Source organism: Trematomus bernacchii, unplaced genomic scaffold (assembly GCF_902827165.1).
Source record: "Trematomus bernacchii unplaced genomic scaffold, fTreBer1.1, whole genome shotgun sequence".
NCBI classification, from domain to species: Eukaryota; Metazoa; Chordata; class Actinopteri; order Perciformes; family Nototheniidae; genus Trematomus; species Trematomus bernacchii.
Genome location: NW_022987733.1, coordinates 2,326,526 through 2,387,707, shown reverse-complemented (window position 1 = coordinate 2,387,707; position 61,182 = coordinate 2,326,526). Strand labels below are relative to the sequence as shown.

General features: G+C 40.6%; 1 protein-coding gene across 2 annotated transcripts; it reads left to right on the top strand.

Moving 5' to 3' along the window:
- Positions 1-2,203: 2,203 nt before the first annotated feature.
- Positions 2,204-28,817, top strand: rhbg (Rh family, B glycoprotein). Of its 2 annotated transcripts, none has more exons than XM_034145867.1 (10): positions 2,204-2,559; positions 11,407-11,593; positions 15,295-15,445; positions 15,542-15,689; positions 16,932-17,098; positions 21,691-21,828; positions 22,626-22,759; positions 25,456-25,577; positions 26,176-26,249; positions 27,904-28,817. In XM_034145867.1, the coding sequence occupies exons 1-10, from the start codon at positions 2,379-2,381 to the stop codon at positions 27,979-27,981; spliced, it is 1,380 nt and encodes a 459-aa protein (XP_034001758.1). In that variant the 5' UTR covers positions 2,204-2,378; the 3' UTR covers positions 27,982-28,817. The 2 variants fall into 2 exon arrangements, with proteins under 2 accessions (XP_034001758.1, XP_034001759.1); XM_034145868.1 differs by lacking the exon at positions 2,204-2,559 and adding an exon at positions 3,356-3,387.
- Positions 28,818-61,182: the final 32,365 nt, after the last annotated feature.

Below are 61,182 nucleotides of genomic sequence, written 5' to 3'. Positions count from 1 at the left end.
AATTCTACTTTTTGGGGGGAAATCTTAAATTTCGGACTTTCTGAAAATATCATGACTTTTTCCTCAAATTAGGACTTTTTCCTCAAATATGACTTTTTTCTGAAAATCTCCAAATTATGACGTTTTCAGAAATAAAAATGTTTTATCAAAATGTTGAACTTTTTTCTGAAATAAAAAGAATCTGAGTATTTTCTCAAAAATCTCAACTTTTTCTGAGAAAAATCACATTTCTGATTTTTTTGCTCAAAATTCAGATTTCTTTTTTTTATGAAAATCACGAAAATTCAGATTTTACTGTAGTACAGTGTGTATTACTGTAGTACAGTGTGTATTAATGCAGTATAGTTTGTATTACTTTACTTTTTATAACAACAAATTAAGTGATTTTAGAATAAACAAATCAAATGCACTCAAAGTTTTTAACAACAAGCAGAAATAAACCACAGTCTTTGTTACTAGCATTAAGAAAGGTAATAATGTTTGATCAAATACAAATTGACTTTGATGGTAACAACCTTAACACTTTTTATCAACATGATAACTGACCTAGTCATTCAACATGCACCACTTTAACACAAATGACAGATGACTGAGAAGTGAATTGGATAATAAGAAGTCATTGGGTGCAGTATACTAGTTCTGCTTTTGATGTTATTGATTATTTTTTGCCGTTACACAAGCTGGAACAATATGTTTGACTTTTAATGCGTTAAGGTGGATATAAAGTTACCTGACCAATCGAAGGCAAATGTTTTTTTTTAATGGAAGTTTGTCAAATATTAGGAAAGTCACATGCGGAGTACCTCAGGGTAGTTGTTTGGGACCACTTTTATTTTCTATATTCACAAAGGAACTACCATTAGTGCTAGAAAGGAAATCAAAAGTTTGCTTAAACTGCATCTCCGTATCATAAAGTACAATTTAAATGTGTCTGTGGGTACGTACAACTGAATGTATTATTTTTGTTACTACTTTTTGTTTTCAGTTGTTTTCAGTTCATACGGAATCGTGAATTGCATGAAATGTTTTTTTGTTCTATGTATGTTTGACTGTGAGGACTCCAGGAAGAATATGCTCATTTCTAGTTCTAATGGGGATCCTAATAAAGAACAAAGAATCCACTTTACTGAATTCTGTTGCTGTGACCCTTAACTGACTACTGTGCAAACATGTATATATATACTGTACATCCCGTTAGCTTCCGCCCGAGGCACGCAGCAACATGAGTTCAGACGTATCATGCGTTGAGCTCGCAGCACTAACCCACAATATTGATGCAGCTTGTCAAACAAAGACAAGTTATTGTTTTGAACTGATGCTGTTTGTTACAACAGGTCAGTGGGTTCTGCTCAATCTGACAGAATTTAAAGTTAACTTTGCGTCAGGATTTTGCTGCACATTCTCCCACCATTACACGGCTACGTTCTAAATAAACAACAACTTGACTCACAATAATGATTAAAGCAATATATTTTATTGATTTAAAAATGATCGTATTGAATCCGTATTGAACTGCGGCGACAGCAACGTAACTTAAAATGAACGGCAGCACAGATCGAGGTTTGTGTAATAAACAAAGTTAGCACTTTGGTAATGCTACGTCCTTACAAGTTAATATTGATGGAATGAACTTCCAATAAAGAGTCTCTAAGAGGCTAATTTAGGCTCGTTCTGGTGACATTTCCGGATGTTTAATAAAGAAAATTAAACGTGAAATCACTGTAGCAGGACTAAATGGTCCCAGAAGATATCTGTGCTAAGCTTACCTTCTTTGACGGCAAACAAAAGGTGCACTAAATACCTTTAAAGCACCTCCAGGTAAAAAATCGTGGAAGTGAAAACCAAATACAAGCGTGTGACAAAATAAATCATATAACTCAGGCTTAATAACCATTTTGACTCTCGGTTATTATTAATAAATGTTGACTATAAAACATAGCAGATATTTGTAGTTGCTGGACATAATATATCACAACAGTAGGTTAAGGGAACATTTGTGTTGTCAATATTCTTTAAATGTATTGCACAATACCATAGAGACTAATCATTTAAGGAAGCCTTCATTACCCAACACCCCTGACTTCATTCCACCTTTAAAAAGTACAGTAGAAAGGGGTGTGGCTAAAAGTGACACTGCATTATTCATGAGGCAGGTCCATATTTAACAGCAGCTCCTGTGTCTGTCTGAGAGTTTTCCCTCCACACACACCCACACACACACACACACACACACAGCAGCCTCCTGTCTCTGCACCCCGGGGAGTGTGTGTGTGAGAGAGAGAGAGAGAGAGAGTGTGTGCAACTACTTTCTGTGCTGTGCTGGATCTTTAATCCCCCCCGTCCTCAGTCAGCCTCTCTTTTGCTCGGGGAAAGACAACATGACGGACGTAGCCACCAACATGAGGCTGAAGCTGCCGATCATCTGCTTCATCCTGCAGATCATCCTCATCATCCTCTTCGCCACCTTGGTGCAGTACGACCACGACACGGACGCCGCGGCATGGCACAACGGGAACCACACTTCTGAGTCCGAGAACGACTTCTACTACCGGTACCCGAGTGAGTGTCCCGGGGGACAGGAGGGTCAGGGGTCAAATGCTCTGAATGCTAAAGTGTGTCCAATGATGCTTTTTAAATGTACCTTTGTTCTTTAGGACAGGGATAATAAAGCCAGCAAAATACTACACAGAAAGTCAGACTTTTCTTTAATTAAAAGTAAAGAATAACCTTTTTTTGGTCAGTGTTTCCACCGTTTCTGTAACTGATGCAGAGGCTTTAGTGCAAAAGCCATGATTTAAAACAAAAATAACATCATGTGGGAGCAACTTATTATTCAACAATGCTAAAGAAAGGTGATGCAATGACTACTTCTGCAAAACTGAAGCTTTAATTATTGGATATATGACATGACATGATATGACATGACATGCAAAGGTTGCACCAAAGAAAGGTGTGTGTGAACTCCTCCATGTGCCATTGAGACTAATCCCATTTGACTTAATATATGTCTCAAACAACCCCTATCCTCTCCAAAAGCTCTGAATGCTAAAGTGTGTCTGAATTTAAGTAACAGCAGGTTTGTTAATCACTACGGTAACTTTGCAAACTGGAAAGAAATGGGTGCTTTAACATGTTTTTAGTGAAATACAGAGCTTTGACACCATTGCATGTCTTGAAAAAATACTTTTAAAAAGGTTTTTAGTTAGAAATGAAGGGGCTTGTCAATACGTATCCCACTTCTGACAGTTATTCATTGGAGAAACAATATGTATCATCAGATTTGAGATATTGTGTTATTGTAAAAAGTGAATCCTGGTTTCAGAGGCTGCATTTCAGTAACATTAAGTATTTGTCTGAATTCGCCAGACTTCTACTACCGGTACCCGAGTGAGTGTCCCGGGGACAGGAGGGTCAGGGGTCAAATGCTCTGAATAAGAAAAGATAAGATGGAACTTTATGAATCCCTGTGGGGAAATTCAGTGGTTCAAACAGCAACAGGTTAAGATTGAAAAACAGGACAGCACAGATTCACACAAGATTAAAGGTGGGGTAGGTAATTTTGGAGAAACCGGCTCGAGTGCGCTAGAATTTGAAAATACACAACCGGAGAAAATCTGCCACTTCCTTACAGAGCCCCTCCTCCAACACACACGAACGCGCACATGACCAATGAGGGCACGAGATAAGTTTGTGCACAGATGGAAGGCTGACAGGCAGGTAGGCCATCCAGTTATTTTAGCCGGGCCGGCTCAGATGATTGGTCGTGCTTTTTACAGTACTACGGCTTCCACAGATGATATTTTTTTTTTATGGATGTTTTGTCAAAGCACTTCAGATATTCATTGCTATCGGGATGTTAAGAGCATTCCATGGAATATAACAAAAAGTGTATCTCGAGCCGGTTTCTCAAACTTACCTACCCCACCTTTAAAGATACAATTAAAATGATATACAGTTAAGTAAACTTTTAAAATAAGAAATTAATGAAAGAGGGATATATGAAATATTCACAGATAGGATTCGTTTTTTGGAGAAATTGGGAAAATTGTGTAAAAAAACGGGTTGAAATTTGTACGTAAATTCACCGCAATGTGAACCCACGTTTTGTGCGGCTGCAGTTTTAAACACGAGCTTTACCATTTTGACTTGTCCCTCCAAACCCCGTACGAACTCTTCCATCAACACTAAGATAAGATAATAAGATAAGAAGTACTTTATTGATCCCAAGTTGGGAAATGTTTGCGTTGCAGCAGCATAAAAAGACATGGCATTGTGAAGTAAAAAAGGATATTATATATACATAAGTATGTAAGGAGTGGAATATTAAATATGAATGTACAGTGTGGTTTTAAGTCCAGTAGCAGAGAGTTCTCTTCCAGCCAGAGGAGATTTGTTATAGAGAGTTATTGCAGTGGGCAGGAATGTTTTCCTCTATCTGTCCTTGTAAATGCTAAAGTGTGTCTGAATTTGAACTGTTCCTACAGTATCTTTGCAAACTTGAAAGAAATGGGTGCTTTCACAAGAAAATAAATCCAGATTGTGTCAGTCTTTTGTGAATTATAGAGCTTTGACAACATTGCATGTCTTGAACAAATACTTTTAAAAGGTTTTCAGTTAGAAATGAAGGGGCTTGGCTATACGTATCCCACTTCTGACAGTTATTCATTGGAAAAGCAATATGTATCATCAGATTTGAGATATTGTGTTATTGTAAAAAGTGTTGTCTGCTCCTGGTTTCAGAGGCTGCATTTCAGTAACATTAAGTCATTATTCTGAATTCACCAGACTACTTTCAGTGTAAGTTATGATTCAACAATGCTTAAAGGTGGGGTAAGTAAGTTTGAGAAACCGGCTCGAGATCGCTAGAATTTGAAAATACACAACTGCCACTTCCTTACAGAGCCCCTCCTCCAACACACACGAACGCGCACATGACCAATGAGGGCACGAGATAAGTTTGTGCACAGATGGAAGGCTGACAGGCAGGTAGGCCATCCAGTTATTTTAGCCGGGCCGGCTAAAATGATTGGTCGTGCTTTTTACAGTACTACGGCTTCCACAGATGACTTTTTTTTATGGATTTTTTGTCAAAGCACTTCAGATATTCATTGCTATCGGGATGTTAAGAGCATTCCATGGAATATAACAAAAAGTGTATCTCGAGCCGGTTTATCAAACTTCACTACCCCACCTTTAAGAAAGGTGATGCAATGGTTACTTCTGCAAAACTGAAGCTGTAATTATTGGATATATGACATACAAAGGTTGCACCAAAGAAAGGTGTGTGTGAACTCTTCCATTGAGACTAATCCCATTTGCCTTTCTAATAATGCTTAATATATGTCTCTAACAACACCTATCCTCTCCTACATGCTCTCCAAGTGATCTCAATAACTGTAAGTATTTCCTTCCTGCATGCTACCCCAACTTACTTTGTTGTGTGAAGAGAATGAGAGCTCTCTGCTGCACTAATTGGACGCGTCCCATTCTCTCCGAGTTCATAGAAATGTCTTCCGGTCCGCTGGAGGAAGATCCATTGATCGTTAATTTCCTCATTTACACGGATTGATGGTGTAGAAGACAACATTTTATTCTCAAACACAGGCCTCTGATTACAGATGCTCATTAATGCCTTCGTAAAACACATTTGATACCCTTTGACACCATGCACACACAATTGAAAGTTGTTTTTGCATTGAGTAACCTTAAAGTGGACCTATCATGCTATATTTGAATAATATAGTGTAGGACCATACCTATATAAGGCATATTTATACTTTTTTTTTTTCAAAATACCAAACAGATCATGCATTTTAGCCATGCCTCATTTCGCTCAATTTGACAATTTCTAGCTCTTTTTTAGCAAGGGCAGATTCTGTGAGAACAGCACCATCTACAGGCCTGGCATATGTACTACAGCGTCTCCAGCGCTTTCGAACGGCAATGGCCGTGGCTGTCTCCTCCTGATTGGTGGAGTTGGCCCAATAGCCGTAGCGCCACCGTCCTGACGTCAGGACAGTGTTCAAATCTGGATCAGTTTTTAACAGATCCGTTGCAGCCCCTTTTTTAGAGATTTGGGTATGGAGGAAAATAGAGAGGGTTGTGTTTTCTGACACTTGGTGAGTTCCCTGGAACACCGGGGACACATATTCATGTAGAAAAGACGTACAAAAGTGCATTTTGCATGATAGGTCCCCTTTAATCTATATTAATATATAGCAGTGGGATGAGTATGTCGTTGGTTTTACACATTTGATACCCTTTGACACCATGCACACAAAGTTAAAAGTCGTGTTTCAGCATTAAATACTCAGTAAAAAGATAACTTGAACTCCCTAAAATAGAATATACTATAGGATGTGAATATGTAGTCGTGTGTTTGATTTTGCATTTCAAATGTCAGACAAATCTCTAGGGGATAACATCATTTAATCCTTTTTTTTTTTTTTTTTTGCTTTCATTGTGGATTTGAATAGCACAGATTATCTTTTTTATTATCTTTTTTCCCAGTGGATAACCAAAGTACAAAACTAAAAGTATTAAAAACCCATAAGTAATACTAACACATAACAAAAAGCAAAAAACAACAATAAACAAATACAATACAAATACATAAAGGAGGGAAAAGGGAGAGAAAGGAGACAAGAAAAAGGAGAGGAGGAAGTAGAATGTGTTACTTTCTTACATACTTGTCTTTTTATAACATAATAAGGAAACATCTTATTAAAAATGTCAAGATAGCAGATAAACAGATTAGCAAAGAGACACTAACTTCCCCACAATTCCACCTTAAAGAAAATCCAGCTAAAGTCACATGTTGGAGGGGGGTGTGTCCCAACAAGTAGCACACAGACACAGGGGTTACCTGGGCGTCCCTCAGGTGTTGGGGGGAGGTGTCCCGGGGCAGAGCAGAAAATGAGGAGAATGTAGAGACGAAAGCTTTTCCACTCTTAATGAAATCTCAAACAGCCTTCCCCCTGCAGGCAGCTCACCCTGATGAAGTCTCTCTGTCAGACACTGATGTGAAGTATGCCATTTAACTGAAACTCACCTGCAGGGAGACATTTAACACCTGCACCGGTGGACAACAGTTGAAAAATATTTTTGCTTTCATTTGACTATTTCCAGACCAATTCTTTTAGACTCAGAAATGTTTTATTTGTCATAAAGCGGGGACATTTAAAATGTATCGCAGTGGCAAAGGGACAGTGTAGATAAAACATCAGTATGTAGTGTCTCTACTTTAAAGAGTCCTCTCCTGCTGATGTTCAGGTGTATATCAGTATGTAGTGTCTCTACTTTAAAGAGTCCTCTCCTGCTGATATTCAGGTGTATATCAGTATGTAGTGTCTCTACTTTAAAGAGTCCTCTCCTGCTGATGTCCAGGTGTATATCAGTATGTAGTGTCTCTACTTTAAAGAGTCCTCTCCTGCTGATGTTCAGGTGTATATCAGTATGTAGTGTCTCTACTTTAAAGAGTCCTCTCCTGCTGATGTTCAGGTGTATATCAGTATGTAGTGTCTCTACTTTAAAGAGTCCTCTCCTGCTGATATTCAGGTGTATATCAGTATGTAGTGTCTCTACTTTAAAGAGTCCTCTCCTGCTGATGTCCAGGTGTATATCAGTATGTAGTGTCTCTACTTTAAAGAGTCCTCTCCTGCTGATGTTCAGGTGTATATCAGTATGTAGTGTCTCTACTTTAAAGAGTCCTCTCCTGCTGATGTTCAGGTGTATATCAGTATGTAGTGTCTCTACTTTAAAGAGTCCTCTCCTGCTGGTGTTCAGGTGTATATCAGTATGTAGTGTCTCTACTTTAAAGAGTCCTCTCCTGCTGATGTTCAGGTGTATATCAGTATGTAGTGTCTCTACTTTAAAGAGTCCTCTCCTGCTGATGTCCAGGTGTATATCAGTATGTAGTGTCTCTACTTTAAAGAGTCCTCTCCTGCTGATGTTCAGGTGTATATCAGTATGTAGTGTCTCTACTTTAAAGAGTCCTCTCCTGCTGATGTTCAGGTGTATATCAGTATGTAGTGTCTCTACTTTAAAGAGTCCTCTCCTGCTGGTGTTCAGGTGTATATCAGTATGTAGTGTCTCTACTTTAAAGAGTCCTCTCCTGCTGATGTTCAGGTGTATATCAGTATGTAGTGTCTCTACTTTAAAGAGTCCTCTCCTGCTGATGTTCAGGTGTATATCAGTATGTAGTGTCTCTACTTTAAAGAGTCCTCTCCTGCTGATGTTCAGGTGTGTATCAGTATGTAGTCTCTACTTTAAAGAGTCCTCTCCTGCTGATGTTCAGGTGTATATCAGTATGTAGTGCCTCTACTTTAAAGAGTCCTCTCCTGCTGATGTTCAGGTGTATATCAGTATGTAGTGTCTCTACTTTAAAGAGTCCTCTCCTGCTGATGTTCAGGTGTATATCAGTATGTAGTGTCTCTACTTTAAAGAGTCCTCTCCTGCTGATGTTCAGGTGTATATCAGTATGTAATGTCTCTACTTTAAAGAGTCCTCTCCTGCTGATGTTCAGGTGTATATCAGTATGTAGTGTCTCTACTTTAAAGAGTCCTCTCCTGCTGATGTTCAGGTGTATATCAGTATGTAGTGCCTCTACTTTAAAGAGTCCTCTCCTGCTGATGTTCAGGTGTATATCAGTATGTAATGTCTCTTCTTTAAAGAGTCCTCTCCTGCTGATGTTCAGGTGTATATCAGTATGTAGTGTCTCTACTTTAAAGAGTCCTCTCCTGCTGATGGGGGCTGTGAGAGAAACTCCCTCTGGAGGGAACACAGGGATTTTAGCCTTTGCAGACCATTTACATGCACTAAAACGTATATAAAACCACAAAAAGCATTATTCTGCCTCTTTAAACAATATATATACTGTATATTTTACCATTAAGCTTAACGTCATCTGCAAAATGCCTCAAAGACACTGTAGCGTTACTGTAGAATTTTATATTTAAACGTTAGATTTGGTGGAATTCCCTTGTGGAAATTCTCCAACTTAAAGAAGTTTCGGCGGTTTAAATATGTGGCAATGCAAGTGAAAGATTACTATCAAAATCAAACAATACTGACAGTTTGTAGAAGACAGGACACCTGCATCTGCTTACGTCAAAGCCCTTCATTTTACTTCCTTAACAATCAATCCCATTCTCAGAACTCTTTTGATATCATACTACTTTTGCTTTTACTTCTAACATGAACAACACACTGGAGGTTGTCTCTGCAGCACTATTTAAAACCCACAGAATCAACCTATACTGCCTGAGGTTAGAGAAATAATCGCAGAGAGTAAAGGTCCATTAGCTCTAACGGCTGCTGATAATCTTTAACCTGGCACCTTAACTGTCACGGGAGCTGAATCAGAAGTTCACCTTCATGTTTGAGTGCTGTGTATACACAACCTCCATCCTTACTGCACGCCTGGAAAGAAGTGTACCATAAACACACAGGTTCTGCAGGACAGCTTGTAAATCTGTGTCTCGGTCTTATAGTCAATGCATTGTCTGTCCTATCTGCTCCTGTGAGATAAGGATGGTATGTGAACTGATAATATTCCTTTACAAGTCACCCTCATGGGCAACAGATCTCCTGAAGGTGAACAAAGCGGTCGAAAGGGCTTTGAAGGAGCTTGTCGAGATTTTATCTCAATGGGACCCGGTAATACGCTTACCGTCAATTATCAATGGGAACATTTGTAATATTAAAAGTCAAAGAAGTGGCTGTAGTTGCTGCATTAAATGATCAGTATGTAGTGTCTTTAAAGAGTTCTCTCCTGCTGATGTTCAGGTGTATATCAGTATGTAGTGTCTCTACTTTAAAGAGTCCTCTCCTGCTGATGTTCAGGTGTATATCAGTGTGTAGTGTCTCTACTTTAAAGAGTCCTCTCCTGCTGATGTTCAGGTGTATATCAGTATATAGTGTCTCTACTTTAAAGAGTCCTCTCCTGCTGATGTTCAGGTGTATATCAGTATGTAGTGTCTCTACTTTAAAGAGTCCTCTCCTGCTGATGTTCAGGTGCATATCAGTATGTAGTGTCTCTACTTTAAAGAATATCCAGCCATGCAGATATTTTCAGAATTATTTGGCTGTTTTTTGTGTGTTTTGTGTGAACTTTCCCTTTAAAGAAACCCTAATAATAAACCCTTTAGCTAAGATTTCAATAGAGAGTTTACGAGTCCCCATATTGGTTGAACTCCATTAAAAAGTTGAAGGAAAACTTAAATCTTTCAAAATTGTCGTCCTCAAAATGGTCAAATGTAATCAAATAAATTGGGAAGAAATATTAGTTTCCCTTCAACAGAACTCAATTGACAGTAGGACACTAATTCGGCACAACAGAACTTATTATTGGTTTGATTTTGTGGGGTCCTCCTGAATATCAGAGAGTTTATCTGGGACAAATCGCTAACGGGGACACTGGCAACACCTCCAACCAAGCCATGCCAATGAATGGTCCCCATGGTGACAGCAGCTACTGCACAGGGCAATATTGTGTGTGGTACAAATAAGGGATAATTTGAAAGCAGTGCTTGAAACAAGATAATGAGTTGGGTTGGAAGTCGAGATGGATTCATAGAGTCTCATAATAACGTTTAGGTTCTGGGTTTCAAAACAATAATGTCCTGATGGAAGAGCATTGTGCAGGCCGGGGTCCCCGCTGACCAGAGCTTATGTAACTGTGCTCAATCACAGAGAAAGGCTGCTTTCAATGACAAAGCCCTCAAGTGACTCAGTTGTTGGCAGTAAACTGGTGTTTTTGTTGATGGAGGCTTTTGAGGAACGCACATATTATGTCAATCTAAATGACTAGCATCCTGAAGTGCTCTTGGTACTCTACTACATGGATTTTTATTAGAATTAGTATAAAAGGACATTTAAATATCATCAAAACAGAAAAGGAGGGAATAGTTGAAGAGTTTATGGTTTAGCTTCGATCGAGTTTTCAAGTTACGTTTTCTGCAGTCAACAAAAGGTGTATTGGTTAGTCAATTAATCTTTTTTATGATTGACGGAAAATAAATCAGCAGCATTTTTTATATTCAATCAATCATTACAGTCAAAATGGAAGATATGATATTTTTCTTGTTTCCGAAAACAAGCAGTTTTGCCTATGGTTTCTGCAAAGTGTGAACAGCCGTTCCTCACACATTTCTCACTATTTCTAGATTTTATAATCCATCAAACAAGAAAGTCATTGGCAGATTAACAGATAATGCATATAGGCATGCAGCACTAAAGTTGATTATTGCACCAACATCAATGCTGTGCTTGCATGTTTTTAAGATGGGAAAACAAAAAAGATAATAGTAGTGGGCCCCATATCGAGCCTTGTGGCACTCCACTTTTTTAGTAAGTTAATCGATCATTCTTTTTATCATCTAAACCGATGTTTTCTACATTGTGCAGGTTTCCAGGATGTGCACGTGATGATCTTCATCGGCTTCGGCTTCCTTATGACCTTCCTGCAGCGCTATGGCTTCAGCAGCGTGGGCTTCAACTTCCTTATCGCATCCTTCGCCCTGCAGTGGGCCACGCTCATGCAGGGCTTTTTCCACGGTATGCATGGAGGCAAGATCCACATCGGGGTGGAGAGGTACGTGGTAACCAAACTGTACATGCATCACTACATACAGACCGCTGACACATACATACAGAACCAATATGTTGAACATCAATGGGATATCAAGAGAAATCGATGTCTTGAGAATCAGAATTAGAAATCTTTTATTCGTCCCACATAAGGGACATTTACAACAGCAAAGGTACAGTGCAGATAAAAGGCATAGACCAGTGGCGAGCCGTCAGGGCCCTCTAGGCCCTCTCTGAGGGCCTAAGATATTCTACAAAATAATATTTAAAAACATTTTTTTTTTTAAAGAATGTTTTTACATATTTTTTTAAAATATTTTTTTAGTTATATTTTTCATTAGTTTTACCAAAATAAGTTGATTTAATTGTATTTAAAATAACATTTCTAAAGAAATAAATCCTTTGAATCTGCCTGTTGATGTGAAGACAGGAGCTGATTGGTGGTCCTGCTGTAAATTCACAGAGGGCCCGCTATAGTATAGAGAGAGTAATGTCAAATGACAGTACAATTGACCAATCATATCTTCCCTCTAAATGGGTGGGTTTTATTATCGCGGACTTTATGACAAGTTCCGCCCGCTGTGAAGCTTTTCTTGTTTCCATAGCAACAACAACTTCCTGTCAACAGCGTGAACTCACCTTCAAAATAAAAGCATGCCAAATTACACTTAAAGTGGACCTATTATGCTATATTGGAAAATTATATTGTAGGGCCATACCTATACAAAACATGTCTGTGAAGTTTTTTGCTTAAAATCCCAAACAGATCACCCATTGTAGCCATGCCTCCAGAGTTCCCGTTCGAATATTTTTTTGCCGGTCAACATGTCCGTTAAAGTTGAAATCTTCCGGACAAAATGAGAAAAGTGCCAGTCAAAGGTCTTCTTTGTTATTTATTGAGCTTTAAAACAAATTGATATGATTCGATATTAAACTAATTATAGTAGATTAACTACATTATTCAAAAGTGTACAGTAACTTACAAAAACGCGGGAATAATAAACGGAGCGCTCTCTCCTTCTCCTGACAGCCCGTCAGTATCATGCAGCTCGCGGATCCAGTAATGAGTGACCCGACAGTAAAACTAAACATATCTATAACTAGTTTAGGTAGTTTGAGAGGTAATTAAAATAGCTACGTGTGATTTTCTAACCTGAAGTGTGTTTTGTTCTGCTCACCGCTGCAGGTGATTATGCAGAGCTGCATGTCGACTCGTCAGCAGCAGCTGATCTCTCTCTCCCGTCAGATTAGACTTCACTCGCGTTTATGTCCATATCGATCAGATCTAGCTAGTTCTAGCTAATGATATGACTACCTGCTTGTTAAAAGACACCTAAACAATAAGCGTCGCTATGCAACCGGGTGAGGCCACAAAGTATAGTGCAGCATTATGCATTTGTTTACATGCCCACCGGAACCCCGAGGCATTACCAACAGATCAACGCACAATCAACCCATACAGGACATCTCTTTCTCCACATTAAGTGTTAGACATTAGAATTGACTAGAATTGCATATTTTACCGGTCAAAGTCCGGTAATTACCGGCTAACGGGAACTCTGCATGCCTCATACTGCTCATACCCCTCTTTTGCAGCCCTGTTAGAGAAACGCAGATTTTGGGTCCTTAGCTTTAAAAAAAGCGGAGATAAAGTTAAATTCTGCTGTGATAAAACGCCATCCTGTTCTAAACCACATCAAGGATTATTTCTGAAACAGTATGGACCTCAAATGCTTTTTCTCTTGCGGGTTTATCACAAGGTGAGTTCCTTTTTATATTTCCTGCTTTTTAAACACATGTGCGGACCCCTAGGGGTACGTTGGAGTACTGCAGGGGGTACGTGAGATTTATTTTATGTTAATGAAAAAAAAACATAATTAATGCATTTAAACAAACTACTAATAGTAGATTAACTACTTTATTCAAAAGTTTACAGTAATTCTGCATAATAAAATGGGAAAAATAAACGGGGTGCTCTCTTTTCCTCTCCCTCTCCTCACAGCCCGTCAGTCTCGTATAGCTCGCTGAACCTGTAATAAGTGACCCGACAGTAAAGAATACATATATTTATAACTAGTTTAGCTAGTTCCAGAGTAGATAAACTAGCTAAGTGTGTTAGGTCTAACTCTTAGTGATATGATCTCTGATCTCTCTCTCGCATCCGGTTATACTTCCCTCCCGTTTATGTCCAAATCTATCAGATCTAGCTAGTTCTAGTTAAATATATGACTGCCTGTTTATCAAAGGACCTAAACAATAAGCGTTGCTTGGCAACAGCGTGTGGCCGCAAAGTATAGCGCAGCATTATGCATAGGCTTATGTTTATATGAGGGGTCAAAATCCCATGCTCATAAAATACTCATATCTTTTTTCCTCTTCATTCCCCACGCCCCAAAATAAATAAATGAATAAATATACACATTTTAGGAAAAGTAACGAAGTTTGAGCAGTGTGGGTTTTATATTAACAGAGTTACACATATTTTAAAATGCGAAGTGTAATAACTGCAGTTTGCCTCATGATCCTCAGTGAAGCACAAGCCCATGTTTCTCACTAAATTGTAAGTACAACTTATTAAAAAGATCAGTTCAATGCAACTAATGTCGTCTTAGTGTTATTGCATGATGGTAAAATTGGTTTGCCATGAATTTAGTGATGGATTGTAAACATTTGAAATGTAGCATTTAAGTGTTTCTCAGTTACAATGTTGTTGTTTTAACAAATCAGACACTGATGGTGCAAGGCTGTACTGTACCTCTTTATATAGGCATTTTGTCCCTAACAAATTGTTTTTGCGCTGATCAGGGGGTACTTGGCTGAATTATTTTTTCAAAGGGGGTACATTATTGAAAAAAGTTTGAGAACCACTGCTCTACAGTACAGGTTAGCTCTGAGTGTTAGCGAGGCTTGCTAATATAAACAAAGACGAGATTACGTCCAAAAGACGTCAGGCATTGTTTCTGATAGCAATTTTCTGTGGGTCCGCTGCCGATTTGACGTCAGATCGGCAGCAAATCTGTATCTGCTCGTTGTACCCCTGTTTTTTAAAAGATTTGGGTACGGAGGAAAAGAGAGAGGGTTTTATTTTCTGATGCTGCGTGAGTTCCCCGACACACCGGGGACACATATTTATGTATAAAATACATCACAAAGTGCATTTTGCATGATCGGTCCCCTTTAAGACATACAACTGCAACGAAAGTAACAAACACAATGCAATATCCTTTTCAATTTCAAAGAACACAAATTTGGTTATTTACAGGTGTTGTTTTGTGTGGTAGATGCGTTTTGCACCCCGGGCCGTTGTTTTGATATTCCGCTGAAGTATACGCTATGACGTAATAACTTTTTTTTTTCGAGGGAATGTGTGGGGGTCAGAGGGCCTAGGTATAAAAGTCACGGCTCGCCACTGGCACTCCCTCTGGAGGTATCTTTGAGATTTTAGCATTTGCTGACCATTTCCATGCACAAAAACCTATATAACACACAACAGGAAAGGGGAAAACCCTAGAAAGCAGGATAGGACCTCTTCAAAAGTTGTTGAATCAAGTGGAATGAAATGTTTGGGCCCGGCCAGACTTAAACAATACTTCATAAATAGCTATTGAATTGAACACCTCAGACAGAACATTAGATATCATATCGTGTTGTCCATGCCCACAAGATCCTGTAGTAATGTCTATTATTTAACTGTTTTTCTTTCAGTATGATCAATGCTGATTTCTGCACTGGGGCTGTGCTCATCTCATTTGGAGCGGTTCTGGGTAAAACCAGCCCGATCCAGCTGCTGGTCATGGCGATGTTCGAGGTCACACTGTTTGCTGTCAATGAGTTCATCCTGCTTTCCGCTCTGGGGGTGAGTTGCAAAAACTCACTGAAAGATTGTACAACATATGTATCTTTATTCTTCCAATATGTCTAATTTCCTATGCTTTGGCTTACTTTCTTTTAGGCCAAGGATGCCGGAGGCTCCATGACGATCCACACGTTTGGAGCTTACTTCGGCCTTATGGTGACCCGAGTCCTGTACCGGCCAAACCTGGATAAGAGCAAACACAGGAACAGCTCGGTGTACCACTCGGACCTGTTCGCCATGATCGGTAAACATCTATTCAAAAGTCACAGTCAAAGTCAACTTTAATCTTACTCAGACAGAGAGATAGAAATGACGTTTCCAACAATCCCGAATATAAAATTATACAATATACAGATATGTATAAAAATGTATAAAATATGTATATCCTATATACATGATCAACAGACACATTTACACATATGCACACGTTAAGATAAAAAAACACAACAATCAATATAAACAAAATAACAGTTCAAGCTGTTCAAGCTACTCAAGCTGGCTTTTATTGTTCTCTGTAGACAAGAATACTTTTATTTGTATCTAAAATTCTTCTTGTGCTGCCATCTAGTGGTTCCTACTCTGTCTTGCTAAGGAATGTAAAATGTCCAACTGATTTTAACACAAATCAGGTGTCAGGTTGTCAGGTGTGGTCACCTTGAAACTCATTGAAATCCATCCAGCAATGCTTTTCCTCCACAATATATTGGATTCAGAAGGAAATTGCTCTGAAATTCAGTGATTTGTTTAAACAAAAAATAAGTTTTTACTAAAGAGAAACTGTACTTAAAGGTAGGGTAGGTAAGTTTGAGAAACCAGCTCGAGATCGCTAGAATTTGAAAATATACAACCGGAGAAAATCTGCCACTTCCTTATAGAGCCCCTCCTCCAACACACACGAACGCGCACATGACCAATGAGGGCACGAGATAAGTTTGTGCACAGATGGAAGGCTGACAGGCAGGTAGGCCATCCAGTTATTTTAACCGGGCTTTCATTTGGGTTTCGTCGTCCTCCTTACCTGAAAAGTTATAATGCTTCCTAGATTCAATCAGCAAGCAGCCGACCTTGTTGTGTTGTACTTTGTCAATTATTTTAGTCATTATTTCATAACATTGGGTTGGCATGGTCAGTCTAAAAGCAGCCTTTAAGCAATGGTACTTGTCTTTGTTCTTGCAAAAACAATAGTAGTACAAAAACTAACTCAAGAAAACTGGTGTTCTTGATCTTATCCCCTTTAACTGGAATTACATAAATTGGGTCTTGATCAAAGCTTTGAACTGACACACAAGTTGAAGTATTGAACTTCTGTCTCTTAGAAGCATCTTGACTTGTATCTTCTCTTACCTTTTGGTTAACATCCAGGTCTAATACATCACTGTAAAAACATGCCGTTAGCAGTTACGACTCATTGGTTGAATTGCCCAATGAAGCTTTAAGATCTCCAATTAACCAACTGAATGCTGTCCTTACTGCTTTTATTTCTCAGGTACCATCTTCCTGTGGATGTACTGGCCTAGCTTCAACTCTGCAGTCACGGCTCACGGAGACGACCAGCATCGCACAGCCATGAACACTTACTACTCCCTGGCCGCCTGCACCATGGCCACATACGGCATGTCCGCCCTCACTGCACACGACGGAAAGCTTGATATGGTGAGGACACATTATCATCACATCAATTAACGGTGGTGCCAAAAATAAGTTCAAATCGCCAGAGGTGGGAAGTAGTGGAGTACAAATACTTCGCTACTGTACTTAAGTACATGTTTCTGGTATCAGTACTTTACTCCAGTACTTATTTTTCTGACGACTTTTTACTTTGACTTCTTACATTTTGAACACAAATACCTGTACTTTCTACTTGTTACATTTTGAACACAAATACCTGTACTTTCTACTTCTTACATGTTGAACACAAATACCTGTACTTTCTTCTTCTTACATTTTGAACACAAATACCTGTACTTTCTTCTTCTTACATGTTGAACACAAATACCTGTACTTTCTTCTTCTTACATGTTGAACACAAATACCTGTACTTTCTACTTCTTACATGTTGAACACAAATACCTGTACTTTCTTCTTCTTACATTTTGAACACAACAACCTGTACTTTCTTCTTCTTACATGTTGAACACAAATACCTGTACTTTCTTCTTCTTACATGTTGAACACAAATACCTGTACTTTCTACTTCTTACATTTTGAACCCAAATACCTGTACTTTCTACTTCTTACATGTTGAACACAAATACCTGTACTTTCTACTTCTTACATTTTGAACACAAATACCTGTACTTTCTACTTCTTACATGTTGAACACAAATACCTGTACTTTCTACTTCTTACATTTTGAACACAAATACCTGTACTTTCTACTTCTTACATGTTGAACACAAATACCTGTACTTTCTACTTCTTACATTTTGAACACAAATACCTGTACTCTCTACTTCTTACATTTTGAACACAAATACCTGTACTCTCTACTTCTTACATTTTGAACACAAATACCTGTACTTTCTACTTCTTACATTTTGAACACAAATACCTGTACTTTCTACTTCTTACATTTTGAACACAAATACCTGTACTTTCTACTTCTTACATGTTGAACACAAATACCTGTACTTTCTACTTCTTACATTTTGAACACAAATACCTGTACTTTCTACTTCTTACATGTTGAACACAAATACCTGTACTTTCTACTTCTTACATTTTGAACACAAATACCTGTACTCTCTACTTCTTACATTTTGAACACAAATACCTGTACTCTCTACTTCTTACATTTTGAACACAAATACCTGTACTTTCTACTTCTTACATTTTGAACACAAATACCTGTACTCTCTACTTCTTACATTTTGAACACAAATACCTGTACTTTCTACTTCTTACATGTTGAACACAAATACCTGTACTTTCTACTTCTCACATTTCCCAAACAGGCTGGTTCCTTTAGTTTGAATGTGTGTTTGGTGGCGTGATCATTATTATTTAGAGTCATTGCGTGCCTATTGATTTGAACACGATCCGTGTATCCATCATTTCCTGGTCTTCTCTAAAGAAGAGGGACCAATGAAAACGTTGTCATGTTGCCGTTGTTCAGCATGGAAACATTCATTAGCTAACAATGACATTATTGTTCTATTCATATAAAGGGAGGTCAGGTACTCTTTGAAACAGCTGCTAGTTATGGGTACTTTTTACTGAAGTACATTTCAAAGCCTCTTTACTTTTACTTGAGTGAAGAAGTTTAGTCAGTACTTTTTGAACACGAGTATCTGTACTTCTACTTGAGTAAAGGATGTGTGTACTTTCGCCATCTCTGAAAATAGCCAAAGAATCGCCCTTTTTAGAGGTAGAAGATGAAACAGCCTGGCAGCGGGTAAAAGGACGGACTCTTGCTTTAACCAGTGCTTAAGTAAAGACAAAAGACAAAAGTCTCTGGAGAAAGAACTAGTTTAGCTAAATCTTGAATTCCTGTCAGCTGGGTGGATCTTATCGTAGTTTGTACTTCATGACTGAGTGACTCAAAAGATAAAAGCTGATGGATGTGTCACCTGAAAACACATACCCACCCCCCCAAAAAATGTAAGTCGTGGTTGAATCACATGTTCAGGAACGCAGCTGGGAACAGTTAATCTTTCTGATTTCAAGATGGGACATTCCTGTGCTGATAGTGATCAAACCGAAGAAGCATAATGGACAAGGGAGTGGACATACCGTGTAGCTTGCTCCTTCTACAGCTGTGCATATCGCTCACTTTTGCCGAACATTTAAAGTGCCTTCCTGAGCTCAATATCTAGTGATCAGGACCAAAAAAACATCTGAAAAGTAGAATACTTAATTCTCAGGTTCAATAACATTCAAATGTGGTGCACGGGATTGCATAGAAGCAAAACAAATTATATATTGAATACATAACACATTGTTTTTTATATAATTTAATTGTTTTTGGAGTGTTTATTTCTTTCCTTACTAGAATTTATGTGCAAAAAACATATTTCCATTCTCCCGCCGCGTAGGGTAATCTAGGCTAACATGCTATCATAGCTAACTAAGTATGTGTTGATTACTTTTAAGCAGCTTGTGGAGGGAGGTCTGCGCTTCATGTTTTAGATTCTCTTACCTCTTATCATCATGACTATTGAAGCTGAATCCCAGATGTGTTTGGTTTGTTGAAGCTCGGACACTCCCGAACACTCCCGTCTGTGATTCAGTTGAGTTCAGAAGTGCAACATATTTTCACATTTCAACTCATGTATGCAGGATTTAAAGCTTCTCCCCACAAATGTAGCAGCAAACAACTGCATGCTGAGTAAAGATACAATAGAGCAATGTGTGTGTTAGCAGAGAATGAAGTCACACTCACTCTGTGGTTTAGCCATTCCTGCAGTTTGTGCATGTGTCGCTAGCTAAAGGCCGCTGCTCGACACCACGCTCATATAATAATTACACTTATAGCGCTTTTCTAGACACTCAAAGACGCTTACAACATATGGCATTTAGGTTGTTGCCTTTAGCTTTTCCCTGATAGGATTCCTTCTGTGTTGATGTTTAAGGAGGTTTGTTTACTGTCTCTTACTCTCTGAAATTAATCAGTAAAAGCTGTGAATAAAGCAGGGTCACGTTGAAAATCGGAGTTTCTCCCAGCACACTGTTTGGCTGCAGCTAACGTTAGCTCAGCTTGTTTCTCTGATAACTTCAGATCCAGACGTCCCATCAATAAAACCCTTGGTGGTTAGGTTACCGTTGATAATATCACCGAAGCAGATCTGCCACCTTTCAGTTCGGCCCTCCACCCCATGTTAATACTGTTAGCTTTGGTACCCTGTTGCTATTATTTGTGCTAATAGCAATGTTAGCTGCTAGCTGGTCTATCATCCGTTACCGTGTTGAGACCCATAAGGAAGCAATCTCTCCATCATAAACATGCTCTAGTTTTGAATTGAGAATCTTAAAGTGTAAGCTAGCTTTAGATATACTAGCTTTTAAATATCTAAAGTTGGCAAAAGTTCATTGTTTATTCACGCTGTGAGCTTTAAGCCGACAGTGGCAGTGATCCAGTCTGTAATCTTTGGTGTTTTGAGCTGCTAAGAGGCTCAGTCAAGGCTCGATTACATAACGTAATATCTAGAATCCCAGATCCTTAATATGCCTCGCAAATATTTAGTTATACTCTTTTATAGTCAGGTAACTGTTCAATTATATTTTCTGTATATTTTGTATCCCAACCTTAAGGTTTATATTATGTTTAAAGCATCTTCTACACAGCCATGTGTTCATTATTGATGGGAGAAATATGCATGCATCATGTTCAGTATTTATTAAAGTCTTCAAACGTCAAGATTATGCGGTTACATTTAAAGTTGCTATATATCATATGTGGGTGTCCATTATCATCTGGCAGGGGACAACAGCTGGAAAAAAGCAATGTTGGCTAAAGCTGCCCCATTTACTGTTTTTTGTGAAAGCTGATCAATGGGGACGGTCCACGACACTATGAACAAATAAACTAAATATTAGGGATGTTACGTTGGCGAACGATCCAATTCTTTTGAACGGCTCTTTGGTACGAACGAAGGGAACCGAGTCGTACTTGGTGAGAGCCGTTCTTTTTATCGTTGGTTCACTGCCTGCCATGAATCCACTCGCCTTTACGTGAACAGTGAAAAAGCTTGATGTTGTTCCCCAAGCGCATTCTGTGAAGACCTGCCCCTACTCTGATTGGTTAGGTTTAGGCAGGAGTGCCTCTGATTACAGAGGGTAAATTCAAAGTAGTAAATTCACTGACATGAATTACATGGATATGGCGCCACCTTGTGTAATGTTTACAATGCAGGTTATTGACATTAGGTCTTGCAATACAGTCAATCATTATCCTGGTGATTATTTCGTAGATAAACCTATAGTAACCGTGCCCCCTTAAAAAAAAACATCTCTTTTCAAAGGCTCTCGGAAAGGAACTGAACCATAAGATCCGGCTCCCTTCAAAGAGCCGTAATTCCCATCACTATTAAATATATCCTATAATAAAAATACAATTTCATGATTTCAATAAGGTTTCAATCTACTCAACAGTAGTTTCAGGTGCAGTGCAAGACAGTGAATTTCAGGATTAAAGTGTATCTTGCTCTTACTTGACTGTATACAAACCTCCTCTGCATCTGCGAAATGCTGAAAACAATAAAGAAAATTGGAACATCACAAGTTAAACAATTTTTTCTCCTCTTTAGGTCCACATCCAGAACGCTGCGCTGGCCGGCGGTGTGGCAGCAGGAACAGCCGGAGAGATGATGCTAACGCCGTACGGATCCATGATCGTCGGCTTCCTGGCCGGCATCATCTCTGTGCTGGGATTCAAGTTCCTCACGGTAAGCATGACTCAGCATTTAATCATCAAGCCTTTCTTTTCTTTTTTTGTATTACTGCCGATTTTTTTATATATATGATGCATGGTTGGAGGAGCTCAGGTCAGAAGGATTTCATTGCCATTTCTACACTGTAGCTTACGTGCATATGACAATAAAACCTTTGAATCTAATTGAATGATACTGATACATTTGAAGTAGAGAAAAAAGCATGAAAAAGAGACTTTCTTTTCTTCTATGTTAAAGGTCTCCTATCATGCAGAATGCACTTTTTAATGTCCTTTATACATCAATTTGTGTCCCCGGCGTGTCAGGGAACTCACAAAGTGTCAGAAAATGAAACCCTCTCTCTTTTCCTCCGTACCCACATCTCTAAACGGAGCTGATCCAGATTTGCGTCGGATATGACGTAATATCTGAAATGTGGGCGGGCTTTACACCCACGGGCCTATCAGAAACGTTGCTGTCAGAAACAATGAGACGTGTTTTGGACGTAATATGGTCTTTGTTTACATTAGCAAGCATCGCTAACCCTCAGAGCTAACCTGTACTGGAGAGGGTATGTGTAAAGAAGCAGGAAATAAAAAGGAACTCACCTTGTGGTAAACCTGAGAGAGAAAACAAGTTTGAGCTCCATACTGTTTCAGAAATAATCCTTGAAGTGTCCATAATCCATAGATATGTTTTTAATTTTTTTTTTTTTTTATATATCTGACCCATGATATATGCCTAAAAATAGCATGATAGGAGATCTTTAAATTCTCTTTCTTCTTCATCATCATCATCTTCTTCTTCTTCAGCCCATCCTGGAGGAGAAGCTGAAGATCCAGGACACCTGTGGGGTTCACAATCTGCACGGCATGCCCGGCGTCCTGGGAGCCATCGTGGGAGCGGTGACCGCTGCCGTGGCAACTACAGACGTTTATGGAAAAGGGTAAAACATTTAGTTTGTTTAAAACACTTATCGTCTAGTTTCAAGCTGCTAAAGTCCAGAAATGTTGAGGACCCCAAGCACGTAGAAACTGCCGGATTCTCACTTGCATATGTTGGGCAATTTGCACAATTGGTAAATTGCATTAATTAGCATTATAGCCAATATGGACATTAGTTTTTTTTAAATGGCTTGGCCGAGGATCAAATATGGCAGTTTTAACCAGAAAAGGCCAATATCTGCACGCTCTGTGGGAGGATTTTGATGCATTGTGGGTCTATTTTGAAGATTGGCTCATCTGGATTGGACAGATTGACAAATTGTCCACAGTAGAGGTAATAATTGATATCTTGTCAATTCTATTTCCAATGGTCTCAACACTACTCATGGTCAAAATGCGGGATGATACAATTACAAAATTCAACAAATTATATCCCAAAGGAAATGTTGCATATTAAATAGGACTTCTTCTTATTCACACTAATCTGTGTAGGTGTGTGTTCCTATATGAAACTGTATTGTCAATCGTTCAGTTTGTGTGTACAGACAGAGAGATCAAAATATAAAAAGTGACTCAGTGTCTGCTCTGTTGTAAATATTTGCTCACAGGGATTAACTATGATTGCTTTTGCCACGTGAGAATGTAAAGTGCAACAAGCCTTAACTCGACAGTGGTTAGTCCTGAATGTCCACATGTCTTTAGTTTGAAAGAGAGAATCAGTGTGAGGGTTTGTCTGCAGGACAGTATTCAGTCACCGATCGTATCGCCTCGACTGCGCTGACAGGTCTCAGTTTACCTCGGGGCCGAATACCTGACAGAGCGTGTAAAGACCTGCGAGCAGACGGTGAATCTACAGATCACTGATCACTCTGATGTTAAATGTTAAATATGAGCAGCCTAATATCACAAGCAGCGGTGGAACGTTTACTCAAGTATTTAAGTACTTTGGAGTACTGGAAGCGAAAGTACTTCTTGAGTTTGTATCTTCAGCGTGTCAGCCAAATGAAATGTAATGTAAAGTGCACATTTTAAGTAGTTAATGCCACTTTATGGAACTACTTCACTACAATTCACTGGGAAATATTGTACGTTTTTAGGTAATTTTGCATTGAAAAAAATGTGTTTAGAACATTTGATATGATGGCTTATGTTTGTAAGACATCATATCAAATGTTCATCCATAAACCTTCATTTAACAGTTTAATTGAATTTATTTTGTATACTATATTGTGTTACCTACTTTAACTGAAGAGACATTTCTAATGCAGGACTTCTACTTGTACCAGAGTATTAGTTATTTTGAAGTACTTATACTTTACTTGAGTAATATCTTTTGCACTACTAAATACTTTTACTCCACTACCATTAGACGGGATATATTGCAAATGTTAGCCAACTTTATTTTTCTTACAGCTACAGCAACAAGTTAAGATTGTCAGTTGAACTTGTTTAACAGTTTATACAAGAACAGCTTAGTCGATTAATCAATTAGCGTCTATAAACATTTAACTAAATTCATATTTATTTTGAATCATTTGGAGTTTTTTGTGCATTTTCCCAAAAATGTATTTTAGATATTTCTGCATTGGTTACTTTTAAATGATCACTTCAACTACATTTCACTTTCTTACTTTTACTTAAGTAACATTTCCAAATTGGGATTTTACATTTTTACTTCAGATTTTACCATCTTGAATGTGAAGATGGATTCCTGTCGATGTGTTTCCCTCTAATTGTTAAAAGTCAATTAGTGGGAAGCCTATTAGCCTATTATGCAAAATCCACTTCTCCATGTCTCCTCTACATCAACATGTGTCCCCTCTGTGGAAAGAGACTCTCTCTTTACACAGAGGGGACACATGTCTCTTCTACATCAACATGTGTCCCCTCTGTGGAAAGAGACTCTCTCTTTACACAGAGGGGACACATGTCTCTTCTACATCAACATGTGTCCCCTCTGTGGAAAGAGACTCTCTCTTTACACAGAGGGGACACATATCTCTTCTACATCAACATGTGTCCCCTCTTCTTCATGTCTCTTCTACATCAACATGTGTCCCCTCTTCTTCATGTCTCCTCTACATCAACATGTGTCCCCTCTTCTTCATGTCTCTTCTACATCAACATGTGTCCCCTCTTCTTCATGTCTCTTCTACATCAACATGTGTCCCCTCTTCTTCATGTCTCTTCTACATCAACATGTGTCCCCTCTTCTTCATGTCTCTTCTACATCAACATGTGTCCCCTCTTCTTCATGTCTCTTCTACATCAACATGTGTCCCCTCTTCTTATATAAAAACCTGTCTGAAAATGAGCTGATCAGATTTTGGCCACTTTATGATGTCATAACGATGTTTTGTCTTGTGTAACCATTAGCCAATCACCAACCAAGGTAACCCCCCCCCCCCCACACCTTATCACCTGAATCTCCTCCTAGAGCACCATTGAGTTCTTTGTAACCAAATCTCTCTCAGAGGGGCGTGGGGAGGGGCTCCTTATTTTCATCTGAAGTAACAGAGAGAGAATCAGCACTTTGGAAACAGGGCTGAAACAGAGGGGATTATGGGTAATGCTGCAATGATCTGTTTGGTGTTTCAGCCAATCAGAGACAGGCTCTGTATATATCTGAGACCTGTGATATATTGATGAGAAACAGTATAATAGGGGACCTTTAAATCTGTTGTTTGTGTGTTTTCAGAATGGCCGATGTGTTCCCTGACGTGGCGAGTGGAGAGATCGGGGCGTCCTATCAGGGCGTCCGGCAGGCCATCTCCCTCGCTGTCACTCTGGGCATCGCCCTGCTGGGGGGGCTCATCGTTGGTGGGTGTCTCATTTGAATGGACGATTAAAAATGTTATGATTTTATTTTATTTGTATTTATTTATATATTTTTTTAATTTAATTCATTTTAATGATTTTTATTCATTTAATTGTATTTAATACATTATTTAACTTTAGGCTTTTAATTTAATTCAATTTAACGTTTTTTTACCCTAATTCATGACATTTTATTCATTATATTATGTTAAGTATTTTTATTTTATGTTTTTAATTAATTTCATTTCATTCTAAAATCAAGCCACTGTTACCAAATGAATGAGAACACAATTTGTCTGGTTGTGATTTTGATTAAAAAAAAGGCTGAATGTGGTTTAAAGTTTTTTTTGAGAAGATTTCATATAACAGTTGTTTGGAAAGCTTCTCAATACCTCAATCATGACACCACATTGAAATCAAATCTGTGACGTGCTGTCAAATACATCATACTTCTTTAACTATCAAAACTAATGTAGTTATTATTTTAAGTAACGTAAATGCTTCGACACAGTACCTCATTAAAGAATATACATTCAAATTTCTTTAGTGTACATCAGAGGGTCATCACGAGAAATTAAAGTGACACGGTTTCTCGTTTCAGGTTTTATTCTGAAGCTTCCTGTGTTCGGCGCTCCTTCTGACGCCATCTGCTACGAGGACAGCATCTACTGGGAGGTGAGGTCTTTAAAGCAATCTGTGGTTTCAGAGAAGTAAAGAAACTAAGTACATTTACTCAAGTACTGCACTTAAGTACAACTTTGAGATACTAGTACTCCTCTACAGTTCAGAGGTACATGGTGTACTTTTCCTCCACTACATGTATTGAATACATTTAGTTCCTTCACAGATGTGGATGAATGATGTGAAATATAATCAAGTGTTAAATCAGACTTTAGTTCCACCTGGAGTAAATCCACAAGCTACCCTGCAGTATACAAAGTCATTCAAACTAGCTGCACCTTTACCAGCTTTGAGAACACTTTCATGATCAATCATTATAAAACATATCATATATATTATTCTGAAATGGACCAATCTGCACAATGACTACTTTTACTGTCGCTACTTTCACTATATTTTGATGATAATACTTTTCTACTTTTACTTGAGGAACATTTTGAATGCAGGACTTTTACTGTAACAGAGTATTCCTACACTCTGGTACTTCTACTTTTACTCAAGTACAATATCTGAGTACTTCTACTTTTACTCAAGTACAAGATCTGAGTACTTCTACTTTTACTCAAGTACAAGATCTGAGTACTTCTACTTTTACTCAAGTACAAGATCTGAGTACTTCTACTTTTACTCAAGTACACGATCTGAGTACTTCTCCCCGCCTCTGGTAGTTTCTGAACGATATCCTGCCAATATTTTCTGGAAATAACTAAGCAATATAATTATATTTCCTTTTGTCACTTTATTCTTGTATTACGTTTCCTTCGGGGTTTCTTAGAGAGAGCCTGAACAGCTGTTTTCACTTCCTGATTAGACCTCTTGTCAGGACATCATTTATTTCAGCAGAAAAGACATAAAAGGACAATTATTAAATAAATCTTACATTTTAAATGAAGCTTCACCTTCAAGATATTTCACAATTAGGCGTGTTATTTGATCTTGAAGTACCTGAAGCATTATCTCTAGTCGAAGGGTGTAGCGTTAAATGTGACCACCAGATGGCGTAGCAGGATTTAAAATAAAAAGAGAAACTGTGACAGTATCATGTCTGACCACCAGGGGGAGCAAACTCACCACACACACACACACACACACACACACACACACACACACACACACACACACCGTAATGTAATCAGATTTATCACAGGAACAGATTCCCTCCTGCTTCTCACATTGGGCTGACGTCATTTAATGTTACCCACAATGCACCGTGCATCATCACCCTGCTTTTGTTTTCTGCAGGTGTGAGCGCAGGTATATGAGTGCACATGAAAATATATAATGTTAGATTCATGAATTTGTATCTTACTTTGTTTTTTATAATCTCACTAAAAAGAGGCATTTTGTTACAAAATAATTGCATTTTAAAAAATCATTAAAATGTAATAGTGGAAAATAAAGACCCTTCTGTGGATGCAGCTCTTCAGATTCACCCTGAGAAGTATTGAGATGTGCAGACAGCACCACGAGAAGATACATGGGATAGAACCAGAGGAAGAAAGTGATTTACACTTTTAAAAGCAACAATCAAACTGCATTTAATCTGGAAAATTAGGGATATTTTATAATAGATGGATATAATTATTATTATAATATTAGTTTACTATACATATATCATTTTTTTGTAATATTATTTTATTTGTTTCAGGTGCCCGGAGAGGAGGAGGCTCACGACGGTCAGCTGACTGCTGTGAGGACCACGGAGACTGAGAAGCTCAACAATTAGACACACACACACACACACACACACACACACACACACACACACACACACACACAGGAGCATACGTGCAGGACGACATGACGATGAATGTGCTTGTTTTACGATTCCCTCGGTGCTCATACTGTACGTTTGTGTACAGCACTTACACGCATTCATTGCTCATGCACTCATAAATGCTACACACACAGACACAGACACACACACACACACACACACACACACACACACACACACACACACACACACTGAGGTTTTAACATCCTAGCACTTGAGTATCACACCCTTTAGGTTGTTAAAAGTTAAAAGTGAAAATGCAACGTGTTCATGTCAGCGGCCAAATGTCTGTTCATGTAAAAACTCACATCTTTTGTTTGCAAAAATAAAATACCTTGCCCTTACATCATGAGTAATGCCAGCTGTGGCCACCAGAGGGCGCTGTGAGTCTGTGTGTTTGATGCGAGGTGATGTTTAAATGTCCCCTAAAACCAGGCCAAGACTCGCAACACAATTTTATTTCAGCGGTCAATTGAAACCAAAGACGAACTCATTCAGATCCAGAGTCTTCCTTTTTACAAAACAGAGTCCTGGGGGAAATTGGTTACATTTAAAAATATATATTTGTATTTTAAATATGGGATTTAAAATCAGAGGCGTGGATATATATATATTTTTTTGTATTTCCTCCTAATGTTTTAGGTTCGGGATTCTTCTGCGATTTTTTATTTCTCCTATTAAACTGTCTATGTTTAGTTAGATTATAAATGTCACTGTTGGTTCAGTTGTGTGCCGTTTTTTATTGTAATTGTGTGTTATAATAAAGATATGAAATACAAAATAAAGAAAGCAATAGGTTTTTAATTTTGGCCGTCGTAGATTTGGTAAAATAAACAGTTCAAGTGTGATGTGTCTCATTAAACAGTAAAGTATATATTGTAATATGAGGAGGGGGGGGGGGGACAAATCAAAATCATGAGTCAATTATCACCAGAAATCACAATATTTACAGAAATAATTTACAAATAAATAACTAATTCATCAATTCAAGTTTTTTGGGGAGTCTGTTCCTATTCAGGCTTCTATAGCGATGCAGTTATTTTATAAAACTTAGGAGAAAGGGAGCTTCATGTCTCTTTTGGTGATGATGAAGGCAGAGGAGGAGGAGGAGGAGGAAGAGGAAGGGACATAATGACATCACTATATGAACAATCGCGCTTCTATTGGCTAGCGCTCCAACACATTGTACGTGATAGGCTAAGGGGCGGGACATCTCTTAGCGGTTGTCCAATCACAACAGAGCCGGCCAGCTAACCAATCAGAGCAGACTGGGCTCTGGTTTCAGACAGAGGGTGAAAAGAGGTGCTGCAGCACAGGCAGTATGAGAAACATAAAGAGCTTTTTGAACATTACAAATTGTGAATTTAATATCAGATGATTTTTCAGTGTTTTCCTGCAAACGTATGATTTTATTAACTCAGCGAGAATCTAATTTGTTTTAATTAATTTTTAACGACTTTATCACAAAAACTCTGAGTTCAGTTAAAGTTGATTTACATCTTTAAATTCAGAAAATATTCATTTTTTCGAGTTTTTTCATCCAAAATATGACCCCCTCTTCCTGGTACATAATTCTATTTGTTGCACTCATCCTGAGGGCCCCTTGCAGGCTGCAGAACCCCCCCAGGCCTCTCTGGGTTGTGAACAGGCTCCGCAGCGTGTTCCCATGGAGCAGGCAGGTGGACAGCTGAAGAGCTTAATTGAGCTTCATCGGGCTAATTAACATGCAGAGGGAGAATAATCATGATTATGGTAATTATTCTATTGTCTAATATACGTCTTCCGGACATTTCCTGGTGGTACCACACCTGCAATATGTTGAAGGCCCTGAAAATAGAATACATGTATAAATCTGCACTGCAGCTATCATTCAATGATAGAATAAATGTTAACTGTTGCTTCGTGTTAGGGAATAATTTGCTTAGGTATTCAACCTTTGAAACAGTTCATCATTTTCTCTTCTCACTGTCTCCTTTCTCACGGCATAGGTCTACGGCCTGGGGTTCTGCTGCTATCTCTCTTGAGGAGGAGCAGCTTGGGCGCTTTGTTGTTGCTTATGACCGAGCACAAGCTGACATGAGGTCGTTTACTGTTCAGAGACATCTAGAGGCCCTTCTTTCAGGGACGTAGGTTCCCTGGCGCATGTTCTTTCCTATGGACGACAGCTCTAGTTAGATTCAGGGTCCATAATTGTTTAGTCTCACTGATAAAGAATGTTGATTATTAAACTCTGAACTAGTTAAAACCTTGAGCTGCAGGAGAGTTCTTCAGAATTGATTGTGGCATCTCTACGGTGTGGTCAGACCTATGCCACGGCCCGTGACATGTCTTGTGAATTCTCCGGCCGAAGCTCCAAATAAACAGTCAGGGCCCGTCCACACAGCGGCTTTGGAAGCTTCTTCCAACGCTTCTGCCCATTCACTTTGAATGGGGTGACGTCACTTTTCGCCGAACTGCATTGTGGGAAGCAGAGCGGAGCTTTCCTGGCGTTTCAGGCTGCAAAAGTTGAGCAATGTTCAACTTTTGAAGCTTCTGAAGCTTTCGGTGGAAACGTCAGCCAATCAAATCATATGCCAGTACAAGCTCTAGCCAATCAAACCACTGCTTGTGTGTCAGGGGCGGGAGATTCATGTGATTGGTTGTTGGTCGAGCTTCAGACACGCCCGCTGTGTGGACGGGCCGTCAGTGTTTGCCATCAAAGCTCCAGCTCTCCTCGTGTCTCTCTTACCTCATTCACACCAACGCAACTCCGGTTCAAGCTCCGTACTAGAGCTTTTCAGGTTCAGAACCGGTTCTTCGGTTTAGCTCCGGCTCTTTTCACACCGCCCAGAGTCCGACTGGTGCTGCGTCATTGCGTCATCGTTTGCGTCATGACGTAACCGTTTGCGTGCCTGCTTCATAAAGCCAAACCCCGCGGAAACCCCTCACAGCTCACACCGACAACAACAACAATGGCCGATTGTGCTCCAGCTTCCTCTGTACCTCTTCGGAAGACCAGATTCCCAGTAGGTAGCTGGTCTCTTCAGTGGACCACTGCTGCTTGTTAAGTTTCTCCATCGTTGTGTACAAACTGGATAAAACGCAGGCTTTTTGTTGTTGTTCAGGAGTTGATCCCGCCCCTGCCCCCGCCTCGACGTAAGCGTGACGTATGCGGTGCTTTTGCTCTAGCTGGACAATTTTTTGGTGCTTGAAACGAACCGGATTCCGGAGCTAAGAGGCTGCTCCGCTGCGGTGTGAACAGGAAAACCTGGTGCTTTTCAAGCTCCAGCTCCGAACCGGCCCCGAAACACCATTGGTGTGAATGAGGTAACAGAGTCCTGTCTCCATCAACGCTCCAGCTCTCCTCGTGTCTCTCTAAGTCCTGACTCCATCAAAGCTCCAGCTCTCCTCGTGTCTCTCTGAGTCCTGACTCCATCAGAGCTCCAGCTCTCCTCGTGTCTCTCTGAGTCCTGACTCCATCAAAGCTCCAGCTCTCCTCGTGTCTCTCTGAGTCCTGACTCCATCAAAGCTCCAGCTCTCCTCGTGTCTCTCTGAGTCCTGACTCCATCAGAGCTCCAGCTCTCCTCGTGTCTCTCTCTGAGTCCTGACTCCATCAGAGCTCCAGCTCTCCTCGTGTCTCTCTGAGTCCTGACTCCATCAGAGCTCCAGCTCTCCTCGTGTCTCTCTGAGTCCTGACTCCATCAGAGCTCCAGTTCTCCTCGTGTCTCTCTGAGTCCTGACTCCATCAGAGCTCCAGTTCTCCTCGTGTCTCTCTGAGTCCTGACTCCATCAGAGCTCCAGCTCTCTCGTGTCTCTCTGAGTCTGACTCCATCAGAGCTATCCAAGCTTCTCCGTGTCTCTGAGTCCTGACTCCATCAAAGCTCCAGCTCTACTCGTGTCTCTCTGAGTCCTGACTCCATCAGAGCTCCAGCTCTCCTCGTGTCTCTCTGAGTCCTGACTCCATCAGAGCTCCAGCTCTCCTCGTGTCTCTCTGAGTCCTGACTCCATCAAAGCTCCAGCTCTCCTCGTGTCTCTCTGAGTCCTGACTCCATCAGAGCTCCAGCTCTCCTCGTGTCTCTCTGAGTCCTGACTCCATCAGAGCTCCAGCTCTCCTCGTGTCTCTGAGTCCTGACTCCATCAGAGCTCCAGCTCTCCTCGTGTCTCTCTGAGTCCTGACTCCATCAGAGCTCCAGCTCTCCCCTCGTGTCTCTCTGAGTCCTGACTCCATCAAAGCTCCAGCTCTCCTCGTGTCTCTCTGAGTCCTGACTCCATCAAAGCTCCAGCTCTCCTCGTGTCTCTCTGAGTCCTGACTCCATCAAAGCTCCAGCTCTCCTCGTGTCTCTCTGAGTCCTGACTCCATCAAAGCTCCAGCTCTCCTCGTGTCTCTCTGAGTCCTGACTCCATCAAAGCTCCGCTCTCCTCGTCTCTCTCTGATGCCCCTTTCACACCGGCACTTTTCCAGCTCCTGCTGGGAGCTAGAGCCTGAAAAGCGCCGGTTTTTCCTGTTCACACCGCAGCGGCGGCGCGTCATAGCTCCGGAATGTGGTTCACTTCCAGCTCCAAAAAATTGTCGGTCCAGAGGCAAGAGCTTCGGAGCTATGACGCGGCGTCGCTTACGTCTCTTACGTCGAGGCGTGCAGGAAACCTTACTTTGACCATCCGTTCGCTGTTATTGATCATTGTGGAGATACATGGGCTGTACAGGTTGTCATGTCCGACTATCAGAAGTAGAATCATAATGAAAAATACGCCGGTAAAAAGTGCCTATAGGAAATGGCTTAGCAAGTAGTCAGTTTAGCTTCGGTTGCTATGCTAACATCACCCATGTTATACCAGAGAAACTTTCATAACAGCGTTGTGATGCCAAACAGCGTCAATTCAGACTGACACACATTCACTTAAGGGGAACTGGGGATATGTATCAGCTGCTTGTGTGACAGTCAGACAGTGAATACTTTAGAGCCGTGTGAGCTAACCCGGAGCTAACGGGAGAATACACTCCCGTGGACGAGCAGCCAGCACTGCAGCGGTCGGTAAATGCCGCTGAAACACATTAATAAACAATGAACCACGGCACTCTGGAGAAAAGTATAAGGTTGGAGAAGTCGTTATTTAATTTAATCTGGCTTCGTATGATTAAAAGCAACACGATCATCGACCCGATGCAGTCCCCGGCCCGTTGTTGTTGTGGGAGAAAATCAGCGACGTAAACTGTGACGTCATGACGCAGCAGCGGCAGCTCTGGGCAGTGTGAACAGAGCGGGAGCTGAAAAGGGAAACGGGAGCTGAACCAGAAAAGCTCTCGCGAGGAGCTAGAAAGTGAAAAGCGCCGGTGTGAAAGCCGCATGAGTCCTGACTCCATCAAAGCTCCAGCTCTCCTCGTGTCTCTCTGAGTCCTGACTCCATCAAAGCTCCAGCTCTCCTCGTGTCTCTCTTGCCCCTTTCACACCGGCGCTTTTCCAGCTCCTGCTGGGAGCTAGAGCCTGAAAAGCGCCGGTTTTTCCTGTTCACACCGCAGCGGCGGCGCGTCATAGCTCCGGAATGCGGTTCACTTCCAGCTCCAAAAAGTTGTCGGTCCAGAGGCAAGAGCTTTGGAGCTATGACGCGGCGTCGCTTACGTCTCTTACGTCGAGGCGTGCAGGAAACCTTACTTTGACCATCCGTTCGCTGTTATTGATCATTGTGGAGAGCAGGCAGACGTTTGGTTTGTTATTATAGCAGCTATCGGATGGAATTAATACATGGGCTGTACAGGTTGTCATGTCCGACTATCACAAGTAGAATCATAATGAAAAATACGCCGGTAAAAAGTGCCTGGAGAAAACGGCTTAGCAAGTAGTCCGTTTAGCTTCGGTTGCTATGCTAACATCACCCATGTTATACCAGAGAAACTTTCATAACAGCGTTGTGATGCCAAACAGTGTCAATTCAGACTGACACACATTCACTTAAGGGGAACTGGGGATATGTATCAGCTGCTTGTGTGACAGTCAGACAGTGAATACTTTAGAGCCGTGTGAGCTAACCCGGAGCTAACGGGAGAATACACTCCCGTTGAAGAGCAGCCAGCACTGTAGCGGTCGGTAAATGCTGAAACACATTAATAAACAATGAACCACGGCACTCTGGAGAAAAGTATAAGGTTGGAGAAGTCGTTATTTAATTTAATCTGGCTTCGTATGATTAAAAGCAACACGATCGTCGACCCGACGCAGTCCCCCCCCCCCGTTGTTGTGGGAGAAAATCTCTCGGCAGCTCTGGGCAGTGTGAACAGAGCGGGAGCTGAAAAGGGAAACGGGAGCTGAACCAGAAAAGCTCTCGCTAGGAGCTAGAAAGGGAAAAGCGCTGGTGTGAAAGCCGCATCTGAGTCCTGACTCCATCAAAGCTCCAGCTCTCCTCGTGTCTCTCTGAGTCCTGACTTCATCAGAGCTCCAGCTCTCCTCGTGTCTCTCTGAGTCCTGACTCCATCAGAGCTCCAGCTCTCCTCGTGTCTCTCTGAGTCCTGACTCCATCAAAGCTCCAGCTCTCCTCGTGTCTCTCTGAGTCCTGACTCCATCAGAGCTCCAGCTCTCCGTCACGCTTTGCCGAACTGCATTGTGGTTCCGTCGCGTCGCTTTGCCTCCGTGTCGACGTACCGTAACCCTTAACTTCATCTTGTTACGTATGTATACATATACATATAAATATTTACACTACTACAATACATTTTGTTTTCTTTCTAAAAATGGAGCAACACCAAAACCCAAAATCTCCCGGGACAAATACATGTTTCTGATTCTGATGATGATACAAGATTTCAACATGAACTTGCTTTAAGGACTTTCTCTGCTTCCATGCACCTTTTGAAACATCGACATTATTATATAAAATATGAGATTAAAATAAAAATTGAGAAAAAAGACAGATTTGACAAAAAACGTCTGAATTCTGAATAAAAAGTCAGTTTCTCTTGAATGAACCCTGGCTTCTTTATCACTGTATTTACACCCAATTCCCCACTTTCCTTCAGTGGGGTATGACATGTGAAGCCACATTACGCTCTTGACCTTATCCCCTTCTTTATGCATTGGGCCCTTGAGCAAGGCATGGCATGGGAAGGGTGCCCCGGGGCCCCTCACTGCAGCTTGTATGTGATTGTTCCCGCTGACACGGCTCTGGAGGGGAACATAAAGGGTTAATGGGCTCCCAGAGGGACCCTCAGCGGAGGAAACACCCGGGGGATCTGACCCTCTGACAGGACGTCCGAGCGTGATTCAATTCAGTTTTAGTTTGTAAAAAAAAAGCATGTTTTTACCGTTTTATGTCGAGATTATCGTGATTTATGACTCTGACGTACGACCGCAAAAAAGAATCAACACAACCTCTTTATTATACGTTTTATAGGTATTTTTGGGGGCTTTTTTTAATGATTTAGAGAGCATATGGGCCACCAGCTCTAACCAATGAGATGCCGATGACCCATTAATAGTCTTTTTTAACTAAGGTTCATGCAAAAAACCCATAAATGTAAAAAAAAAGAACAATTAATTTCCACTAAAACATCTTAGCATTTGTTACAATATGACCTTCACTTCATAAAATGTGATACCCAGTGAGGGACGAGGTAGATATAAGTAGTTATTCCAAAGTGTAAAAATACTCTGTTGTAATAACCTACTTAAGTAAAGTCGTTTTTTAGTTACTCTCCATCCCTGATTAAGTAAATGTGGCTAAATTAGCACACAGGTGTGAATACAAAACCTCCCATAGTTGGAGTTTAACGTACCAAACTTTTTAGGAAATATATACTTTACTTCTCTGCATTCATAACACACAACATAATCCTCTGCATAATTATTATTCCACGTGCGCTTGTGTTTCTGCAGAGATCCTCCTCAGAGTAAATTGCTCTCAGGATAAATATCATCAGAGTTCATTTAACCCTCTCAATAGTTTGGAGCCGTCACTCCAGATGCAGCGTCACGTCTCCAATGAACACTTATAGAAACTATAAAAAGGTGGAAATGTTCACGTCTTGTTTAAGATGCACAGTTAGAAGCACAGAAAACAGAAGCAATGTTGCGTGGAGAAAAACATTTACTCCGTCATTTTTTGGTTTGACTTTTTTGTCTGTTTGACCTTTTTTGCAGTCCCTCTTTCATTGCAGTTTTGCACCATTTCACTTCCTTATTTCTTCTAACGTCTTAAGCATGTGATATGAAATGAATCACTTGTACTGAGAGGTTGTGACTGATGCCAGCGAACAGGGTTTGATGGAGCAGGGTGTCGAGGTGGGGGTGCGACTAAATGCAGGAAGTTGTTCAGCTGGAGAGTTTTTCAGACACTTGACTGAGGGGAAATTCACGAGTACTCGGGAGTGCTTCACTTGAATTTCCTCCATGGAAAATGGCTCGTTGTGTGAAAGCCAAATCGACAAAAGTAGTTCATTTCAGAGCGTCCAATGTTCTTTCATTGCTGCCTCAACACCTCCTGCGTGTGAAAGCTCCTCTCATGATGTCCACCGGGACCTCCTAGCTCAACGGAAGACTTGTTGAACACAACATATTGTCCAGAATATATACAGGGATGGGGAGAAAATCATACAGGGTTTTAAACGTATTCTGCCGTAGGAAAAAAAAGAGCGTGCAAAACAAAAGTAAACCGAGAAAATAGTCAGATTTCAGGGAAAAGTCGGAATTGAGAAAAATATAAAAATTCTGAAAAAATATTTATAATTAAGAAAAAAGTCAAAATTAAGAAAAAAGTCAGAATTAAGAAAAATATCAAAATTCTGATAATATATTAAAAGAATTCTAAAAAAAATCTGAAAAAAGTCCAAATTAACAATAAAGTCAAAATGATGACATAAAAGTCAGAATTGAGAAAAATATCAAAATTCTGAAAAAATATTTGGAATTGAGAAAAAAGTCAGAATTAGAATAAAATATTCGGAAGTGAGAAAGAAGTCAGAATTCTGAGAAAAAAAGTCACAATTATAAAAAAATATATTTGTACATTTGTCCCTAATCCTCTTCCGTACTCACATTGTGGGTTCACACTCATTACTGTTTTACATCTAGAAGTTTTTCTCCTGTCTTTCTCTACTTATTTTTCTATATAAGGTTTTTAATTCTTATCCGTTTGTTTAATCGTGTAATTTTTTGCCTATATCTTTTTCTGATATTGTTATGTAGTCTTTTTATTAACTGAAATTTAATTTCCGTCGTCCATTGAGTGGCAAAGAGCTCCCAACTTAGTAAACCGTTGCATTTTTTGTACCTTGATTTTTTTGTTTTTAAGTCAAAGAGAGGCCTTCTTTTTTTTGAACCCTAACGATAAGCTGCCCTCCCAACTAAAGTGATTCTCATACAAGGAAAAACTTTTTTTTTTTGCCAAATTAGGGCGACATAATGGATTCATTTAACACCGAGATATTTCACCAAATGAAAAGCCTTCAATATTCAAGATAAACACATCTGATATCTTAACACCCAAAGAAAGTGTCTTCATCTATAATCATCTCACCTCATGCTTAAGGTCTATATTGAATTCATTTCCTTTGGGGTCATTATATCATGGATGTGCCTCGCTGTAATTCACACTTCTCATTATGGTCCTCAAACTGCACACTGGGCCCTTAATCATGCCTGAGATGACCAAGCAGACCAGAACCTTAAGACCCTCACATGGAACAAAAAAAGCTTTTTCCAATTTAGAAGGTCTAAAGAACTCACATTGTTCCCCGCACTGAGGACCATTGTGACGGCGAAGGATCATCGAGGGGCCGAACGGGAAGATCTTTAATCCCAAGTTTCCTGTTTCAGAACTAACAAGGTAGAAGTAGTAGAAGTATTCAGATCTTGTGCTTGAGTAAAAGTAGAAGTACTCAGATCTTGTGCTTGAGTAAAAGTAGAAGTACTCAGATCTTGTACTTGAGTAAAAGTAGAAGTACTCAGATCTTGTGCTTGAGTAAAAGTAGAAGTACTCAGATCTTGTACTTGAGTAAAAGTAGAAGTACTCAGATCTTGTGCTTGAGTAAAAGTAGAAGTAATCAGATCTTGTACTTGAGTAAAAGTAGAAGTACTCAGATCTTGTGCTTGAGTAAAAGTAGAAGTACTCAGATCTTGTACTTGAGTAAAAGTAGAAGTACTCAGATCTTGTGCTTGAGTAAAAGTAGAAGTACTCAGATCTTGTACTTGAGTAAAAGTAGAAGTACTCAGATCTTGTGCTTGAGTAAAAGTAGAAGTAATCAGATCTTGTACTTGAGTAAAAGTAGAAGTACTCAGATCTTGTGCTTGAGTAAAAGTAGAAGTACTCAGATCTTGTACTAGTAAAAGTAGAAGTACTCAGATCTTGTACTTGAGTAAAAGTAGAAGTACTCAGATCTTGTACTTGAGTAAAAGTAGAAGTACTCAGATCTTGTACTTGAGTAAAAGTAGAAGTACTCAGATCTTGTGCTTGAGTAAAAGTAGAAGTACTCAGATCTTGTACTAGTAAAAGTAGAAGTACTCAGATCTTGTACTTGAGTAAAAGTAGAAGTACTCAGATCTTGTACTTGAGTAAAAGTAGAAGTACTCAGATCTTGTACTTGAGTAAAGACCCTCCAGCCAGCCTGCTTGCTTCTCCTTTCACCATCACCAGCCTCCCATTCAATACCTCCTTAATATATATATATATATATATATATTGATTATTCCACAATGAATCTGTTAAACTTCATTACCTCTTTGACTGCGACCGGGTCCTGTATTAAACCAAATCCTTACAAAAAGTCATGCATTCAAAATGTTCCTCAAGTGAAAGTAGAAAAGTATTATCATGAAAATATAGTTAAAGTAGCGACAGTGAAAGTAATCATTGTGCAGATTGGTCCATTTCAGAATAATATATATGATATGTTTTATAATGATTGATCATGAAAGTGTTCTCAAAGCTGGTAAAGGTGCAGCTAGTTTGAATGACTTTGTATACTGCAGGGTAGCTTGTGGATTTACTCCAGGTGGAACTAAAGTCTGATTTAACACTTGATTATATTTCACATCATTCATCCAGATCTGTGAAGTAACTAAAGGTATTAAATACATGTAGTGGAGTAAAAGTACACCATTTACCTCTGAACTGTAGAGGAGTAGAAGTACACAGTAGCATAACATAGAAATTCTCAATTAAAATACAAGTACCTCAAAATTGTACTTAAGTACTTGAGTAAATGTACTCAGTTACTTCCCACCTCTGCGTTTAGGGGCCGAACGGGGGCAGCTTTGTAATCCCGGGTCCCCTGGCTCTGCACTAACGAGGCCTCCCACCGGACCCATTACAAGAAGAAAAACCAACAAAGGCAGTTATTACACACTCCTTGTGAAAGACTCTGGGGGTCTTTGGACACCACCGGGACAAAAGAGCACTGACCGCCCCCCTGCAAACACCCGAATCCCCCCACCAGAGACCATCCACTTCCACTGGCGTGACTCAGAGATTTGGGGGGAGGTCGGAGAGGTCGGGGGCTTCATGGCCTGTTAATTGAAAGAGTCCATTGAGGGTGAATGTGGCCCAGCAGGGGGGCCGAGGCAGAGAACTGAGGGGAGACGCTAGGAAGTCATGCTAAGCTAACGGGGGAAAACACAGAAGATATTAATAATAATATTACAATAATAATACATTTAATTTAAATAGCACTCTTTAAAAACAACGTCATCTCAAGGTGCTTCACAATGCTATGAGGAGAACAAATAGAAAATAAGACAATGTTTTGTAAAGAAAAACAGATGTTCATATTTAAAAACAGCACAATATACTCCCAATGTGTGTACATGTTTATTCTCTTTCTTTTTGGTGAAAACTTGAGAAAATTGCCGGATTAGGGTTTTAAACACTTCTATATTCAACCCAGTCTCAAAGCATTTCGTGTTATAGTCACGAAATTAATTTAATCTATTGATTCGTGTTCACCAACACGATTTTCTCCTTTTTTTCGTGTCACACAGAACGATTTTAAAAGCAAAGTATTTCTATTGGTAGTATGTTTCGTGCCTGCAACACGTCTTTTTGTCCGGTCGGGTCTTGGAAGACCAGAAGCTGTGTGGTTCATAAAAAAATGTTCTTACTCAATATATAACCCTAACGGCCCGTCCACACAGCAGCGTTAAAAAAATCTTGGAGGTGGGCGTATCTGAAGCTTGGGGATTTTTTGCGAGCAACGCGACCAACAACCAATCACATGAATCTCCCGCCCCCGACATACGAAGCAAAAAAGCCCGAAGTAAACTGGATATAAACTCCCCAAACAGGCGAAAACCTACCACTGTCTCTGCCACCTCCCTCCATGCCTGGCTCCTCCGGTTTGTATCCCGGTAGGTAAATAGGGACTGGTCATAAAGCACCGGGTGATTCCCTACCGCTAATTTCTCCTCCATTTTTTGGAATATGAGGAAATGAACTGCGGTATGTCTCTCCCAGTTTACACGCGGTTTGATTGGCTAGCGCTTGAACTGTCAGATTTGCATACACGGGATTTGATTGGCTGACGCTTCCACCTCAGCTTCAAAAGTTGAACATTGCTCAACTTTGAATCCTGAAAATCCTGAAAATCTCCGCTCTGCTTCCCACAATGCAGTTAGGCGAAAAGTGAGGGAAAGTGACGTCACCCCATTCAAAGTGAATGGGCAGAAGCGTTCCAAGATTTTTTAACGCTGCTGTGTGGACGGGCCGTAAGACTAACCCTAACCCTTTTATTTTAAATTGTATAATGTCTGAGTTTTTTTGCCGTCAGTGAGGAAAAGAAATGGCTCAGAGCCTCAGAATACTGACATCTGTATTTTTTGTCATCTTTTTTTCCTTCTAATTTGTTATTATTTGGTGCAGGCACAAAACTTACTACCAATAGAAATACATTGCTTCTAAAATCGTTCTGTGTCAGAATACTTAAATCTGTATTTTTTTTTATCTTTTTTTCCTTCTAATTTGTTATTATTTACATTGCTTTTAAAATCGTTCTGTGTGACACGAATAAAATGGGGAAATCGTGTTGGTGAACACGAATCAATAGATTAATTTCGTGACTATAACACAAAATGCCGTGAGACTGTGTTGCTATATTTTGAATTTGGAGGTTGAAATGTTTTGTACGGCTGCAGTTTTAAACACGGAGTTTACGTTTTTGAGTTGTCGCTCCAAATGCCTCAAAGAGTACGAATATTTGTTGTTTTTAGGGTCTGTTGGGAAGTGTGGCCTTGTATCTGGAGAGGTGCATTACATATAGGCTTCTCTTTATAAAATGCATGTGTTTGTGCATATCTCTATTCTTATACAGGTGTGTGTGTTCAACAAAAACAGAATTTTCCCAAAGGGTCATCTTAGGTATGTTGTAAACGTCATGATTCGTACCATGCTTTGATAACACTATGATGTCATTAGGGTGGTGCCAATGAAGATATTTCACAATGAGAGAGAGATGAGGTCATGATCTCTTCACACACATTTAGAAATGCTGCTTATCCAACACTCAGAAAACTGAACCCGCTGAGGAGGAGTCTGAGAACCGGCCTCAGGCTTCTTCTCAGTTCGAGCTGCAGAAGACTTTCATTTACGAAAGATACATCTCTCGAAATACATCTGATTGTCTTATCCCGCATGGCCTTAGGTCACAGGTTTAAGATCAAACTAAGTCCCGTAAAATGAGTATTATTTTGATCTACCAGTACTGCTTTGGTGTAAATGAATGAATGAAATGCATTGAAACAGCGAGTGGTGGTTCATCTCGCCTGATTAGTTGCAAACAGTGAAATAATTTGCTTGTTTTTAACACTTTTATTGTACCATGATGCTCAGAATAACGCTTTTAAACATCGGCGGTTCTTGACCAATATTTCTGAGGGCTAGTTATTTTATGAGAGGGGCATATCAAATGCGGGACTAAAAGAAAAAGACAGTGGTAAAGATTTTAAAATGTTTAGGTTTGTATTTAGTCTCAAAACAAACATAAAAAGCCATGGTGTTATCTCCTTTCAGAGCGGGGTAGGATTTTAAACGTCAAACACTGAATACTGGAACATAGGAATGATGGTTTAGAAATATCATCTGAAGTGCTAAATATCAGTTGAGAGGAGGAATATGTTGCCATTCACAACGCCCCATACATGACTTGAAATGTAGCTGTTTCGTTGATACTTGAACTTAATAGTGTCCAAATAATCATGTCAACACCTGAGCTTCTGAGCTGTGAGGGGATCAGCCCCTTCCTACATCCAGGCCTTGGTTGAACCATAAACTCCACGTGCACTTCGCTCGGCGTCAGCCAATCAGCTTGCTACTCCATCTCTGCGAGTGTGACCCAGGTACACCTCAAAAACACACTGGTTGCTATCCTGGCTCCTAAATGATGGAATGAGCTCCCCATTGACATCGGGACATCTGAAACTCTGCATACGATCCGTCGCAAACTGAAAACACATCTGTTTCCATTATACGGAAACTTTTTAAATAACTTTAAAGAGTTAGCCTTGTCCCTAATTCACCAGCACTTACTATGGTATGACTTGCTTGAAGTGAATATAGCTGCACTTTCCTTGTTGTTCGGAGTTTGGATCTCTATGGTTTTTGTACTTATTGTAAGTCGCTTTGGATAAAAGCCAAATGTAATGTAATGTAATGTAACACGTCCTTTAAACCTCATTGCATGGTATGTCTCCATATCACATGATCCCTCTTGACTCCAGTACACTTAAAACAATAACTCAAACAAATAAGTCTTTGCAGCTCAGCAAAAGAAACGAAGGGGATTGAAAGTGTGTGAAATGACCCAGAAGACTCAACTCTTGGAGGTTGTTTTGAGGAGATCTACAGATCAGCGCTGAATCCAGATCTGGACTGCATACATGCCATGAAATTATGAATTAATTCAAGAGTTAAGAGCGTCATATCCACTCGTTAAGCTCTTTGAGAAAGAAGCGCCCTGAGGGGATGGAGGGGGGGGGGGGGGGGGGGGGGGGGAGACACCCAATCCTCTCTCTGCACATTACCTCATTGTCATCAGTGTATACAAAAAATACAGAAAAGACTAAAAGGCTAGCTACTGATAAAAGAGCTAGGCAAAAAAAAAATACCCAGAATCCAACACAATCGAAGGAGAAAGAGGGGGCATGCGTTAATTAACGAGCGACTAATCTCCGCCAAATTAATAACCGGGTCATGGATGTGAGGAAGAGAGGGATGAAAAGAGGAATGTAACACGATGTCTCTGGGTGCACCGATGGGAATTTTGTCCCTGTCTTTTCCCCATAACCCCTCCTAACCTCTCCCATTCTCCCCGGCGCTCCCATCACAAACCCTCTTTGTGGCGCTCACAAAAAAACCTTCATCGGATGCCAATTTGCATAAAGGCAACAAGCAACAACTCTTTATCTCCCCCCTCCTGTGGGAGAGGACGGCGGCGGGTCCTCCCCTAGCAATGGCAGTGCAATTCTTCTTGTTTTAGGACACACACACACACACACACACACACACACACACACAGGAGCATACGTGCAGGACGACATGGCGATGAATGTGCTTGTTTTACGATTCCCTCGGTGCTCATACTGTACGTTTGTGTACAGCACTTACACGCATTCATTGCTCATGCACTCGTAAATGACACACACACACACACACACACACACACACACACACACACACACACACACACACACACACACACACACACACACACACACACACACACACACACACACACACACACAGAAAGCCCTCACACGGCTCCCTTTTGAGCGTAATTAAAACAGGAGGTGCTCACACAATACGCTTTTGTCTTAGCTCACGGCGAGGGGAGGCGGCTCGCTGCATATTAATCCGGAGGCTCCGTTGTGAAAGCCAATCAGGCGTGTTGAACAGATGACATACTGGGACAAATATGGCACTACTTTCTCGCCGCTCTCCCACGGTGGCGCATGGATACGGGGCGGTAACACTTGCTGCGATTTCCGGCTATGGCACGCTGCCATGCGGTTGGAAATTAGCAGCAGGAGCGCGCTCGGATGAATTAGCGTCGGGAACAATGGAGACGAGACGAGAGGCGACGAAGAAGAAGAAGAAGAAGAAGAAATCACGACAATAGGTGGCGATGTTGAGTCGAGGAAACTGCTCCTTTTATTTGTTCCCCATAATCCTCATAATGTGCATTCAAACATGAGGAACATGAATGTAATCAGAAAGGTATGTTTTGGATTCCCGCCCTCACGCGGCCAACAATGCAGAGACGTCTCCTTCTACACTGAATGAAAACATCACACACACAATAACCCGGAGTCGGCATTGAGCGCACAGTATTTCCCTGACAACAAAAACCGTTAGCCCAGATTTAGCGTCAGATGTTTCGCTCCAAACTGGACCACATCTGTTTGGTTATCAATAGCGACGGCAGTGTTTGGCATGCGGCGGCCCCCCTCTCTTTCTCCCATTCACCGCTCTGTTAAAGGGGAACAATTCAGGTGTTATAAATCAGCGAAAGGGGAGCGTCTGACAGGCTGTACAGTGGCAGAGGGAGAGCTCCAGCACCCTGCCAACGTTTATCCTCCAGGGCCACCCAGCTTCCTTTGACGTGGGCGATCTCCACCTCTTTGTTTTTCCTGCTCAGTTTCCCCTTTTCTCCGGGGTTTCTTTTCTGTGTTTGGTTGCGAGGTTTGTAACCCATTTCCTTCACGTCCTGTGCGCCAATTGAATTTGTCTTATTCGGTTAATCTCTCCTGCTCTTTCTTGGCCTTTCTTTCCCCCCACCATCCTTTCCTCTTTGCCAACTCACCCTCTGTCTCCCTTTCTCTATACTCACCCTCCCCCTCCCTCTACCCATCTCTCTCTCTGCCATTTCCCCGGTAAGGAGGCACTTTGCAGCTCCTGTCTTTCAATCTCCGCTGTTGGCACTCAGTTCTGACGAGGCGCAGTGTGTGTGGAGGGGTGTGTGTGTGTGTGTGTGTGTGTGTGTGTGTGTGTGTGTGTGTGTGTGTGTGTGTGTGTGTGTGTGTGTGTGTGTGTGTGTGTGTGTGTGTGTGTGTGTGTGTGTGTGTGTGTGTGTGTGTGTGGAGGAGAAACAGTGTGTGTGTGTGTGTGTGTGTGTGTGTGTGTGTGTGTGTGTGTGGAGGAGAAACAGTGTGTGTGGAGGGGAAGTTATGTGTGTGGAGGAGAAACAGTGTGTGTGTGTGTGTGTGTGTGTGTGTGTGTGTGTGTGTGTGTGTGTGTGTGGAGGAGAAACAGTGTGTGTGGAGGGGAATATGTGTGTGTGTGGAGGAGAAACAGTGTGTGTGTGTGTGTGTGTGTGTGTGTGTGTGTGTGTGTGTGTGTGTGTGTGTGTGTGTGGAGGGGAATCTGTGTGTGTGGAGGGGAAGCTGTGTGTGTGTGGAGGAGAAGCTGTGTGTGTGTGGAGGAGAAACAGTGTGTGTGTGTGTGTGTGTGTGTGTGTGGAGGAGAAACAGTGTGTGTGTGTGTGTGTGTGGAGGAGAAACAGTGTGTGTGTGTGTGTGTGTGTGTGTGTGTGTGTGGAGGAGAAACAGTGTGTGTGTGTGTGTGTGTGGAGGAGAAACAGTGTGTGTGTGTGTGTGTGTGTGTGTGTGGAGGAGAAACAGTGTGTGTGGAGGGGAAGCTGTGTGTGAGCAAACGGGTGCCCACGCTTGCCCACGGCGCCACAAAGGAGCCTTTCTTCGCCCATCAATGGCCTCCATTAACGCCGGGCCCTCTGGAGGATGTCAGGCTTCCCGAGGTGGCAAACAGAGGCGGCCATTAGAGGCAGGAAGCCGCGGGCAGGGGCATCATGGGAGATCTGCCAGGGAGGAGGAGGGGTGGGGAGGAGGGCATGAGGCGGCGTTTTGTGTTCTGAACTGTGCATATACAGAAACACACTCCCGAAAGGACACATTTATTTATTTTCTCGCACACACAGGATGATGCATGCGTTTTGTGTGTTTGTGTATGTGTATGTGTGTATGTGTGTGTGTGTGTGTGTGTGTGTGTTGTGTGTGTGTGTGTGTGTGTGTGTGGTAGTGTGTGTGTGTGTGTGTGTGTGTGTGTGTGTGTGTGTGTGGTGTGTGTGTGTGTGTGTGTATGTGAGTGTGTGTGTGTGTGGTGTGTGTGTGTGTGTGTGTTGTGTGTGTGTGTGTGTGTGTGTGTGTGTGTGTGTGTGTGTGTGGTGTATGTGAGTGTGTGTGTGTGTGTGTGTGTGTGTGTGTGTGTGTGTGTGTGTGTGTGTGTGTGTGTGTGTGTTTTCAAAGCTAATACAATAAAATGTAGGGCTTGAACAGCTAATTGAAACACCAAACATCGAATTAAATCTGCTTTTTCTTTTATTTCTTAATGTCATTTTAAATGTACACACATTGGATACACTCATCTATTCATGTGATTTGTTGAAATATTACAAAAGATGTGTAAGTGTGAGAGCATCTGAAAATAATTCAGACGCTGCATAAATCCTTCATTAAATGTAAGCCCTTTTTGGCAGGATGTACACTGAAACTACGTCAGCACTGTCCACAACGCTGCCTTTATAAACATCCAACAAAACCACATTTGAATGGCTAATATCTTTGTGATCCATGCGTCAAACCTTTGCGAAGACAAACAGATACTGTAATGTACACAGCATCAACAAGACTACTAACTATAACAATGGAAAACAGTTATTGGCACATGTATTTGCAAAACTGTGTTACAGCTCCTTCTGCAACCCTGCAATGTCCCACTTGTTTCTGCAAGGGTTTCAGAGGATTTCGCTGTTTCTATGCTGTTGTGGCCCTGTGTTTCTCACAAGAGGATCATACTGCAAAAAAAACTCAATGTTAGCCAGTGGTTTTCTATTTTAAATTAGTACAGGTCAAAACATAGTTCAAAACGAAATCCTCTTGGTAGTAATCTTTGTGCCACCCTGCAATTTGACCTTATTGTCTCCAAGGACTGTGAATTATAGAGAGCAGAGCGATTGGCTAATATCAGCATTAGCCAGTAGTTTTTACTTTAAATTTGTGGAGGTCAAAAGATACTTTAAGATCTTTGATATTTGATCCAAAGTTCTCTTAGAGGGCTGATACCTCCATGGATCGTTAGTCAAAGAATAAGTTTTAATCTGGGGATGTTTTATAGTTTTCTTTATTCTTACACATTTTTTTTAAAGATACATATATTTATTTTTAAGAAACAGGATAGGGCAGATTGCTTCAGCAGAATAAAGAAGGATACCACATTTTAGGAACATGCGATGAATGCACAGGGAAATCTGAACCTGACAAAGCCTGAAAGATACGAACACACACACTGCAATGTTTGCTCGTTTTGGAGGTTGCAGCTTGAGGGCGGTCTCTTTCACTTCCTGAGCGATCGGCTCTGAGACGAAGATGTGAAAGGAGGCAGGTCGGCCTTCTCAAGACCTTCTGAGAAGACGGATAAAGGGAGGGGGGCGTGCTGAGAGAGCAGGTGGGAGTGTGTGCAGATCAGAGGGGTGTGTGTGCAGATCAGAGGAGTGTGTGTGCAGATCAGAGGAGTGTGTGACGGTCAGCATCCACTGATCTAATGACGGGCCGACTTCAGAGCGGCGCTGGCTCCCTTTGCTCAGCGCCAATTAACTCCAAGGGTGGGGACAGTTGATGGACAAGTCTATTATTAGCCTGTGAGGAGTGCCGCAGCGCCTCAAAGAAATGAAAGAAAGAAAAGTCTTGAAGGAAGTGGCAAATGCAAAGTGAATGCGCGTGATATGCTTCATTGGCCCAATTGTGGCCGGAGTGCTTTCTTCTCCCAACGTCACGTCTTCTCATGAGCGGAGAATACAAGAAACTCTGTAAATGATGTTATATGTGGCTCTGCTGCCGTACTCTATTATACCACTCTGGGAAACAAAAAAAGGAAATGACAGGCCTTCATTCAAAGACACATATCAAAGGTACTTTAAAATGCCTAAATCCTTCCAGCTGAGCGGAGCGCCCCCCCGTCCATCCCACCAATTGTTGTCTTCAGGCGGGAGGCCGTCGCTCTCTGATTGGACTCCATTTCAAACACATTTCTCAATGGAGTCTTGCAGAAACGAGCCCTAAAACTTGGAAAAAACTTAGAATTTTACCACTTTGGGTTCCCTTGTGAACGTATTTTTATACATGTTTGTAGTTAGAAGCTTGAAATAAGTTAGAAAATGGTGGTTGCTAACAAGTGTCTAAATGAGACGACTAAACGTCATCACGCCCAACATTAGCCACCTTTAGCTTAGCGGTGGTGACGGGAAGTCATGTGACCGTGCTGTAGTTCCTTTATAGCCCAATGTTAGCCACCTTTAACTTAGTGGTGGTGACGTGAAGTCATGTGACTGTGCTGTAGTTCCTTTATAGCCCACGTCACACTGTCCCGAAATTGACACCAGATGGACACACGAATATGGAATTGTGAATTTTGTACGAAGATGGCCCCAAACTTGGTCAACAGCCAAGCAACAGCCGAAGCAAGTACGATGCCTACAGAAGGCCACACGATGGCACCCAGACCACACACGGAAATATGGTCGTAGACTTTACTGATGATTTAAAATGTATCCAGACTCAACGTAAGAGCTTGTGCCTCTTCGGAGGGCACTAACATTTAAACATACACTTTATTCTTTACTTTCTCCGTCTTTATATGTAGATTAGAAGATATTACTTATCTCCGTCATGTTGTTTCCATAGCAACAACAATTTCCTGTCAACAGCGTGAACTCGCCTTCAAAATAAAAGCATCTAAATAAAACAGGAAGTTAACCTAAATTACATTTAAGACATACAACTGCAACGAAAGTAACACAAACAATGTAATATCCTTTTCAGTTTCACAGAACACAAATTGGGTTATTTACATAACATATTTGCATGATTTTGTTGTGCAATAAATGCAATCTCGATGTCATCGTACTATAATACGATGGCTACACGACGTCATCGCGAGGGCTTCACGTAGTCGTGTTGCCTTCCTAAGACAATCGGGCAGCTTCTTGTTTCCTTCGTATTGCCTTTGTGAGGCGAGAAATGCTCGATGGCACCGATGATCAGACGAAGATGATACCATTTGACAAGATGCCCTCACGATGGCCTTACGAAGTGCAAAATGGACACACAAATTCAACACGGAAATGAACCTTAGCAAGGTCCTTCGGCAATTTTTTGGCATGCCAAAGATTTTGCCACCGCTCACGAAGTTGCTGCCGGAGCCTGAGAAACTCCACCGGCGGTCATACCATGGCTTAAGATGCCCTCACGAATGACCCGATGTTGTTACGATCAGAGTCGAATTGGAACATTTCCTTTATCGTGTGTCCATTTGTAAATTTCGGGACAGGGGCTTTATAGCCCAACATTAACACCTGAACATCAGCAGGAGAGGACTCTTTAAAGTAGAGACACTACATACTGATATACACCTGAACATCAGCAGGAGAGGACTCTTTAAAGTAGAGACACTACATACTGATATGCACCTGAACATCAGCAGGAGAGGACTCTTTAAAGTAGAGACACTACATACTGATATACACCTGAACATCAGCAGGAGAGGACTCTTTAAAGTAGAGACACTACATACTGATATGCACCTGAACATCAGCAGGAGAGGACTCTTTAAAGTAGAGACACTACATACTGATATACACCTGAACATCAGCAGGAGAGGACTCTTTAAAGTAGAGGCACTACATACTGATATACACCTGAACATCAGCAGGAGAGGACTCTTTAAAGTAGAGACACTACATACTGATATACACCTGAACATCAGCAGGAGAGAACTCTTTAAAGTAGAGACACTACATACTGATATACACCTGAACATCAACAGGAGAGGACTCTTTAAAGTAGAGACACTACATACTGATATACACCTGAATATCAGCAGGAGAGAACTCTTTAAAGTAGAGGCACTACATACTGATATACACCTGAACATCAGCAGGAGAGGACTCTTTAAAGTAGAGACACTACATACTGATATACACCTGAACATCAGCAGGAGAGGACTCTTTAAAGTAGAGACACTACATAGTGATATACACCTGAACATCAGCAGGAGAGGACTCTTTAAAGTAGAGACACTACATACTGATATAAACCTGAACATCAGCAGGAGAGGACTCTTTAAAGTAGAGACACTACATAGTGATATACACCTGAACATCAGCAGGAGAGGACTCTTTAAAGTAGAGACACTACATACTGATATAAACCTGAACATCAGCAGGAGAGGACTCTTTAAAATAGAGGCCTCATTATTGTCTGTCAGAGCAGATCTCACGTGACAGAGACGATTAACTGCTATAGAAATATGTATTGCAGCCGATGAGGAAACTTCAAAAGAATTAATTAATTCTCCTTTCTAATCAGGGCTTAATCTTAATGTCTGCTCAGCATATATAAGGACGTATATGAAAAGGATTAAAATGCTGAAAATGAAATGCTAATAAGAATATAATCAAGAAGAAGAGCGGCTAATGTGGAGTCTGTTGAATAACACATTTCAACGTTAAATTAGAGCGTCAAAACAGTTCCCAAATGAAGACATGAAAAGGGTTTTTAAACGTACTGTTTTAACTTTAATATACGCTTGCTTCATTCACAGTTCAATTAATAAAGGATCATTAAGTTACAGTAGATTTCTACCAATAATTAATAGAATTGCCTATGGAGTCGCTCTGGGTCACGTGAAGAGAATTGAAAGGATACATCTGAGCATGTTCTGTATATTTCTTTATAGACAGCAAATCTCATGAAATCATCAACAACTATAGAGAGGCGAAGTCCCGCCCATCTACTTCCGACCCATGGGACCTTATTTCGGAAAAATTATGTATTGATGTCAATGGGGAGAGAAAGATTATCTTTCTCTCCCGTGTTTGTCAATCTTAAAAAATAATTTCCATGTCAAAAAAGTCACAGTTTGTCGTAAAACTGTTGAAATATAAGACTATGAAAAATACGCAACTAGAAAGACTACAAATCCCAGAATCCGGGTCCCGCATGCTGGCTCTTACGGAACCGACTAACTCCCCTTGTGTGTATGTACAGCTCTCAACATGCCCAGACTTGGAGTGATTTTCACCTCTTTTAATACTTTTCGCCTCATTCTGAAAGAAAGAAGTGAAATGTGCCAACGTGACGGCCGTCTTGGTGTGTGGTGCGAGACGGGAGATGTAGTTCATTGAGCGGTTTCACACAAACAAACACATGTTGTTCTTTATTTATTCGTTTTAAAAGTACTTTTTAATTTACGTTTTACCTCCCATCACTGGAGGAGGTGGATTAAAGTGAGGCTAATGTATTCCTCTTCTCCTCCTCCTCCTCTTCCTCCTCTTCTCCTCCTCCTCTTTAATCATGAGGAAGAGAGGGACAAAATTAAAATGGCAGCTGTTTGTTTACGCGTTCCCACGAATCCATGCCAATTAAGCTTCGTCACTCCGTCAGCACTTGTCTCCCTGATTAGACTCCCCTCTGCAGACAAGAGGGAGAGAGAGAACAGAGAGAGAGAGGGAAAGAGAGAGAGAGAGAGAGAGAGAGAGAGAGAGAGAGAGAGAGAGAGAGAGAGAGAGAGAGAGAGAGAGAGAGAGAGAGAGAGAGAGAGAGAGAGAGGGGAGAGAGGAGAGGAGAGGAGAGAGAGAGAGAGAGAGAGAGAGGAGAGAGGGAGAGAGGGAGAGACTAGGCCCGGAAAAGAGAGCTCCTGCCTGGGCATCGCCACAAACGGAGGCCCGCAAAGAAATCTAGCTGAAAGTAAAAACACTTGTCACAGCAGAGCCATTGACATGCATCTAAAAATAAGTGTGTAAAAAAAAAAGAATCCAACTCTCTTGTGCTTTGTGAGACATTGTGTTATAAAGAGCTCTTTTTTTAAATCAAATGTATGACTTTTATGGATCTGCAGGGATACAAAAACAAAATCGACATTCAAATAAATAAATATATATATATAGAATTAAAATCGTATCAATTTAACCCACTTTTTGGATCGTTTAAACACCTTGCATCATATACAATATACAGCATGATTTAGATACGCTTTATTATAATATATAGGGCGATTTATGGTGATTATTCTTACATGCAATAGGCCACTGAGGGCCAAGTCATGATTACATCCAATCATCCGCGGAAATATCGAATGAAATGTAGGCAGTTTTTATCATTATTTTAAGGATGGCATCATATTTATTATCTCACTATATATTATGGAGATTTAGGCCACTATGCAGCATAGACTAACGATCCATAATCTAGTGTTTCAATTCAATTATCTTGCAACTGAATATAAGTTGTAAAAGTATTTTAAAGAACGTATCAAGATTGCAGTGGGAACTTCAGAGCATTTTTTCGTGAAAAAGGGGCGAACATATATATTTCCAAATCAATAAATGCAAAGATTTAACATGCAAATACTGGCAAAAAAACCACAATTATTGATGTATAATAAAAGCTCTCTTTCTGCTCCTTTATTCAAGTTAAAGCATCCGATCCTGATTTTGAAACGTGACATTTATCGCCTGCAACATGTAATCTACAACGACTGAATTGGAAGCCATCATTGTAAATTAATAACAATGAATACAAGTTAAACCATATGTTTAAACTTTAAACCAGCGGGTTATATTACATATGTATTGTGTAATAATCTGGCAGCTTGTAAAATGAGTTTTTCCCAATAAAACACATTTTTTGGGATCGAAAAAAATTAATAATTTAGTAGATTTTTTATTTAAAGTGTTTTTTATAATCGGAATTTCAGGCCAGGACTCCTGCAGGTCGATACATATGAATTCATGTAATTTAAATGAGTAGAACATGGCTAAAAGTCCGTCAACTTTCTGAATACAGTTAACGAATTGTGCTTATATAACGTAGCTGTTGTAGTGGAACAATACGGGACATAATTCACTGTGGTATAGTGTGTGTTGCACCACGGACCTGTTAGAGAGTATACCTGGTGGTTGTTATCATTCTAGCTTGAGTAGCATGTATGCAAGTTATTCTTCCCTTCTGTCAATCTAATGGAAAATAAAGGTTGGAGTTCCATACTCAACACGCCGCCTCCGACTCCCATTCATCGGCTCTACACTGTACTTATAGTCTGCTCAGCTGTTTCGCTCATGGAGCTGCATAGGGCGATTTTAATATGTCATTTCATGTAAAAAAATAAACCAATGTTTTAACATCAATCTCTTTTTTTGTCTCCATGCTGTTTGCAGTCTGTCTGTCCCGCTGCAGCAGAACGGATGAGTTTCTGATTATTATGGGATGACTTCACGCTTTAAATTGCAATTAGACTCAAATGACTCACCACGTGTGAATAATGTGAGCGAGGTCCTGTTGTATTACTGCACAGGATTTCTGTTAGACCTAGGCCCTTTCTCATTTCACTAATTTCCCCTCCTCTCTCCTCGGTTCCCCTCCTCGACTCCTCCGCTCGCATCTCCCGTGGGCGGGACTAAGACACGAGGATAGGAGTCGAGGAGGGGAGTCGAGGAGGGGAATTAAAGAAATGAGAAACCTTCCTGGAAATGTGCTGGATATGCTCTTTTAATAATGATAATAATAAAAGTAAAAATATTGGGGAATAAAAATGGGAAATGTAAAAAGGACAATTGGATTTAAAGCTAATTTAAATAATAGAAATGAAAAGGTAAATAGCAGTAAAGACTTCATTAACTCGTGTTTTATTATGTGTGGAAAAATCACAATATTATTATTATCATCACTATTATTATGGTTTAAACCCAAGCTAGTTAATTCCTTAAAAAATATATAGTTTCATTTTTAGTTTGTATATAGATCACATTGAAAAACACAGCATTTTATCAGCAATATCAACAAGTGCAGATATGAAGAAGCAAGGGAACAGAGAATTAGGAAAGCAACACACTGAAGACAAAGACCCTTAAAACTCTTAAAGGAGAGGTGTCATGGCCATTTCCACTGATCATAATTCCATTGTTGAGGTATACTAAAATAGATTTATACTGTGCATTTTTCCAAACTCACATTGGTTTCTCATACAGCATCTCTCCAAACTCACATTGGTTTCTCATACAGCATCTCTCCAAACTCACATTGGTTTCTCAAACAGCATCTCTCCAAACTCACATTGGTTTCTCATACAGCATCTCTCCAAACTCACATTGGTTTCTCATACAGCATCTCTCCAAACTCACATTGGTTTCTCAAACAGCATCTCTCCAAACTCACATTGGTTTCTCATACAGCATCTCTCCAAACTCACATTGGTTTCTCAAACAGCATCTCTCCAAACTCACATTGGTTTCTCAAACAGCATCTCTGTAAACTATTTGTATTCACTGAATTTCACTCTCTGCCTTTAACGGCTCGTTGTAGCTCCAAAAGCTCCAGCCCCCACCCTCCCTGTGAGCACAGTGTGCTCTGATTGGTCGGGACGTTGTGAATCGCGCTGAGCTCCGTGGAGGTGTTGCTTCCTTGTTTAGGATACATAGCGAAACACAGCCAAACTCATCCTGAGCACACACAAACTCACATCCGAAGTAAAAACAATAAGTGTGGCTTGATATTGAGTAAGAAAAAGGTTGATAAACGCTGTGAGAATGGGTCTGCAGAGAGAATTTTGACGCGATCCCAACTGTCTGTTATCAGCCTGCAGCCAGGGAGGAGAAATCAGCTGAGCTGCCTGCTCCCTGCACACAGATGTGTGTGTGAGGAAGTCTGTGGATCGGTCAATTTGGACCAATCAGCGGGGGCTTAACGTAACGGCTCCGCGGACGTAACGTAACGGCTCTTCGGGATTGGTCCATTTCGTTCCGGGTACCGCTTGACATCATGCCGTACCCGGAACGAAATGGAAGACTCAAATGGCCAGTGACGTATCTCCAACGAGGCGTTTTGGGGAGGTATTTTCTGTGTTAGAGTTTTACTCGCTACAGGGTGTACTTTGAGGGTTTTGACTCTGCACACCGTTTACATGCATACAAACCTTCATAACACACAAGGGGACGGGTAATAACCGGAAAAGCATGACATGGGAGCTTTAAGCACGGCGGTCCCCCCATTGGACCCCTCCCACCGTTTTTTTTTTCGAGATAATGTCTCAGGGCTTCTTAACATTTATGAAACTATTAATGTGTAGCACCAGATTAACGGGAAGAATCTCAGCTAACTGAAGATATGAACCATTTTTACCAAAACAAAACACAAGTCTCATAAGAAGCGTCTAAATGACCCCTGAGCGAAACAATTCTAACGCACTGCGGCACACAATTCAAGATAAAGATACCCTTATTACTTATCGTAGCTGCACATACAATATAGCCGATTAAAGCTGAGACTCCACTGATTATTTAGGTATAGTATCATCACTGAGCGATCCGAACTTGCGACAGGGGAAGCAAACACAGACATCACAACACGTACCTTTACGGAGCTTTTACGGCAGATCGTCTCACCGTAGCTGTCAATTAGGTCAAAAGACGTGTTCAATGGCATTAAAACGAAAGAAAAAAATGCTCCAACTGTTGATCCATAGGTTGATAATGTACCTGTGCCTTTTAAAAAATTATTTATAATCCATAATTCAATTTTTTTTGTAAAGATCGGAGCGGAAAAGTTAGCTGCTAATGGTAGCTACCAGAGTGTATGCAGCTTCCGGTTTTGGCCACGCGTCACTCTCACTCCTTATTTGTTAATGTGTTGGTGTGAATATAACTTTCCCTCGATTCCATTGGCTCTAGCGGTTATAAAGAGATTTCATTCATCAAAATTGAGCAAGGGGGGCCAGAGATAGGTCAAATCCACTCAAATGACCCCAGAAGTGGGGTTTTTTGACTAAATCTCTCTAAAAAGGTCAAATTTCACTTGTTTTGCATCAATCTTGATACAGGGTACTTATTATATGTTGTACTTTGGATTCCTAAAGCTTTTAGTCTACTAACCCATCATCCAAGGGTAGTTTTCACTATAAGTAAAAAGGAATTTTTGGATGGACACTATAATTTACAGTTTTTTACTATGTTCAATCTGAATTTTCTTTAAAATAAAAAACATCTATATTGATTCTGACTTTTCTACATCCAACTCACAGGTTTATCATTACTTTGAGAAAAAAGATTATTAATTTAACCCTTTTAGAAGGGAAGATATGGTCATTTGTTCTGGGAATGTCATTTTCGAGCCTGAGACCTGAAAAACAGGCTCAGTGCTTAAGAGTTTAATTAAAGTATGGTTTCATTTGAGTACATGAAGAGGAGAGATTATATATCTATTTTTATTTTAATCAGTTACAAATAAGACAAAGACAGCCCGAGAAGACAAATCCCAGAAAAACTCAGATTTAATTGACTGTTTCATTGAGGTTTTTTGCAGGTGTGTTTTTAAGCCAATAGGGGGCAATAACACAATATTGTTCACCTGATCACATGGCTGCTGATTTGTTTGGATGGAGGGAAGACGTTCTTACAAACAGGATAATACAAAAAAAGAAGAAGAACAAACACACAACAGGAAATCCTCTGCTTCAGGTCAGTGGGTGTTTCTCAATGTCGAGGACGCTTGCTTGGTAGCACATGTCTTCCGAGTCAGGTCCTTCAGAAGCGAGGCAAGAATCCTTCCTAGCCTCGGAAAACGAAGAATTGTGGAACAGGCTAACAGGTGTGCAGGTGTGCGTCATATGCGAGGCCCCGCCTTAAATGGAGCGCGATTTCCGCCAAAGACTTTGGAAATTGGTCCGTGCGCAAAGCATTGTGGGGATTTTAAGACCGCGGAGGATACACATGTGCAGTCTCGAAATTTCCCGCAACGAAGTACGCCGGCCTCGGTAGAATTCCAAGGATGCTGGACATTGGAACAGTCCTTCGGCGGCACTCGATGACGTAGCATCTTTGAAATAGTGGCTCTGGAGGATCCTTCCTCGACATTGAGAAACACCCACAGTTTGTCAATTACTGTAAGGCTATCAGTTAGCTTCATGCTAGCTGGCTATCTTAATTGCTAAATTCTGCAGTGATTTGGGTGGCAGAAAAACTTGATTCGCAGTCAAGTGATTGTTTATTTTGCTGTCAATTAGCATCATGCTACAGTAGATGCTAATGCTGTGGAGCTTTGGTCGACATTTATAATGTTTTGTGACCCAAAAAAAGAAGAGTTGCTTGGTTTATTATTTCTGCAGGGTGTGGCATTGTTTTCAGGAGCAATTTCCGTCTTTCTTTGAGTTTTGTGGGTTGATTTCCATCTTTGTACTGTAACTCAAATGCCATCAATTGCAATATTGCTGCCAAAGCTGTGCAGAGTTTTGCTGCCATTACAGAAGTTTGCAACCCAAAAAATAAAAGCATTTGGTTTTTATTTCTGCAGTGAATGGTCTGGCTGTAAAAGTTGATCTTCGACGTATTGTGATTGTTTTTGGGGTTCAAATACTGTCTTTATTTCCAATCATGGGGGTTCATTTCCATTTTGACCTCTAATGCTATCAACTAGCATCATGCTAGCATCGGCTTGTTGCCAACGTTCTTATCTGCCATTACAGACGTTTGTAACCCAAGAAAGGAAAGTGTTTTTATTTCTGCAGTGTGTGGCAGTAGTAATTGATGTGATAGGATTGTTTTTGGGCTGCAATTTCTATCTTTTTTCAGTTTTGTGGTTTGATTTCCACTTTAACTCTAATGCTATCAACTATCATCATGCTAGCGGCTAAAGCTGTGGAGAGTTTGTTGCCATCTAAGACGTTTTGTGACCCAAAAAAAGTGTTATTTGTTTTTCTGCAGTGAATGCTCTGGTCTTTAATCTCGTGGGTTGATATCCATTTCCTACTCTTAGCTGTTTAGCATCATGCTAGCTATCTTTGACTCTTTACTTGCTGTAACATTTAAATGTCCCCTTTGTGAGGTATTCTGATTATCCTAGTTGCCAAAGGTTTTTTCTGCCATTAAAGAAATGTGTAACCCTAAAGAAGAGACACGTTCGTTTTTCATTTGTGCATTGAGTGTTGTCGGCAAACTTGACGTCATGTGATTCATTTTTTAGGTGCAATTTCTGTCTTTATTTCAATCGTCTGGGTTGATTTTTTTTCAGCGTGTGGAGTATAATTTGTCAGCCATTGAACATCGCAGACATGCTAAACAAACATTCCTGAGCTGAGGCCATTAATCTGAACAGCCTCTCCACCCAGACAGCAAACATAAAGCTTCATGTCTGCATGAGGAGGGGCCCCTCTTTCTCTCCGTGGCCCCTCAGAGGGTCTGCCTGCTCCCACAGCCTCCTCCTGAGAGGCAGCCTGCCACAAACAAAAGTGTGTGTGTGTGTGTGTGTGTGTGTGTGTGTGTGTGTGTGTGTGTGTGTGTGTGTGTGTGTTGTGCGTGGGGTAAGTGTGCGATCCACCATGTCCTGTTGTTGAAAAGTTGACTTTGTTGCTTCTCGCTTTGTTTTCCGCGGCATTAGCATATTTCAACAATTAGTCAAAAGGAAACCAAAAGAAACCAGAACATCTGAATTAACTTTGGCACAATCATTTCTACGCTCACATCACATCAGGTCATTTCATCTAGAGCCGTTGGTTTTTCGTTTTTAGTAACATTTTTAGCATGAAGTTCTAACTTTTGATTTGATCAAACAAAAGTATATAACATCAAACACAGCATAGATCGTGCAGGAGCGTTAGGAAACCCCAAAGAGCTTAAATATCCCTCTAGGATTTACAATTCATCCTAATGCTATAGGGATATTTGTTACTTTGACATAATGAGATAAGTTAATAGTAATAAGAATAATCCAACACACATAACTACTGGGCACAATAATACTTTGGAAGATGAATATTTCTCGGTTGCTGTTTTAGATATGAATTGAAGTCACCATTTATACACACAGACACATCAGTCAGCAATTGTTACTTTTAAAGCTGATCTCAGTTACTAAAAATAATATATGGAAATGCAAACTGCATATCTGTTATTATAAATATATATTTATTATATATTTGGGAATCTTTCAGTCACGTTCACAGTGGTTATTTCTCCCTATAACTTTATTGACTGTGCTCTTTCAGCCCATAGGGAGCTTGTTGACATAGAAGTGAAAAAGTCAGATATATAATGACGTTCTTGTTTGTTCGGAGGAAAAGAGGAGGTTAGGACGAGTTCCCTTTTCTTTTTCTGTTTCCTCCTGACAACTTTGTCCAACCGTAACGCCGTGGTTCAACCAAACTGTGGGAGCCACATTCAAGGTCTCTGTTTTTTCTATGTGGTATTTTTGGTATTGCATTCACCTGCTCACTGGTGTTTCTGCATGGAAAAAGAGAGAAGGGGACTCAGGAGACCTCATTTCCTGTTGACTATATTTTCTGCGGCTATTCTACTGTGATTTTTAATGCAATTCTTCATAATATTCCACCGCAATCACCATCACATCCGCCATCGCACTTATACTATTCCTACCAATTGTACTCTATTTCCTGGAGTGGTTTTGTTTGAGCGAATCAAAGTGTTTTTCGTCCTGTATTGAGCCCCTCACTGCCTTTTTTTGGACTGCTTTAAGCCACAATACAAACCTTACCATAGCATCGTCACGTCATAAAACAGATTCCTTTTCAAACTGTGATTTCCAACAATCCCTGAGACCTATGCTGTTGTCCCATGCCTTAATGCACTTATACATTTTGTTAAAACTATTTATTGTTTCCCTTTTTTAATTTGGAGGACTTGTGCCGTACTTGGCAGTCTATCCAGAGGTCATTACTGTCAGCTTCAAGTGTGAGTAATTACTGACAAACAGATGTCAACAAACCATTGTTCTGTGAGTGCGTTTTTACAAGCCACTTGAAATCCACAACAACAAACCGGGTCTTTGTTCACTTCCAGGTGAAACTGTGTATTTAATTCATGCTCTCCACTGGCTATGTGGTTTGGTTATTCTCACCTGAATGAAGAAATGCAACAAGACTCAAACACTCCAATCTGACAGCTTTGGTTGATTCAGAAATCTGATTTACAAGAGCAGACTTTTCAGGTTTTATATTTTAAAAATCTCCGCCAAAATCAGCGCCACAGTTGTTTCCCACTCACGTAAACACTTCCTGTTCTTCACGGATTCCCCAAGGGGTGTCGTTCATTATAACAACCATCATACTCAGAAATGTCTTCCGTCCTATAACACCCCTGCAATGACGCAGAGCAGTTTGTGGCGGCATTACCATGAGAAAGCTCGTCCATCTCACTGCACTTATTTGACCTCTGAACCCCTCTTTGTGCCACCCAGACAGCAAATTGCAGCCGTGGTGGGTACGGCTCCCTCGCTGGGTGTCTCTCAATCAGGTTTAATGGGTAAAGTCAATTCCCATACACCCCCCAAAAACACACACCGTCACACACGCTCCCACACTCTCAGCAGACAGGCTGGAGGACCCTTTCTTTGCACCCTGCTCCTGTCTGAAGCCCCTTTTCATGTCTGAGTTTTAATGAAGAGAGGGGGCCATGATGAGGGGCACCCTGAGATCGCAGGAGCCACTTTGCATGCTTCTATATCTGTGTCGGGCTTTCCGAGGCTTAATCCCATAGAGTTGCAAAGGGATGAGAAACATATGCGGCATATTACGGGCGCATCGCATTCACAGCGGCATCAATGGCGTCCTCTGTTTTACCGTCAGAGCCTGGGAAGGTCTTTGTGCTGTTCGCCATATGGTCATCGCTGCGTCTGCTTTCAACACTAAAGCGGGTTTTTGATTACAACAATGTTGTTTTCAGATTGTTGTTGCCTACAGATATGCGCTTCTTTTTAATGCAAAATCTAATTATCATAAAGACAAAGTGGTGAGTTTCAAAGCAGACTGATTTATGATGTGGGTTTCTGAAGAAGTCTGCTCTGCGGTAGTAATCATGTTTGGCCTATATTTTCTTTGAAGACTTACTTTTCAGTTGTTTATTAGGATTTTTTTGGACTTGTGTACATGAGAATATCATTTATCTACCTTCAGCTACTGTGGATTATTTTAATTTCTGGATATCTCTAGTAAAAGACTGGAAACAAGAGCATGTGATTTCGGGCATTTACTCGAAGGAAAGGCCTCAAAATCCAATCCAATCTCTTTATATACTCACAGATATTACATCAATCAATGTCAATCAATGTTTATTTATATAGCCCAATATCACAAATGTTACATTTGTCTCAGTGGACTTCACAGTTTGTACAGAATATCAGTATGACA

Bases quoted from the DNA above. Each gene is read 5' to 3' on its own strand.
- rhbg (XM_034145867.1), top strand. From the start codon at position 2,379: ATGACGGACGTAGCCACCAACATGAGGCTGAAGCTGCCGATCATCTGC. The intron at 15,690-16,931 runs GTAAACATCTAT...TTTATTTCTCAG, and splicing joins GGACCTGTTCGCCATGATCG to GTACCATCTTCCTGTGGATG. The intron at 22,760-25,455 runs GTAAAACATTTA...GTGTGTTTTCAG, and splicing joins ACAGACGTTTATGGAAAAGG to AATGGCCGATGTGTTCCCTG.